Below are 72089 nucleotides of genomic sequence, written 5' to 3' on the forward strand. Positions count from 1 at the left end.
TAAAAAATGTAATGTAGCTAACAGCTTAGTCATTCCGGAAATGGCTCTACTTCTTTTGGTTTTTGGAGTTTGTTCCTGTTGAATTTTTGAATGCTGCTCTAATATCGCTGTGCTAGGCGGTCTATACTTTTTAATGACTTTCTATTCTCTTAAACCAGTTAATTTCTTCCTTTTGTGAAAAATTCTGTCTCTTCACACTCTACGACCATATGCTTGATGTTGCATTTGATATGTATTTATTTATTATTTATTTATTACCATTATTTATATAGCGCACACATATTCCGCAGCGCTTTACAGAGAATATTTGGCCATTCACATCAGTCCCTGCTCCAGTGGAGCTTACAATCTATATTCCCTATCACATGTACACACAGACACATTCACACTAGGGTTAATTTTGTTGAGAGCCAATTAACCTACCAGTATATTTTTGGATTGTGGGAGGAAACCGGAGTACCCGGAGGAAACCCACGCAAGTACGGGGAGAATATACAAACTCCACACAGTTAGGGCCATGGTGGGAATCGAACCCATGACCTCAGTGCTGTGAGGCAGTAATGCTAACCATTACACCATCCGTACTGCCCTATATTGCATATGATGTTGCATTTGATATACGCTAGATCGCATATTTGCCCTTGCCAGGATAATTTATAGGACTACTCTCAAAATATGAATGCTTATTGGCATCTAGAATTTTTTTTTAAAAGTATGAATTAACATAATATTTGTAATACTACACTATATATTATTAAGTACAAGCATTTCCTATACAATTAGGTGGATATATTTAACTGTTTTTAGTCTAAAAGTAAAGAAAAAAAAACCCCTATGGCACAAAAGCCCTTCTGCCATTAAAAGATGCAATTGTGTGCCACATTTTTACAAAGCATGCTGTTGTGGGTACACAAATAGCAAAAATGCTAAACGCAAATGTACAGAAATAAGATCACTGCAGGCGTAGAGGGATGGCCTATCTGTGGGGCGGAAATTTGAGTGCAACTCTCAAAGCTCGGGAGGAAGTTTAATAGGGAATTAACACTTTAAAGACCATTTAAAGAAAAAAGTTGTTGCCTCGGTACTAAGGGCCACAATGAAGGACCACGGAGTGGAGAATAACAGAGTTACCCTATAGAAGTGTACTGGCTTATTCCTGCATCTACTACTGTGATTGTTTCATCCCTTGACTTGTTCCCCAATAAACACACATTAGTGATCACGGTGGGCAGAATTGCAGCTTGAGACCCTTTAAGTGATGCCAGGGTTGGGATTCAGGTAAAAAAGTGGGACACCCAAGTTTGGGAGTATTACTGGTGGTACTCCGTCAGCCAGTATCATGACTGGTACCCTTTAATTCTCTGTGGTATCCTGCACATTTTAATATCCACAATAATTAACAAAGCAATACTCTTTTTTTTTTTAGTCTGGTAAAACGTAGAGCTTTATATATATATATATATATATATATATACACATATGTATAAAGCCTGACAACAGTGCATTAAAAGCCTGATGACAGTGTTGGGGGCACTGAAACGTTGCTGTAACTGATGTTACCGCTGTTTGTCCGTTAATCTCGCTCTGAGTGCCGCACCTACATACTTTTTTTATCTATCTATCTATCTATCTATCTATCTATCTATCTATCTATCTATCTATCTATCTATCTATCTATCTATCTATCTATCCATCACATTAATAGTTTTTTTGATTAGTCACACATTACATCAGTTAACAACAATCTTGCTACAAAGAAGAGTGTTCCAAGTTTGGAAGTTGCAACAAGAACACGAAAGGGTGACATTTGAAAGGATGTAGCTAGAGAAAGTTGGATTAAATTAAAGAAATAAATATATATAAATTTATAAATATCTGCATTATTGATAGGAAGAAGGTGGCATCTTATCACCAATAACTATTGGGGGTGTGGTTGAAAGGTGATTAAGGGGTCTATTCATAAAGAAAATGAAAAAGCATGGTGAGCGCAGCGAGCCCACGAGGAGACTCACTGCCTTGCAGCTGGGATTCTGGATGACGGGGTGCCAGTGTCGGTATACTGACAGCCAACAACCCGTCTGTGGGTCTCCCATATGTATTCCGTGTGAATACATCAAACCTAAAGTGCCATCTAGAAAGCAAACACCCTGTGTACTGCAGACTCCTGTTCCTGGTTCCAGTACAGACAAAATTAGACTTGTGATGAGCAGTAACACAGATATAATATTACTAGTACTGAACAAAATCCCATCCAAATAATAGATTTAGATGAAGATGAATTTGCTGTTGCTTCAAATATAGATATAAAACAAAATCCAGAGTCAGAGCCTGGACTTGGACCCAGGGCTGGTGCCACCTTTTGGCAGCTGCCTATGGGCGCTGGCTACTGGCGCTGCCAGTGAAAGAATACTTTCTTTATTATTCCCTTAGCATAGCCGAGCTCCTCCTCTTCCCTAAAGGTGTGTACACACTGAGCGATATGGCTCAACGATTTTGACAATATAGTAAAAATCGCTCAGAAAGTTAGTGCATATCGCTCCGTGTGTACACAGCGAGAGATAGCGATGCGCGTCCCCACCAGGTCGCTATCGCTGGGAAAAATAGATTGTGCAGGCAAGTCAATTATGACAAGGTCGCTGGAAAATCTAGTGCATATCGCTCATGTTTTCAGTACCCAGCGACCTTTCCCACCGATAGCGATCTGAGTCATCACAGCTTCTCCCCGCTGCCCATTTTGTTTACTCACTGCGCGGAGGCTGAAGACTGAAGAGCAAGCAGCTTTCAGGAGCTCTCTACACTCTTTTCAAAATGTGAGGCAGGGTGAAGGCTGCTGCGGGCAGGGTGCCTGTCTGTGGGCCCACATCCGTGGAGGCAGCATGAGAAGTGAGGAAGCCTCAGGTCACCAGTCGGATCCATGGAGGGGAGGGTTTGCAATACCAGCATGGCTTTGGGATGGACGACTGAGCTGGCAGGTGTTGCTGTGGGAGAGGGAAGTGGACTCCAAGTGCTGCAATGTGTATAAAGGGGGTAATTCAGATCTGATCGCAGCAGCAAATTTGTTATCTAATGGGCAAAACCATGTGCACTGGGGGGGGGGGCAGATGTAACATGTGCAGAGAGAGTTAGATTTGGGTGGGTTATATTGTTTCTGTGCAGGGTAAATACAGGCTGCTTTATTTTTACACTGCAATTTAGATTTCCATTTAAACACACCCCACCCAAATCTAAATCTATCTGCACATGTTAATATCTGCCCCCCCTGCAGTGCACATGGTTTTGCCCATTAGCTAACAAATGTGCTGCTGCGATCAGATCTGAATTAGGCCCAATGTGCTCTGTATGGTGCAATGTGTATAACGTGTTCTGCCTGGTGCAATGTGTATAACATGCTCTGCCTTGTGCAATGTGTATACCGCGGTTTACCTGGTGCAATGTGTATAATGCGCTCTGCCTGGTGCAATGTGTATACCGCGCTTTACCTGGTGCAATGTGTATAATGCGCTCTGCCTGGTGCAATGTGTATACCGCGCTTTACCTGGTGCAATGTGTATAACGCGTTCTGCCTGGTGCAATGTGTATACCACGCTTTACCTGGTGCATTGTGTATAACGTGTTCTGCCTGGTGCAATGTGTATAACATGCTCTGCCTGGTGCAATGTGTATAACACGCTTTACCTGGTGCAATGTGTATAATACGCTCTGCCTGGTGCAATGTGTATACCACGCTCTGCCTGGTGCAATGTGTATACCACGCTTTACCTGGTGCAATGTGTATAACGTGTTCTGCCTGGTGCAATGTGTATAACACGCTTTACCTAATGCAATGTGTATAATACGCTCTGCCTGGTGCAATGTGTATACCGCGCTTTACCTGGTGCAATGTGTATAACGCGTTCTGCCTGGTGCAATGTGTATACCACGCTTTACCTGGTGCAATGTGTATAACGTGTTCTGCCTGGTGCAATGTGTATAACATGCTCTGCCTGGTGCAATGTGTATAACACGCTTTACCTGGTGCAATGTGTATAATACGCTCTGCCTGGTGCAATGTGTATACCACGCTTTACCTGGTGCAATGTGTATAACACGCTCTGCCTGGTGCAATGTGTATAACACGCTCTCTTAACAAAGCGACTCTGACTCCTTCCTTCTTTCGATGTTGGGGCAAGTTTACTCACACTATAGAGGCAGATATTGAAATATTGAAAAATAAACTGGAGTCACTTAGTCAAAGTAATGAATATAAATAAAGAGATATCGCAGTCACAGAAAAGTTAAATAAGTTTGAACAAGCGATATTAGAGACTAAATGTAAAAAGTTCCAGCGGGATGTAGAGGATTACAGAACAGACAGCGTCAGAACTTATAGACAACGCAGGAATCCTAAACAAACAGATCCCTCTAATTCCCCCTATACAAGGTCTGAACAAAATCAGAAATTTAGAGAACTAGGAAGAAGGACACAGGGGGATACTCCAAGGTCATCATATAAGAATAGAACATTTTCCACCAAATACCGCCAAGAACAGATAGAACGTAAATCTATATCCAATAAGGTTTATGAAGGAGAATTTTCCCCTAATAAGATTGAGAAGCAGGGAGCGAGACCAAAACAGCAGGGGGTGAATTCTTCTTCATCAACTGATTTTTTAGAACAACGACAGAAGAGGTTACAAGATCAGGACAGGGAGTGGCAGAGAGAAACATCAAAAAGAAGAAGGAACGTAAGTTTCGAGGAAGAAGAGGAGGAAGGAAGGAAGTTTATAAGAAATTAAAGAAAGCTAGATTAACATCTCTAAAAAAGAGTATATACAATCTTTCTTCTAGACAGCTGACAGATAATGAAATTCAGGTGCTGAGTAAGGGTTTAAAATTTTCCCCCTCAGCGCCACCAAATATGTTCGATCTATTCGTGGAGCTCAATCGGTTCGTTAGAACATTATGCAGAAAGAAATATTTTGCAAAACAAACTCTTCTAAGGAATAATGATGAGGCGTCACCTATAGTGCTTGACGGTGAGGGTGTGGGAGCCCTAGAGGCACTCACATGCCTCCTTGATGAGAACTTTGATGACGCCACTCCAAAATTACAAAAATTGTTCAATATTAACGGCAAGAGTGAGCTCAGGAAGATATCTGAATTTTACCCCATCAAGTCCAAGGGATCAAGTGTGGACAGTTTTTATAAAACAACTTTGGATGACTTTAAGAACTTATGTTCAAACACATCTGTTGCACATAAAAGTAATAATCTTAATAAATGGGAGAGACAGGCAATGTGGAGACTAACTAAGGATAGCACAATTGTTATTAAGCAAGCAGATAAGGGGGGGGGGGGACTCATTATACAAGATAGGTCTGACTATATCAATGAGGCTAAGAGGCAGCTTCAAAATTGTGAATTCTATAAAGTCTTAGGTAGAGATCCCACATCTGTTTTCCTTCAAGAGCTTCATCATCTCTTAGATGAGGCCTTACATAAAGACCTGAACTCCAAGGAGGAATTCAAGTTTCTGTATAATGCAGACCCAACAGTCCCTATATACTATCACCTCCCGAAAATTCACAAGTCACTCACCTCACCACCCGGGCGTCCCATAATTTCTGGTGTAGGTTCCCTCACTTCCAACCTTTCACATTATGTTGATATTTTTTTACAGCCACGAGTATCCATACTTAAGTCACATATTAAAGACACAATAAATTTTTTTAACTTAATTAAAGACATCGAGTGGAGGGATTCCTATGGGTTCCTCACGCTCGATGACCAAAGTCTTTACACTAACATCCCTCACGATTTAGGTGTTAAAGTAATAACAAAAAAGCTTGCGGAGGATGGTGACCTTAGCTTGATACACCAACAATTTATTGTGGATTCTATCAAGTTTATACTACGTCACAATTATTTTTTTTATTTTTGGACACTTTTTATCTACAGGTGATGAGAACGGCCATGGGGACCAGGTTCGCGCCCAGTTATGCCAACCTCTACATGGGCGAGGTCGAAGATCAGCTCGTGGGGGGGGGGGGGGGGGCGGATTTGGCGCGAACCTGGTCCTCTATGGCCGTTATATTGATGATTTGTTTATTATTTGGGATGGGGATGACACGTCAGTTTTATCATTTGTCACACACTTGAATTCCAATCCGTTTAATCTGTCTTTCACCCATACATTTCACCCTTGTAAGATGAACTTTTTGGATGTCTCCTTGGAGGTCAGGGAAAATAAAATATGTACAACCAATTTTATGAAGGAGGTAGGAACAGATGCATATTTGCATTTCAAAAGCGGTCATTACACACCGTGGAAAAAAAGCATCCCGAAGAGTCAGCTGCTAAGACTTAGAAGGAACTGTTCTGACCTTGCCTCCTTTGATGATCAGGCTAAAACTATGTGTAATGCTTTTCAAAATAGGGGATACCCTTTACCCCTTATAAATTCAGCTTTGGAAGAAGTCAGAAACAAAAAAAGAGAGACTTTGTTAATACCCAAATTAAACAAGGGAGTAGATGTAGTGAAAAAAGAAGAAGTAGCGTTTATCTCTACTTTTAATAACTGTCACTTAGAAATTATGGAAATCGTTTCCAAAAATTACGGTATCCTCAAACAAGATCCATTACTCTGTCCAGTATTAACATCTAAACCGAGATTTATTTTCCGTAGAAACAAATCTCTTAGGAACATATTGGCACCTAGTCATTTAAAACCTATAAAAGAGTCCAGAAGTGAGGGAGAGACTAGTAACGACTGGTTAGTAAAACATCAAGATAGAATTAAGGGGTGCTATAGATGTGGTAAAAGTAAATGTATAACATGTAACTATATACAAAATCGGACAAAAAGAATCAATATAGAAAAGACAGATAGATCATTAGAAATAAAGAGTTTCATTAATTGTGATACAACTTATGTCATCTATATGTTAGTATGTGGTTGTGACAAAAAATATGTAGGGCGGACCACTAGAACTTTGAGAGTAAGATTCCTTGAACATAGGAGGAATATTATGAAACGTATTCAGACTCATAGTGTCTCGAAACACTATGCTGAGGCCCATAATGGGGATCCTGAATGTTTACAACTAATAGGTCTTGAATCTGTACCCAAAACTACACGTGGGGGGGGGGATAGATTTAAAAAACTATGTAGACAGGAGGTCTTCTGGATGTATCAGATGAATAGTATATATCCAGAAGGTCTAAATGAGTCAGTAGAACTAAATATGGTGATCTGACCCAATATTGGTGGGATATATTACCTACATGTACCTAGATGTAGATAGAGATATAGTTAAATTTATAGATGTGTCCCCTTGGTTCTCTTCCTTCTAACTCTTAGTGCCATAGTATTTAGCCTGCTATATGATAGAATGATTATCTGTTCTAAAGGATTACTAGATTGGCTTAACTATTAAACCAAGAAGGTCATTTACTATTTATAAATTTTTATTATCCCTGTTCACTCCATTTCCCTTCTTTTCCCTTCTTGGTCCTATTTCCTCTTCTCCCTTCCTCCCCCCTTCTCTACCTTCCCTTCCTGGTTTTCTTTAATTTAATTCCTAACAGCAATAAGATCAGTTAATATGACTAGCCAATGAGATGATAGGGAATCTAATAATATGTGTGATAATACTAAGAACATACATAGATAATGCATTTTCCCCGTTACCCCTTCAATAGGTTAATGCAGCCTGGGATAAATGTACTAATAATATAGTGAAATAGCACCAACCTAATAGAAAGTTTATATGTACGTTTGTCCGATCAAAAGGTGTAGTTTAAGCTCAGCTACGCTGTCAGCGGCCACGGGTTACCAAGGTAACAAAATACACAACAAAGGTTTGAGGTCTACGCACAGCCGCGTCCTGCGTCACACGGACACGTGACTAACTGGACCACGTGACCGGAGAGATGCGAAATCAAGGAAGAAGTCTCAGCTAGGTTGCTGAGCAACAGAACAAGCTTGCGGTTCATTGAGGGGTGGCATTACCTAATTCCCCTTCCAGGAAGTGACATACCGACTGTCCGGGATAACAGTAATGTTATATGATTGTTTTATCTAGTTTTGTTACCAAGTCCTTCATAAGGTAAAGAGTATGTTTACTTATATCTATAAGTCCTTTTCTCCCCAGTTTTTTGATTAGATACTAGGAGTGTACTCATTATTATGTAGTCACATGTCCTTTTTAACCCGGAAGCAGTTTGAATGCTTAAAAATTACAAACGAGGTAAAAAAGTTTTTTAAAGCTATTATCTAATATATAATATAATTTTTAAGAACTGAGTCTGTCTTAGGAATTGATATAAACCAGCTGAATAGTCAGGTTAATTGTTTTATGTATTATTTTACACTGATTAGAAGGATTGAGTGAACAGCTGATGACCTGTTACCAATCATGGAGGGTATAAATACCCAGACAGTTTACTTACACAAACTACCTTTGATAAAGCTGCAGTGCCTTGCAGTGAAACGCTTCAGGAGGCTTGCCAGCCCACCATCTCTTGATACTACAGCTGCCTTGGTGTGTCCGGACCAGGACTGGATCGCAAATTTTACAAAGAGCCCGAGGTGAACCAAATCATCTGGAATACCACCTATCCTTTCCACAACAGGAGGATACCGCAATGCAGTGAGGATCCCTCTAAACCCTTGCTTGGGTTTGAGTCAAACAAAAGGATAATCTCAAGGGACTACACCTCCAGCGGCTTACTGTGGTAATAACCTATGTGGGACTACACCTTTGGTCTATTTCCAGTTTTTTATCACCAAAGTCTTTGCCAGTCCATTTATCATTAGGAACAGACTACACCAGAGAGGCAGCGGTCAGTTTAAGTGGTTAATCACATGAGTGGCCATCTTATGGTTTTTTATGTGTTCTTAGCAATATGTATAATTAAACTGTGATTATTTTTTCACTCAATCCTTCATATTTGCATCTATTCCATTAGCGCTGCTATTTTACTTGTTTATTTACTCACACATTGCCTTCTCCGACTAAACTGGCAATAAAACAAAGCTTCCACTCTACTACATGGTATTCTCATCAGCTACTAGATAATAGACCCCTCCATCTTCCTCCCATAGTCCCATTTTTACATGCTCATCACTCATTCAATTTTCTTTTTCTCCTTGTCTTTCTTGATTCTCCTTGAATCTCCTTCTTCTTTACCAATCTCTGATTAGTTGGTTTTTCCCTGGATGGGTCGGCCGTCTCCTGGTCTTGGTAGGCATTGTTTTCTTTTTTATCTGTGTTATTGTTTATGTTTTTATGTTGTTCCTCATGTGGATGGATGCTCTTTCAGGTCCACTTTTTTTGCTAATTCAGACCTACCATCGACCTTTTCTGTCTAGTACATTGTTTTGGAACGGCCTATTTCTGTATATGTTTTCTGTTAAAAATGTTTTATTTTTTTGAGGTATTGGCGGACATTTATAACTTTGCTATATTTCTGGTATGCTATACTGTGCGATTCCTTCTTCACTGCATATGACTCTAATTTCTGTTTTTACTGCACACTGATTAACAATGCGAACCTCAATAAAATATATGTTGGGGAAAAAAAGAATTGTTGGCAGAGTGTTGCGGTGTCGAATAGGGATGTCCACACAACGGCACTTAACCAAGGTGATTGGTTTATTCATATAACAGAGATAACAGCCTGTAGACTATAGAAGATGTTCTGCAGCAGCAGCAGGAACTCACAGTATACATGTGAAGCAGTACAGCGGTAACACAGCGTCTCAGTACACACAGGATCTGGCTGTATACACGCAGGGGAGCAGCTGCAGGGTAGACAAGGTCACACACTGGGGAGAGCAGAAGCTGCACGTCATGGCAGTTGTCTCTCCCAGGAAGAACTCTCTCAGACTGTGCACTAAGCACCTTCTACTGCACTGAGCTAACACTAGGAGGGAAAACACTAGAGCAGGGAAGCTGTCTCTAGTGCTGGGAACAGAGAGACCACAGAGTGATCCACTGTTTAACAAGAATAAGCCATCATGCATATATATGAGCTAGAAAGAGTTTAAAGCTCTAGATCATCTATTGTGCCCGCATGCTAATAAGTTAGTGTGGATTGTTGCATGAAACATTCACACAGCCCATTTACTCTATGTCAGTATGCAACCGTAAACGCACGCAAAGATATTCAGATATTTTGGGGCAATTTCAGCCATACATGTAATCATTCTCTGTGATTGGCACTCCTCTATGATGCTCAGACCATTCACAACAGAGATTTAATGCAGATAGAAGTTGGATATGGAGTTAATAAGCCTATGTCCACATACGCTCACAAATATATACATAACATAATGTCAAGTTCTTATTGTATAATGCTGGGTACACACTAGTCAATTGATCTGCAGATATATCTAAAGCCGGTTCCGATCCGTCGGGGACTGAACTGGGCGGGCATTTACACAAGCCCAACCAGTTGAGCTGTCAGTCACCATCGGCTGCTGCCTCTTGTGTACGGGTGGTCGGCTGACCATCCGTACACACACACACCGACGTGCCAATATATCAAATGATCTGTGAACGACCTATTGCTCGTACACACTGGCCGACGGACCCGTGATATATCTGCCAGTGTGTACGCAACTTTAAGTCCTATCTGTACAATCCTGAAAGTCTCCAGGGCTCTTGACTTGCAGGCAACCAGTGATGCTACAGTATCAGTGCCATTGACTGCAGGAACAGCTCCATCAATAGCGATCTTCACTTTCAAAAGGACTCAGTGCTTTATATACAGTAATACTCCCCCACCCTGTAAAATCATCCTATATACTGTATGACACTCCCCCACTCTGTAAAGGCATCCCGCTATTTAAATGAGATAGTCAAAATCACCTATAGCCAAAACCGCATACACACAAAATCACTGGTAAAGATAATCAAAATCGTCTGCCAGTTCAAGGTAAATCGCTCAGTCAAAATGGCTCCGTGTGTACGGACCTTAAGAGACAAGGAGCAGGGTTGCCGTGGCAGCTCAACTGTTATCGGATTGCACTGTGTATAACGTGAGTGTAACCTATTGGGTGGTAAGCCCGCTCATGTTATGTACATTTTTTAATACGTTCTAATAAAAGGATGTGTAATACCCTGAAGTGTTTTTTTTTTTTTTTTTTAAATGGGGACCCCTTGTTTTTTTTTAAATATTGAAAGTCTCCATACTGTCCCTATGCAGCCCTATAGTATGACAGGGCTGAACTTTATGTGACCCTGTCAGCCTTTCTGACAGGGATCTTGCCGCCAAATCTCTGGTCCTGTCACCTCTTACCCAGCAACATAAAAAGTCCGGGAAACATGTCCCCAGCTGATTGGGTCCCCTGGGTTGTAGGGCAGAGTGACCAGGGGGTGGTCTGTTGCTGGGGCCCCGGGAGCCAGTCATCATAGAGGAGAGGGGAGGTGGAGGAGCACCAGGACCCTTAAAAGAAGCCTCACAGCACAGGAGAGGAGAGCCCTGGTATGGGAAGATTACCTGGAGGAGTTGTCAGCATGTAACTGCCGGGAGCCAGAAGTGCGGAGTCCCCCGCTGAAGCCTGACTGCTGCCCAGCCGAGCCGCCGCCAGGACCTATGACCAGCCTGGAGAGTGGAGCCGCCTGTCGGGTCGTGTGTCCGTCTGCGCTGTGAGAAGCGAAGGGGAAGATCCGGTGACCGCAGTGAACCGAGGAGCAGAGCTGGAGACCTGGTCGGAAGTGAGGACCCCTGGTGAGGATGAGCCGTCCACGCCGCTGCCTGCCGGTGAAGAGGATAGCGGGGATGACTGGAGATGCCCGGCCCGGATCGCTACCGAAGAGGAGCGGGTGGAGGAAGATCCCCAGGAGGAATTCCCAGGCTGCTGCAGAGAAGATGCGGGACCCGGCGGTGAAGGGCGCGCAGGCACCGCGAAGGACGACCCCGGGAGGAAGGACCCGGCGAGGACCCCTGGTGGCTGGGAGAGGACGGCGCGGACCATCGGCAGAGGATGGCGCAGAGGGAAAAGTCCAGAGCGGAGATGAGGACCCCGGTGACAAGCAGCAAAATTCCGGAGAAGAGCCCGGCGGGCTTAGGAAAGACATCGCATACCGGAGCTGAAGTGGGCATCGCCGGCAAGAGGAGGGAGACTCCGTACAGCAGCCGTCTGGACAAAGAGCGCAGCCCGGTGCGGTGCTCAGCATCCCGGTGCGGTGCTCAGCGTCCCGGGCAGTGCTGAAGTGCGGAAGGTCCAAGGTGGCAGAAGCGCCGCAGCTAGTGGTGAGAACCAGCTACAACCCTTCCGCTGCCACACTCTGCGCTGTTAACCCCTTCCGCTGCCAGAACTCTGCTATTGGGGCATCATATATGTTATTAGTTAAGGGGGTGAGCTCCCCTCATGACTTCCCTTCCCCCGCATATTAATTTAGAAAGGGGGTAGGCAACCCTAAGCCCCCACAAGTCCAGTTAAGAAGGTTGGGGATTATGAGACGAGGGTGATGTGCATAAAAAGTTTAAATGCTTAGTGTATTATTACATTGATTTGTGATGCTAGTTAGGTTTGTTGGTGAATGGTACGGTTGCTAGCCCACTTCATGCAGTTGTTTTATTTATAGTTCTCTCATGCAAGCTACGCCCAGCAGTGTTAAGTCAATGTGAATGTACTTTTCTGCTATTGAGATATGCTGGTACTTATAGTTCTCTCATGCAAGCTCCGCCCAGCAGTGTTAAAGTCAATGTGAATGTACTTTTCTGCTATTGAGATACGCTGGCACTTATAGTTCTCTTATGCAAGCTCCGCCCAGCAGTGTTAAGTCAATGTGAATGTACTTTTCTGCTATTGAGATTCGCTGGCACTTATAGTTCTCTCATGCAAGCTCCGCCCAGCAGTGTTGAAGTTAATGTGAATGTACTTTTCTGCTATTGAGTTATGCTGGCACTTATAGTTCTCTCATGCAAGCTCCGCCCAGCAGTGTTAAAGTTAATGTGAATGTACTTTTCTGCTATTGAGATATGCTGGCAGTTATAGTTCTCTTATGCAAGCTCTGCCCAGCAGTGTTAAAATCAATGTGAATGTACTTTTCTGCTATTGAGTTATGCTGGCACTTATAGTTCTCTCATGCAAGCTCCGCCCAGCAGTGTTAAAGTTAATGTACTTTTCTGCTATTGAGATATGCTGGCACTTACAGTTCTCTTATGCAAGCTCCGCCCAGCAGTATTAAAGTCAATGTGAATGTGCTTTTCTGCTATTGAGATACACTGGCACTTATAGTTCTCTCATGAAAGCTACCGCTGGTTACCTGTGACTATAGTAAAGAAGCCATAGCCAGACTGTACCTGCCATGCATTAAAGCTACCGCTGGTTACCTGTGACTATAGTAAAGAAGTCATAGCAAGCCTGTTTAACCATGCACCTGCTTCCCTGCCATGCATTAAAGCTACCGCTGGTTACCTGTGACTATAGTAAAGAAGCCATAGCCAGCCTGTTTAACCATGCACCTGTTTCCTGTTTACCTGCCATGCATTAAAGCTACCGCTGGTTACCTGTGACTACAGTAAAGAAGCCATAGCCAGCCTGTTTAACCGTGCACCTGTTTCCTGCTTACCTGCCACGCATTAAAGCTACCGCTGGTTACCTGTGACTATAGTAAAGAAGCCATAGCCAGCCTGTTTAACCGTGCACCTGTTTCCTGCTTACCTGCCATGCATTAAAGTTACCGCTGGTTACCTGTGACTACAGTAAAGAAGCCATAGCCAGCCTGTTTAACCGTGCACCTGTTTCCTGCTTACCTGCCACGCATTAAAGCTACCGCTGGTTACCTGTGACTATAGTAAAGAAGCCATAGCCAGCCTGTTTAACCGTGCACCTGTTTCCTGCTTACCTGCCATGCATTAAAGCTACCGCTGGTTACCTGTGACTATAGTAAAGAAGCCATAGCCAGCCTGTTTAACCGTGCACCTGTTTCCTGCTTACCTGCCACGCATTAAAGTTACCGCTGGTTACCTGTGACTATAGTAAAGAAGCCATAGCCAGCCTGTTTAACCGTGCACCTGTTTCCTGCTTACTTGCCACTTATTAAAGCTACCGCTGGTTACCTGTGACTATAGTAAAGAAGCCTTAACCAGCCTGTCTCACTGTGCACCTGTTTCCTGCTTACCTACTATGTATTAAAGCTACCGCTGGTTACCTGAGACTTAGATTAGAAGCCATAACCAGCCTGCTCCAACGGTGCACCTGTTTCCTGCTTTCTTGCCACTTGTTAATTTTGTTAGGATAATAAAATTGAGTTGGATCCTGTATATGTGTGTGTTGTCATTGTGTCTGAGAGGTAAAGCAGGTCTGCCGCTCTGATTCACATCAGCACCCCACAAATTAGTTTAAGTTTTCGGCACCGTAAATGTTATGTTGTGTTTGTGGGTGTTACAGATGTAGCACTGACTGCTCCCCTCTCTGCAATCCTGCTGTAGAGAGAGGATCATCTCCACTATAGCACCTGGCACATTCCAGCCCAGCACCCTCAAATATTTAGACTCCCACGCGATTGCAGACTCCCATATGTTACCCGACCCACACCGCAATTGCAGACTCCCACGTTACCCGGTCACCCCACGATTACAGACTCCCGCTTGTTACCCGGCCCCCTGTGATTGCAGACTCCCGTACGTTACCCAGCACCACCTGCAACTAGAGTCCCACATGTTACCAAATCCCCCACGATTGCAGACTCCAACATGTTACCCGATTTATAGACGATAAGTGCCACAAATATACTGGAGCATCTATTGTACAGCCTGCTTTTCATGACTGCTGGACATTACTGTAGTAATGGAAGTTCTTCTAACATATATGATATTGCACCATTTATTCGTTTTTTTTTTTACGTGGCTTATTATTTATTTCATTATGTTGTGTTTCTTATTTGCTTTTAATAATGTACTGTAACTTGTTTTTAATAGCTTCTGCTATTCATTAAATAAATGTGTGCTTATTATTGGAACCATCTGGCTTTCAGTATAATGTATAATTTTTTTCAGAGAAGCAAATACAGTGCTGCTTTTTGTCTATTTTGCAATATCTGATGTTATACAGGGAAAATGTGTACATCATTTATTTTATGTGTGTGAGGGGTAATATATCATGTTACCAGTGACTATATGTATATACAGAGCTGGCAGAATAGGAGGTGAGTATCACAATCCACAGCGCATTATCTAAGGTTTCTGTATCTTCGGGGGCTGCAGACACAATGCGGCAGCCACCTGAGGGAAGCGCGGGAGGGGCTGTCTGTTATGTCCGGGTGCCGCGGCCAGCACATGGGGTCACACCAGCATGAGCAGCGGCCATACACCAGCGGATCCCGTGGCCAGCACAGGAGGGGATCGCGTTCCACAGGACAGCCGTGCGGGGTGGGTTAGGAACCCTGTGTGGGGGTGTATTAAATTATTGTCCAGGGTTTCCGTGTCTTCGGGGGCCGTAGACAACACGCGGCAGCCTCCTCAGTGAAGCGCGGGAGGGGCTGCTGCGCTTGTTCAGACCGGGTGCCGCGACCAGCACAGAAGGAGCACAGCAACGTGATCCCCCGGAAAGCACACAACAGCAGTATCCGCGGCCAGCACCGGAGGGGCACATCAGTTCACTGGCTAGCTCGACGGGTTTATAATATAAGATTAATTGACTCCTCTATGATAAATAGTTTTAATATGGGTGCTTTTTACCTTAATATAAAATATATTTAAAATGGCTGCTGTAGTCCCCTTTTGTCTGCAAAATGGCGTTGTGCAGCACAGCAGTACCAGGACTACAGAAAACCTCTGGGGCTGTTCTTTGATTTTATGAAGGGTTTTTGGGTTTATCTAGACAATTAAATGCTTATAGTTTTTACTAAAAGGCTGCTTAATGTTTTTTGTTTCATTTGTATGTACTTGTGTGTGTATATGTAGAGAGAGACAGAGAGATGATTTTATATACATACATACATATTTGTCCTTTGGGTGGCAGGCATTCCATTACCAACTTTACTGTGCCTGGTGCTCACCTCAAACTGCCTCACCAACTTGTATATACCCTATACCATGGCGGCACTGAAGGGTTGTATAAATTCCAACATTTCAAAGAGCTTTAATTTTTCATATCCCTGACAGATGTTGGAAAGCACTGTTAAGGGATGACTGTCCTCTACTGGATTATTGCAGCTCTGATGGTATGGGCTCTAGAGGCTCTCAGCACTGTTGTACTGTATATCCACCTGCCTCAGGTACAGTAAGAACAGTAGCCCGGCCGCTCCTCCATTGCGGCCACTCAGGGCTTGGCGCATATGGAGCCAGAGGAGGACAAACAGGCACACGATGGGGGCAGGTAACGTGACAGAAAGGACACGTGATGCGGAAAGATCGGAAGAGAAAGGCAGTGGCGGACAGCAGGGGAGGGGTAAGTGTGGAGAAGTACCCAGGGCAGTAAGCATTTAGCAACGCGGACAAGCTTAGCACCTCTCTCTCTCTCTATATATATATATATATATAGCTACTCCTTGCTTCAGCATGGGACAGAGTTTGGTGAGTATAACCCCGAACAGGGGATGCGGGTGCTGTAAACAGTGTTTGTCACATTTTAGGGCATTTGTGACATCGTGGGCTGCAGGCAACACGAGGCAGCCAGTAGTGACAGCGGGAGCCGCTGCCAGCACACAAAGGTCAAATCTGCTCCAGCCCCGGGAAGGACACACAAGCAGTATAAAACACCAGCACAGGAGGAACACTTCAGCGCCAACCCCGGGAAGAACACTGAAGCGGGAGCCGCAGCCAGCATAGCCCAGGGAGGGACAGACCAGTAGACAGCACAGGGGAGGCACATCTACGAGAGTGCCGGCCAGCCAGAAGGACAAACTACAGTAAGTATCCCCTCAAGCAGGAGTCACCAGCGGATAAAAGCTGGGAAGAGGAAGCGCATGATAAGTTACCTACAAAGTCACCAATGTTGCACGGCGATATGAACAATATCTCATTTGTATTGTTTAGTGTGTGGGTACCGACGATGATCAATGCGTGGCCCCGCGGTTGTTAATCCTTGGTTCTGCGTTGTTTAGCAATGCAAGTCAATTTGGATGATGATCAATCATCATTCAGATCGGTCATCATCTAAATTGCGTGGATTGGTGAGTCTGTAGGTACCTTTACATTCTATATTTGGTTTCCTTGTTTTTTTTTAAAAGAACACTTTATTTCTTTACAGATACTTCACCAAATTAGCGAACTGTAATTCTTCCTGAATTTGTCATCCTTTTTACAAGGTAGGTTTTTTTTTCTCCATTTTTACTATTTATTATTTTATTTTTTTATCGTCTTTTTAAAATTTCAAGAAATACTTAGCCTTTTGTAATATATAGCAATACAAAGAGAGAGCAGGCAATACACAGAGATGGAGGGATAGAGACTGATACCCCTTTCAAAATACACAACACGGGATCAACCCGTTATTTTGCGGGGTCGAAACGGGTTGCTGTGCATTTTGAAAGGGGCCATGATGATGAATGGAAGGAGCAGCCATATGGTAAAAGGGAAGAGCTGTGGTTTGGGGAGGGACTAGTGACTTTAAGAAAGACAAAGAGATTGAATGTGAATTGTAGAGGGCAATGCCTCCAAACTTGAGGCTTAATTCAGAACTGGATGCTACAACAGCAGCTGCAGACTTTAGCCTGGTGAGGTGTGCGCACATATAGCAGCCACACTGCATATCAAGTGTGCAATGATTAATGTTGTAAGGAATGTGTAGGGAGTCATGAAAGTTAATTCAAGCATATAATTAGTAAGACTTCATTAGATGATAATGAAGATTTTCTTCTGGCATAATTTGGTTATATAATAAGGGATCAGTACTAAATGCCGCCGGCCGGAATACCGGCGGTCGAAATACCGACGCCGGAATCCCGACCACACAATCCCGACAGGGGTGGTGAGCGGAACGCAGCCCCTTGCGGGCTCGCTTCGCTCGCCACGCTGCGGACACGGTGCCTCGCTACGCTCGGCACACTATTATATTCTCCCTCTATGGGTGTCGTGGACACCCACGGAGGGAGAATATGTCGGGATTGTGGCGGTCGGGATTCCGGCGTCGGTATTTCGACCGCCGGGATTCCGGTCGGCGGCATCTTGACCGCATCCCTATAATAAGGCGGATATTTGAATTAAAGATTTAACAGGGCCATGTTACGTGGAAATAGTTAATTACCAATCATCCGTGCCTTCGATGGGATTAGCTAACAGACTCCCGGCTCTGGTTGCTTTACCTTATTGATGAGCCCATTTTTATAAAGCCTTATCTGCAGATGACAAGTCTGTCCCGGGCTTGGCACAGAGGACTTTTTTTGAAGGTTTAATGCAGTTAGCATCTCTAAATAAAATGCGTTTCTATGCTTTCCTTCCCGATATCAGCGGCTTCCTCAGTCAGTATGTTTTTGAAAAACAATTTGCCTGTGCACTGGTGTTTATTTGTTTTGTTGTTCAGGGTTTGTTACTTCATATATATAGGGGGGTAATTAATTGTTTTAGAAGTCAGTTGGGTGTCTGTTTTTTCCTATCTAATAGACAGGGAAATAAAGACACCCAGCCAACTTTTCAAACAATTTACCCCCCTTGAGTGCTGCAGGCAAGCTGTCTAGACCAGTGGTTCCCAAACTTTTTTGCGTTATGACGCCCTAGAGTATCAGAATTTTTTTCACGGCACCCCTAGGACAAAAATGTCTTATTGAGAAATTTAGAAAGAAATATTAAATTAGGTAGATTTTGTTTATATGTTATCCTTAGGCTCAATTGTGAGGTGATGGACGAGATTTGCTTCTGTTTGTCCCCATATTTTATGACTGGCAGCAACCAGCACTGGTTTTGCCTATTATATTGACCATAAATAATTTGAATTGGTCCTGGACCACCAATCCAAGGCACCCGTGCAAGTGTCCCGAGGCACCCCAGGGAGCCACGGCACACAGTTTGGGAACCACTGGTCTAGACACTGAGAAGGTGGTTGGAGGCAGGTTTTCTTTTTCTAGTTGGTGAAGAAGTGATCAACACCCAGAGAGCCAGTGCGAGGGTCAGTGGGGCCAGGATGGTGAGTGACAGTGAGACGGAGGATGATGTAGATAGAGATAGTGAGATAGAGGGAGACTTCTACATGGAGAAGGAGGGAGACAAATATAGAGAAAGAAGAGAGCGAGTTAGAGACAGAGCTATTAGGAGGTTGTGGAAAAACTAAGTATTGAAATTCAGTTAATGTCCAAAGTAACATGTATCCAATTTTTTTTTTTTCACAGTATTTTCATCCATTTCTTTACAACGGGCATTTTTTTTTTGGTCTTTTGAAACTTTCGAACCCTCCAACGAAGGTAAACTATATACAAGTGCTTTTTAAAAGTACAATGTGAAACATTGTTTTTGCATTCATTTTTTAACTATCTACAGATATCTGTAGAAAGGAAGGGTAGGGAGGGAGTAGCAAGATGGGGAACATATGGAGCAGTGAGACGGGGAAAGGAAGGTGCAGCAAGTCGGGGAGGGACAAGCGAGATGGTAACCGGCACATATAATGAATGTGAAGAGTAGAGCGAAAAGACTCAAAAGTTAAGTTTATACTGATGTGCAGTTTTAAAATTAAGCCATTAAAATAAGCTCTTTTACCTCCTTCCCCTCCATACTCCAAACATGACTCAGTGTTAGGATAGCACGTTCTGGACTGAAGCTTCCAGACTTTGAATTTTTGGTTTAATTTTTACTTATTAATTTTCAACCATAGCCCTTCCCAGCTTATTAAGAATCATGGGTCTGTGTTGGCTGCTACAGTCAGCAAAGGCTTATCGGTGCTTATACAAGAAGCCCCGCTATAGACCTTCATCAGCTTAAGCTAATTCCAGCCTTAGCTGAGGGGGCAGGACAGAGCTTAGAGAAGCCCCGTCATTGACTCTGGATCCCGGCAGCAGGTAACAGCGGGTGTAAGCTCACCCTGCCCTGCTCAGTGTGCCTGTTTTTTTCTATTGCATGCTCTCCCCAGACCCCCGCTGTGTACTGTGTTGGGGGGGGGGGGGGGGGGATTACTTATACTGCTGCCCTGCACATCCCCACTGTGAGCAGGCGGTCAACTCCCGCTCACCGCCGCTGCTCCCAGCCCCTCGCTCTGTCAGTGAGGTCACTAAGGCAAGGCCATTGATGATCTCTTCAGAGCAATACGGCTGGTGTTTGTTTTCACTAAGACATTGGGGTAAATTTACTAAGATTCGTAATTTCCAGAATCATGTCCAAGTTCAATCACGAATGACATCGACAGTGTAAAATTGCAACTTTTTGAATTGATTCCGACTAATTTACTAAGCTGTCGTATTCGTATTTTTCGTTTCTTCCGATGTCGATGTCATTCGTGCTTTTCTGCTGTAGATTGCGGCCGCGTTTGCTGTTTCGCGGCCGCGTTTATGGGTTTTTTTACGACTGCGTCACATGTCTGTTACGGCAGTGATTTAGAAATTGCTGCCGCGTTTTTAGTCCTAAGTTTCGTTTTCGTCACGCGGCCGTGATTGGTTGTATTCGTGAAGGAGGAGTGTCTGTGCATATTACTATAAAACCGCCCCAAACACACCGCACCTCGTGGGTTTAGCTAGTGGAGAGGAGAGAGGAAGGTGTATTTGGAGTTGGTGAGTTTGGTGGAGTTTTTGGTGGATTTGGAGAGGAGTTTGGTGATTGTTGAGTGCTGTACTGTGTGTGTAAGTAGTCTTGTCATATTTGTAGTATTGTTTTTTCACAGTTTGTCTACTTTTTTGTCCTTGTTTTTTTTTTACAGTCTTTTGTCATTGTTTGTGAGTGAGTGAGTGAGCGTGTGTGTTGGCTGTGTGGTGTGTAGTAGTAGGAGTAGTGGAGGAGTGTGTTTTGTGTTTTGATTTTTCAGTGTTTTTTGTTGTTTGTCATGTCAGACTCAGAGGTCAGTGTGGTGGCGGAGGTTAGTGAGGTGGAGGCTGGTAGTGAGGTGGAGGCTGGTAGTGAGGTGGAGGCTGTTAGTGAGGTGGAGGGGGGTAGTGAGAGGGAGGAGGTTAGTGGGGAGGAGGAGAAGGGGGTGCCTGTTGCTGTATTTTCCAGTGATAGTGATGGTGTTGTGGCTCCGCAGCCACGCACCACTACCAAGACTGGCAGGAATATAAAGTTCAGCTATGCTGAAAACATGGCTTTGGTGCGTGAGCTGATGAAGCACCATCGCCAATTGTTTGGTCAGGATGCTGGCAAGGTGTCCTCCCGCAGGAAGTCTGTCCTGTGGGGGCAAGTAATACTTGCCGTGAATAGTGAGGGTGTGGTGAGGCGGACTGAGGACACGTGCCGCAAGAGGTTTTATGATATTAAGCGGCGTGTCAAGGCCAAGATGGCCAAAGAGGCCAAATCTGCAAGAAAAACCGGAGGTGGCCCCCCTTTCCGGGCCACCTATCGGGACTGGGAGGAGCCTGTGCGGGCATTGATTCCTGCCGAAGTGGTGTCTGCTACTCATGTCCGGGATTCGGACCGACCCACGCAGGATGGTAAGTTTGATGTGTTATATTTTTATTTAAATGTCCTCTAAATGTTGTAAATGTCATTTTTAAAGGGTAAAGGATGCATAAATTGTGTTTCACATATTGCAGGCCTATGCACCCTTAAGGTGTGTTTGTGTTTAGAATGTGCTTTTTTCACCTTGCATTGGCTGTTTGGTAAATTTAATATTGCGCAAAAACATGTGCAATGGCTTTTTAATTTTTTACAAAAAATGTTTGTTTTTTTGACGATATTGCTTGGACATCTGTGTTGTCTGCTTATTTTAAAAAGATTTTTGTATTTATTTACTTCTGAAAAACGGTGCAATTATTTCAACATTAAATTTGAGAAACATTTGCAAGTAGTCAATCTCTGCAATATCTGAGGCATAATTCTAAAATGTAACAGATTTATTGTGTGCAACATCATGTACATTTGGATATACACCACAAAATAATGATGCTTGAAGCTCTTAATCAGAAATTATTTGTTTATCCAATACATAATAGATGGTTACAGTACAATAAGGCTTTGCAGGGGTTTTTTTTACACAAAGCATGGTAATAATGTTTGGTACACTTTTTCAACAGTCCCACAGACCAGCCGGCCAGACAGGCCTCAGACAAGTCAGGATGAGGCTGGGATTGCAGGTAAGACTTCAGTGTAGTCACATATTCTGCAAACACATAGAAGTACAAAATATTAATGTTTATATTTTCACATAGGTTCTGCTTCTGGAAGCCGACCTCCTGTAAGGCGCCCATCACAGGGCTTGGGCCACTTACCCAGGAGGCCAAGTAAGACACGGCGTCTTGGCTCGGAATCTGCGGCTCCATCATCCCCACCCAGGCGACGACTTTCGGCAGTGTCACCCCAGCCACCACTGGCACTATTGGCGAGTTCGCAGAGTGATGAGCCCCGATCCCCTCAGTTATCTGGTGAGTAAAAACAGAAATTAAACACATAGGCAATAATATACACAGTACAGTTAATATGTTGTTAGTTGGTTTTGAGATTACATGTTTTCCAGAACAAGCAATGTGATGTTACGTCTTCAATTGCTAAAGGTGAAAAAAATTTTTTTTATAAGGTCTTAGTGGATGTTCTCGCCAACATCATTTTTAATAAATATCAGAATTTTTGAAAAATTTGCCCCACACACGTGCACATTTAAATAAAATAACAATAAAATTCCAAAAAAAAAAAAGCATCCACAACATTATAGTGTTCACACATCTCCCCTGTCCAGTATGTAGATGGCTTACTTGCTCCGCTCCTCTGGACTATCCAGGTAAGTAGTCTATATCGTGGTCAGGGGAGGGAATCTAACAGTGTAATGCTGTGGAGGGGAGTTAGTTAGGTGAGGATTATGCAAATCTGTCTATGTGGCCGCCTGTGTTGGTATATATGTTTTTGAGCATAAAAAACATTATAAGTTTATAAAATCAACGCCAAAAAGTAAAAAAATGGAGTATTATGAATGTAGTAATGTGTAGAAGTAGCCTTGCTAAAAATTTACAAATAAACATTGCATGTTGGCCACCCCATACAGAGCCCAGCTTGATGGCCGACGTGGACCAGCAGGGACAAGACCAACAGGCAACCATCACACTGCAACTTACACCTGTTGACCCAAGCCAGCCAATACAGCTGCAGGATATCCCCCAAGCCTCCATCAGTCCACAACTGGCACAAGCTCCGCCCCCAAGCCAAATACCAGATGATTTTTGGGCCAGTTGGACAAGCCAACAGGCCCAAAGCAATGCCAGCCTGACCGCACATACACAACACCTTGCCAGTCTGCCCCATCATCTACCGCGTATTAGTCGCAACTCGGGCAGACTGATTGTACAAGTAGGGCGAATGGCAACCTCAATGGAGCAAATAAGGGCTGACAACAGCCAAATGCTTGCTCATTTATCGCGCATAGTAGATGAGCAACAGCGCCATCAGCAGGCACTCGTTCAGCTCATTCAGCACAACCAAGTGGTGAATGAGTCGTTATCCAGGATTGTAGCCAGCCACACTGCAACCAACACTCAGCTGATTGCAAGCCTTAATAATTTGAGCAGCAATATTTCATTGATGGGAGCTCACCAAGTAACCTCCAGCTCGGGGACCACGACCCCTATCCAAACGCCAGTAACCTCCCCTGTTCGGCGTTCCTCCAGAGCACGTGCCAGTGAGCCAGCACAAAGCTCAGCACCCAGCACACACAAGCGGAAAAAATAACCCCAATGTGATTGGCAAAATAAAAATTTGTATTTGACAAACACACAACTTCCTGTGTCCGTCTCAAACATTGTCGAAGCTGCTCTGTATGTATGTATGTTTTTCATGGGTAATGACTGAAAATTTATTTTTAGCATAAACTAAGTACAATGGACACACCACTATAAACTACAAACAGTAAGTAACAAAACACACAATAGAAAGTAGTGCAAAGTGTTTAGTCAAGGATAATTACAGCCTAATAAAACTGACCTGAAAAATAGCGCAGGATCACTTCTTGCCGTACCTGCCTCCCTACATATGTACTCACACTGTCACCAGATGGGTCTAACTCCTCTGCTTGCCGACTGCTTTCTCCCTCATCATGTGCCAGATGTTGGGTTAAACACAGATTATGGAGAAAACAGCAGCAGAACACAATTCTAGTCACCTTTGAGGGACTATACAACAAAAGGCCAGCAGATTTATCCAGACACCGAAACCGTGACTTCAGCACACCAAAACATCTTTCTATCACATTCCGCGTAGCCTTATGTGCATGATTGTAACTGTGTTCAGCAGGAGAATCAGGTTGGGACAATGGAGTAAGGAGCCAAGAGTAGCAGCCGTAACCCCCATCACCTGAAAAACAGATATAGTCCACATTAGTACATATGTTAGATTATTCTTTCACCTAATCATAACTCGAGTTTGTGGATAAAAGACATACACACAAAACATTTTAAACATACCCAACAGCCAGCCATCAGGCATTTGTCCGGCCTCAAATTTATCGAAGAGCGATGACTGACTGAGGATGAAGGAGTCATGGCAGCCACCAGGGTAACCTGCAACAACACTCATAATTTTTAAGTTTGCATCACAGACCACCTGGACATTAGTTGATTGGGACAGATGTCTATTAGTATATATATATTGGCGGCCCTTAGGTGATCTCAGCTGAACGTGTGTGCAATCTATGGCCCCCAGCACATTGGGCATGCCAGCAAGCTCATAGAAAGCTACCCTGACAGCACTCCACTCCGACTCCTCGGTAGGGAAGCAGATTGAGGCATTAATGTGTGGCTCCAACACATCCAAAACCTGAGTGGACATTAAAGAAGCTAAGGTGAGTGTCATGTTAGGTATTCTCTACAATACTGTGTTGTTTGAACTTACAGAAGCAACACTTAGACATAACCGCCTATGTATTTTTAGACTCACCTGCATCAAATATCTGGAAAAGGTGGGCTGTGAGATACCAATGACGTCGCCTGCCACAGCCTTGAAGCTCCCAGTAGCCATAAAGTGTAACACAGCCAGGAGTTTGTGTAGGCCTGAGACAGAGCGAGAGCGTGCTGTCTCAGGGTCTATGCCCAGTTTGACAAGGTCATACAGGTGGAAAATGTTGTTTCTATTTAGGCGGAACATCTGTATGACCCTATCATCGGACAATGCATTTAAGTTTAAACGCCCTCTAAAAAAACGAGGCTGGCGCAGCCTCCGCGGTACCTGGACAACCTGTTGACCATGTTCACTTACCTGGGCCTGATTCCTGGAAGCCTCATGGAGCAGTCTAAGGTATCCCACAGCAAACAAAAAATCATTGCCACACACCACAGCCGCCATTTCAGAGTGAGAGAAGTTCAAAATGTGCCTGGAACACTTTTATAGGGCCAAACATTCAGGTGTGAGTAATGGATAATTGAGTACACATGTAAACACGCTTTTCAAATGCTGGCGCGTTTTTTTTTAGGAAAAAATTACGATTTGTAATTTTTCGCGGCCGCGAATGCATTTTCACGGCAGCAATTACAATTACGAATGGTTAGTAAATGACCGAGATTCATATCTAAACAGGCGTAATTTGACCGATGGTGTATTCATTCGTAATTTTTTACTTGGACTTGCAAAAAATTACGAATGCCCTCATCTCTGCCGTGATTAGTGTTTAGTAAATTACCGAGATGACACTTTGAAGAAAAAACGGCATCTCGGTCAAAATCGGGAGCTTAGTAAATTTCCCCCATTGTTTGCTAACAGACAAAGGGCAACTGGGTGATTCCTTATTCAGATTCTCTTTATAAGCAGTGGACCCGTCTATACCCCATGATACTAAACAAAACCCCAGTATCCTCAACGGACTACGAGAAAAGGATTTAACGGTAGGTAATTAAAATTTAAACATTTCCATATTTTGTTTTCACAGGGTGAGAATGTCTATGGAGCGAAATTCACCGTTTGTGATTGAGTTTCTTGAATGCTATCGTCAACAAAGTTGTCTATGGAACGTGCACAGCAAAGATTACTCTAATCGTCAAAAAAAAAAACCAGGCAATTAAATGCCTTGTGGAATTGAGTCAAAAATATAAAGCCGAAGCGAATGAATATTGGGTCCGAAAAAAAAATCAACATTTTAGAACTGTCTTCAAAAAAGAATTTAATAAAGTTCAAAATTCCAAAAGATCTCGAGCTGGCACATATGACATATATTATCCGACACTCTGGTATGTTTCCACCATCTCATTGGAATAAATATGTGTTGTTTTTTTCTCCTCCATGGGTTCAAAATCTATTGTGAATTTTTCAGGGTAAAATTATTTAAAATAACAACTTTGTTTACCAAGGTCTCCACATGGTTATTGTTAGGGATATGGATGGTGGAGGCCAGGATCAGGCAAAGAGCAGCAAAGCTTCTGAGCCTACCAGGATGCACTGGGCAACTCTCCCCTCATCAGCTGCTAGATAATAGACTTCCTCCCATAGTCCCATTTTTACATGCTCATCACTCATTCAATTTTCTTTTTCTCCTTGTCTTTCTTGATTCTCCTTGAATCTCCTTCTTCTTTACCAATCTCTGATTAGTTGGTTTTTCCCTGGATGGGTCGGCCGTCTCCTGGTCTTGGTAGGCATTGTTTTCTTTTTTATCTGTGTTATTGTTTATGTTTTTATGTTGTTCCTCATGTGGATGGATGCTCTTTCAGGTCCACTTTTTTTGCTAATTCAGACCTACCATCGACCTTTTCTGTCTAGTACATTGTTTTGGAACGGCCTATTTCTGTATATGTTTTCTGTTAATTTTTTTTTTTTTTTTGAGGTATTGGCGGACATTTATAACTTTGCTATATTTCTGGTATGCTATACTGTGCGATTCCTTCTTCACTGCATATGACTCTAATTTCTGTTTTTACTGCACACTGATTAACAATGCGAACCTCAATAAAATATATGTTGGGGAAAAAAAGAATTGTTGGCAGAGTGTTGCGGTGTCGAATAGGGATGTCCACACAACAGCACTTAACCAAGGTGATTGGTTTATTCATATAACAGAGATAACAGCCTGTAGACTATAGAAGATGTTCTGCAGCAGCAGCAGGAACTCACAGTATACATGTGAAGCAGTACAGCGGTAACACAGCGTCTCAGTACACACAGGATCTGGCTGTATACACGCAGGGGAGCAGCTGCAGGGTAGACAAGGTCACACACTGGGGAGAGCAGAAGCAGCACGTCATGGCAGTTGTCTCTCCGAGGAAGAACTCTCTCAGACTGTGCACTAAGCACCTTCTACTGCACTGAGCTAACACTAGGAGGGAAAACACTAGAGCAGGGAAGCTGTCTCTAGTGCTGGGAACAGAGAGACCACAGAGTGATCCACTGTTTAACAAGAATAAGCCATCATGCATATATATGAGCTAGAAATAGTTAAAAGCTCTAGCTCTAGATCATCTATTGTGCCAACATGCTAATAAGTTAGTGTGGATTGTCGCATGAAACATTCACACAGCCCATTTACTCTATGTCAGTATGCAACCGTAATCGCACTCAAAGATATTCAGATATTTTGGGGCAATTTCAGCCATACATGTAATCATTCTCTGTGATTGGCACTCCTCTATGATGCTCAGACCATTCACAACAGAGATTTAATGCAGATAGAAGTTGGATATGGAGTTAATAAGCCTATGTCCACATACGTCCACAAATATATACATAACATAATGTCAAGTTCTTATTGTATAATGCTGGGTACACACTAGTCAATTGATCTGCAGATATATCTAAAGCCGGATCCGATCCGTCGGGGACTGAACTGGGCGGGCATTTACACAAGCCCAACCAGTTGAGCTGTCAGTCACCATCGGCTGCTGCCTCTTGTGTACGGGTGGTCGGCTGACCATCCGTACACACACACACCGACGTGCCAATATATCAAATGATCTGTGAACGACCTATTGCTCGTACACACTGGCCGACGGACCCGTGATATATCTGCCAGTGTGTACGCAACTTTAAGTCCTATCTGTACAATCCTGAAAGTCTCCAGGGCTCTTGACTTGCAGGCAACCAGTGATGCTACAGTATCAGTGCCATTGACTGCAGGAACAGCTCCATCAATAGCGATCTTCACTTTCAAAAGGACTCAGTGCTTTATATACAGTAATACTCCCCCACCCTGTAAAATCATCCTATATACTGTATGACACTCCCCCACTCTGTAAAGGAATCCCGCTATTTAAATGAGATAGTCAAAATCACCCATAGCCAAAAACGCATACACACAAAATCACTGGTAAAGATAATCAAAATCGTCTGTCAGTTCAAGGTAAATCGCTCAGTCAAAATGGCTCCGTGTGTACGGACCTTAAGAGACAAGGAGCAGGGTTGCCGTGGCAGCCCAACTGTTATCGGATTGCACTGTGTATAATGTGAGTGTAACCTATTGGGTGGTAAGCCCGCTCATGTAATGTACATTTTTTAATACGTTCTAATAAAAGGATGTAGCACTGACTGCTCCCCTCTCTGCAATCCTGTTGCAGAGAGAGGATCATCTCCACTATAGCACCTGGGACATTCCAGCCCAGCACCCTCAAATATTTAGACTCCCACACGATTGCAGACTCCCATATGTTACCCGACCCACACCGCAATTGCAGACTCCCATGTTACCCGGTCACCCCACGATTACAGACTCCCGCATGTTACCCGGCCCCCTGTGATTGCAGATTCCCGTACGTTACCCAGCACCCCCTGCAACTAGAGTCCCACATGTTACCAAATCCCCCACGATTGCAGACTCCAACATGTTACCCAATTTATAGACGATAAGTGCCACAAATATACTGGAGCATTTATTGGACAGCCTGCTTTTCATGACTGCTGGACATTACTGTAGTAATGGAAGTTCTTCTAACATATATGATATTGCACCATTTATTCGTTTTTTTTTTACGTGGCTTATTATTGTAGCCCTGTGGTTATAAACGGGCTAATGATGCTAGCAATGTTCACACTATATATGCACATTAAAAATGTATGTGGGACTGTTAAATGCTGTATAATTTACTGGGAAGCCCCCTTAGGGTGGAGGTGTCAGGGCACATGGTAGTAGTGAGGAAGTTTCTAGTGACTGCATGCGGGGAGAAGGAGAGTCCGGTGGGGACAGTTGGGGGAAGCGGTTGGACTGGTGGAGGAAGTCAGAGGTCAGTGATTCCCCCAGAGAGAGCCCGGTGGGAGAGCAGCTGAGGAGAGATTGAGGGTTCCCAAGCGCAGCTACTATCGGAGGGACTGAGAGACAGCGGGAGCGAAGGTGCCTGCTGACTTACCCGGCGGCGGGTGGCTGTACAGTACTGAAGGACCGGAGAGCGGAGCTTTTGAGACCAGCAGCACTGAATGGTGCGGCAGAGCGGTTATTGTAACTCCCTCTGACTGCAGGGTAGCCGAGGTCCCTAGCAACGCAGCAGACCGGGAGCCCTTCCAGCGGTAGAGACAAAGGAAGTGATGGTGGTTCAGGTTAGCATACCCAAAGGCTCCAGTTAGTGCTTCCTGGTGAGGGGTGAAGCCGCAGCGCTAGACAGACAGACAGCTGCGCCCTCCGAGGAGGAGTCAGGGGAGTGACAGATGCATGTGCAGTGAAACTAGAGAGGAGCTGTAAGTGTGAAGAATCATTCCCCACCAGCACACTTAGCCCATTAATCTATATGCATTCGGACACACAGCCACAATTTGATAACCCATCACTGGGCAGCATTCAGTAAAAAAAACTGAGCACCAATGCTTGCCTGCCAAAGCATATATATAGCTATAAGACATATCTGAGGTAACATGAAATAACTGTTGCAATGAGACTGAACTGCTATCATTAAGGGAAAACAGCTAGCATCCCAGGAGAAGGATAGTGGAAGTATGTTACATACAGTACATTAATGCGATTGTGTACAAGAGAGCATAGAGGTGTGGACAGCTGCCGGCAATAGTGACTGTATATATCTATGTGAAGCAGTAACATAAGAGCAAGGAATTGTTTGTAAAACGTAGAATGGACACACTGCTCAATTTATAAGAGTGATAAATCCAGTCAGTTAATGGAGTGAGTGAATGTTAATGAGAAATGTTCCCAAAGGAATGGCAAGGTAGTGCCACCCCCAAGATCGAAGTATATTCAGGGAGTTGTACGTATACAAAGAAGAGATCCATACACTGTTCGTCAGTTATGGGCATATAAGGGAAACCTAGCCAGAGAGCAATTACACTGTATCAAATTTAAGGGTTCACCCAGAGACCATTAATGCAACACAAATGCAGAATGTATTAAGTTGACCACCAATAATAGCAATATTAGAGACATAGTATCTGACTATAATTACAACTATCTATGAAGTGCTTATGCTAGGAAGCTGCCGGAGCTAATTCAAGAGGAAAGAGTTATATTCGCTGAAAAGCTAGTGAGTCCGGAATGTAAATTTGTAGGACTATTATATATCTATAGTACAAAGAATACAGAAACTGTGGTTCGATAAAAAGTGACATAACAGGAAGGGAGAGGAAAAGGATCCGGATCTGGAACCTGAGGATTATAAATATTTCATAAGACTTAAGAGGAATCTCAGTGATATCGGAATTGTTATATGGGATTAATTGAACTCCGTCAAAGCACTACTAACATACATTGCTCAAGGGCCGCAATTGCGCAATTATTTTTCCTGAGAGTACCCGGGTCACTCATTAACTAATATAAAGGTTTTTTTTGTATTGCATGCATATATTTTTATTGTATAGGCACCTTAGATAAGGGGGAGGGATTCCTTGAAATTCTATATTCTATATGTTTGCATAGTTTGTCGTATGTTAACTGCAACTGTGATATTGATGTATTAAAACCCAGATAGTTGTTATACTTATCATAGTTGTCGCTTGTACTCAAATCCATGGGACCCGAAAGAGGAAGAATCATCATAGGAAATACACATCTTAAATAGGTAACATTGTATTTACACATATACTTAATATAGGCTTACCCAAGCGGGCCTATAGATATTATTCTAGCTTGGGTGGAGGCACTTATGTACTGATAGCCCCTGGGTGGTGAAAGAGGGGTTACATTATTATTTTTCTCTAACGTCCTAGTGGATGCTGGGGACTCCGTCAGGACCATGGGGATTAGCGGCTCCGCAGGAGACAGGGCACAAAAAGTAAGCTTTTAGGATCACATGGTGTGTACTGGCTCCTCCCCCTATGACCCTCCTCCAAGCCTCAGTTAGGTTTTTGTGCCCGTCCGAGCAGGGTGCAATCTAGGTGGCTCTCTTAAAGAGTTGCTTAGAAAAAGTTTTTAGGTTCTTTATTTTCAGTGAGTCCTGCTGGCAACAGGCTCACTGCATCGAGGGACTTAGGGGAGAGAAGTGAACTCACCTGCGTGCAGGATGGATTGGCTTCTTAGGCTACTGGACACCATTAGCTCCAGAGGGAGTCGGAACACAGGTCTCGCCCTGGGGTTCGTCCCAGAGCCGCGCCGCCGACCCCCCTTGCAGATGCTGAAGATTGAAGAGGTCCGGAACCAGGCGGCAGAAGACTTTCAGTCTTCATCAGGTAGCGCACAGCACTGCAGCTGTGCGCCATTGTTGTCAGCACACTTCACACAGCGGTCACGGAGGGTGCAGGGCGCGGGGGGGGGGCGCCCTGGGCAGCAATGTATAATACCTGTATGGCGAAAAATACATCACATATAGCCCTTGAGGCTATATGGATGTATTTAACCCCTGCCAGATATCACAAACTCCGGAGAAGAAGCCCGCCGAAAAGGGGGCGGGGCCTATTCTCCTCAGCACACAGCGCCATTTTCCCTCACAGAAATGCTGGTGGGAAGGCTCCCATGCTCTCCCCTGCACTGCACTACAGAAACAGGGTTAAAACAGAGAGGGGGGGCACTGATTTGGCGATATGAATATATATTAAATGCTATAAGGGAGGAACACTTATATAAAGGTTGTCCCTATATAATTATAGCGTTTTGGTGTGTGCTGGCAAACTCTCCCTCTGTCTCCCCAAAGGGCTAGTGGGTCCTGTCCTCTATCAGAGCATTCCCTATGTGTGTGCTGTATGTCAGTACGTGTGTGTCGACATGTATGAGGAAAATGTTGGTGAGGAGGCGGAGCAAATTGCCTGTAATGGTGATGTCACTCTCTAGGGAGTCGACACCGGAATGGATGGCTTATTTATGGAATTACGTGATAATGTCAACACGCTGCAAGCCGGTTGACGACATGAGACGGCCGGCGAACAAATTAGTACCTGTCCAGGCGTCTCAAACACTGTCAGGGGCTGTAAAACGCCCATTTACCTCAGTCGGTCGACACAGACCCAGACACTGATTTCAGTGTCGACGGTGAAGAAACAAACGTATTTTCCTTTAGGGCCACACGTTAAGGGCAATGAAGGAGGTGTTACATATTTCTGATACTACAAGTACCACAAAAAAGGGTATTATGTGGGATGTGAAAAAACTACCTGTAGTTTTTCCTGAATCAGATAAATTAAATGAAGTGTGTGATGATGCGTGGGTTTCCCCCGATAGAAAATTATTGGCGGTATACCCTTTCCCGCCAGAAGTTAGGGCGCGTTGGGAAACACCCCTTAGGGTGGATAAGGCGCTCACATGCTTATCAGAACAAGTGGCGGTACCATCTACAGATAGGGCCGTACTTAAGGAGCCAGCTGATAGGAGGCTGGAAAATATCCTAAAAAGTATACACACACATGCTGGTGTTATACTGCGACCAGCGATCGCCTCAGCCTGGATGTGCAGAGCTGAGGTGGCTTGGTCGGATTCCCTGACTAAAAATATTGATACCCTTGACAGGGACAGTATTTTATTGACTATAGAGCATTTAAAGGATGCATTTCTATATATGCGAGATGCGCAGAGGGATATTTGCACTCTGGCATCAAGAGTAAATGCGATGTCCATATCTGCAAGAAGATGTTTATGGACACGACAGTGGTCAGGTGATTCAGATTCCAAACGGCACAAAGATGTATTGCCGTATAAAGGGGAGGAGTTATTTGGGGTCGGTCCATGGGACCTGGTGGTCACGGCAACTGCTGGAAAATCCACCGTTTTTTACCCTAAGTCACATCTCTGCAGAAAAAGACACCGTCTTTTCAGCCTCAGTCCTTTCGTCCCTATAAGAGTCATATCTGCCCAGGGATAGAGGAAAGGGAAGAAGACTGCAGCAGGCAGCCCATTCCCAGGAACAGAAGCCCTCCAACGCTTCTACCAAGTTCTCAGCATGACGCTGGGACCGTACAGGACCCCTGGATCCTACAAGTAGTATCCAAGGGGTACAGATTGGAATGTCGAGACGTTTCCCCCTCGCAGGTTCCTGTAGTCTGCTGTACCAATGTCTCCCTCCGACAGGGAGGCAGTATTGAAAACAATTCACAAGCTGTATTCCCAGCAGGTGATAATCAAAGTACCCCTCCTACAACAAGGAAAGGGGTATTATTCCACACTATATGGTGGTACTGAAGCCAGAAGGCTAGGTGAGACCTATTCTAAATCTGAAATATTTGAACACTTACAAAAGTTCAAATCCAGATGGAGTCACTCAGAGCAGTGATAGCGAACCGGGAAGAAGGGGACTATATGGTGTCCCGGGACATCAGGGATGCTTACCTCCATGTCCCAAAAATTTGCCTTTCTCACCGAGGGTACCTCAGGTTCGTGGTACAGAACTGTCACTATCAGTTTCAGACGATGCCGTTGGATTGTCCAAGGCACCCCGGGTCCTTACCAAGGTAATGACCGAAATGAGGATTCGTCTTCAAAGAAAATGGACGACTTCCTGATAAGAACAAGGTCCAGAGAACAGTTGGAGGTCGGAGTAGCACTATCTCAAGTAGTTCTACGACAACACGGGTGGATTCTAAATATTCCAAAACCGCAGTTGTTCCGACGACACGTCTGCTGGTCCTAGGGATGATTCTGGACACAGTCCAGAAAAAGGTGTTTCTCCCAGAGGAGAAAGCCAGGGAGTTATCCGAGCTAATCGGGATCCTCCTAAAACCAGGAAAAGTGTCAGTGCATCATTGCACAAGAGTCCTGGTAAAAATGGTGGCTTATTACGAAGCGATTCCATTCGGCAGATTTCACGCAAGAACTCTTCAGTGGGATCTGCTGGACAAATGGTCCGGATCGCATCTTCAGATGCATCAGCGGATAACCCTATATCCAAGGACAAGGGTGTCTCTCCTGTGGTGATTACAGAGTGCTCATCTTCTAGAGGGCCGCAGATTCGGCATTTAGGATTGGGTGCTGGTGACCACGGAGGCCAGCCTGAGAGGCTGGAGAGCAGTCACACAGGGAAAAAATTTCCAGGGAGTGTGATCAAGTCTGGAGAATTCTCTCCACATAAATATACTGGAGCTAAGAGCAAATTTATAATGCTCTAAACTTAGCAAGACCTCTGCTTCAAGGTCAGCCGGTATTGATCCAGTGGGATAACATCACGGCAGTCGCCCACGTAAACAGAAAGGGCGGCACAAGAAGCAGGAGGGCAGTGGCAAAACTGCAAGGATTTTTCGCTAGGCGGAAAATCATGTGATAGCACTGTCAGCAGTGTTCATTCCGGGAGTGGACGACTGGGAAGCAGACTTCCTCAGCAGGCACGACCTCCACCCGGGAGAGTGGGAACTTCATCGGGAAGTTTTCCGCATGATTGTGAACCGTTGGGAAAGACCAAAGGTGGACATGATGGCATCCCGCCCGAACAAAAAACGGGACAGGTATTGCGCCAGGTCACGAGACCTTCAGGCGATAGCTGTGGATGTCCTGGTAACACCGCGGGTGTAACAGTCGGTGTATGTGTTCCCTCCTCTGCTTCTCATAACCAAGGTATTGAGAATTATAAGACGTAGAGGAGTAAGAACTATACTCGTGGCTCCGGATTGGCCAAGAGGGACTTGGTACCCGGAATTTCAAGAGATGCTCACAGAGGACTAATGGCCTCGGGAGCTAAGAAGGGACTTGCTTCAGCAAGTACCATGTCTGTTCCAAGACTTACCGCGGCTGCGTTTGACGGCATGGCGGTTGAACGCCGGATCCTAAGGGAAAAGGCATTCCGGAAGAGGTCATACCTACCCTGGTCAAAGCCAGGAAGGAGGTGACCGCACAACGTTATCACCACATGTGGTGAAAATATGTTGCGTGGGTGAGGCCAGGAAGGCCCCACGAAGAAATTTCAACTAGGTCGATTTCTGCACTTCCTGCAAACAGGAGTGTCTATGAGCCTCAAATTGGGGTCCATTAAGGTTCAAGTTTCGGCCCTGTAGATTTTCTTCCAGAAAGAATTGGCTTCAGTTCCTGAAGTCCAGACATTTGTCAAGGGAGTATTGCATATACAGCCCCTTTTGTGCCTCCAGTGGCACCGTGGGATCTCAACGTAGTGTTGGGATTCCTCAAATCATATTGGTTTGAACCGCTCAAATCTGTGGATTTGAAATATCTCACATGGAAAGTGACCATGCTGTTGGCCCTGGCCTCGGCCAGGCGAGTGTTAGAATTGGCGGCTTTGTCTTACAAAAGCCCATATTTGATTTTCCATTCGGACAGGGCAGAACTGCGGACTCGTCCCCAGTTTCTTCCTAAGGTGGTGTCAGCGTTTCACCTGAAACAACCTATTGTGGTGCCTGCGGCTACTAGGGACTTGGAGGACTCCAAGTTGCTAGACGTTGTCAGGGCCCTGAAAATATATATATATAATTCCAGGACGGCTGGAGTCAGAAAGTCTGACTTGCTGTTTATATTGTATGCACCCAAAAAGCTGGGTGCTCCTGCTTCTAAGCAGACTATTGCTCGTTGGATTTGTAGTACAATTCAGCTTGCACATTCTGTGGCAGGCCTGCCACAGCCAAAATCTGTAAATACCCATTCCACAAGGAAGGTGGGCTCATCTTGGGCGGCTGCCCGAGGGGTCTCGGCTTTACAACTTTGCCGAGCAGCTACGTGGTCAGGGGGGAACACGTTTGTAAAATTCTACAAATTTGATACCCTGGCTGAGGAGGACCTGGAGTTCTCTCATTCGGTGCTGCAGAGTCATCCGCACTCTCCCGCCCGTTTGGGAGCTTTGGTATAATCCCCATGGTCCTGACGGAGTCCCCAGCATCCACTAGGACGTTAGAGAAAATAAGATTTTACTTACCGATAAATCTATTTCTCATAGTCCGTAGTGGATGCTGGGCGCCCATCCCAAGTGCGGATTGTCTGCATTACTTGTACATAATTATTGTTACAAAAATCGGGTTATTATTGTTGTGGGCCATCTTTTCAGAGGCTCCTTCGTTGTTATCATACTGTTAACTGGGTTCAGATCACAAGTTGTACGGTGTGATTGGTGTGGCTGGTATGAGTCTTACCCGGGATTCAAGATCCTTCCTTATTGTGTACGCTCGTCCGGGCACAGTACCTAACTGAGGCTTGGAGGAGGGTCATAGGGGGAGGAGCCAGTACACACCATGTGATCCTAAAAGCTTACTTTTTGTGCCCTGTCTCCTGCGGAGCCGCTAATCCCCATGGTCCTGACGGAGTCCCCAGCATCCACTACGGACTATGAGAAATAGATTTATCGGTAAGTAAAATCTTATTATTTCATTTATTTGTGTTTCTTATTTGCTTTTAATAATGTACTGTAACACTAATTGTCCAATTGGGAGCCCTTGGAGGGGATAAAAAGAGACCAGGAGAATGAACGTATCATCCTCTGATGAAACCGCCATCTTTGTGGGCGGAGAAACGCGTCAGGTGACTTATTCTCAAGTGAACCGCAGGTGGAACGCAAGAATCCGGAAGCCCGAAACCGGAAGTCGCAGCACGCGACACACATCGGCGTTTCCACCATCCCACAGCTGCTGTGACTTACATGACCGCGTGGTTAGCTACAAGCCCTCCATCCCCTGCATCAGACATCGGGACCCTGGCCACTGGGAACCAAGCAGGAGGAACAACCAGGAGGACATACGGGTCTTTCAACACAGGAGCGCTCCTGAGACTCACATATGGGTGAAGTATCGGTTACCATTTCACACACCAGCTATACCTTTCTTCAAATGGTGCATGCATGCTCTGAACTCAGTCATTAATTCAACATAAACCATTATTCAGCTGGCATTTGAATTCATGTTATGACCTCATGTGCGTATGAAAGTAAAGCAATTTATTTGAAGGAGAACTATTTCATCTATTAAGGTGCATGCAATTAAGCCTTCTGGTTCATAATTTAAATTCTGCATAATTAACAGCTTTTTTCTTTTGGACTAAAATATCAGCTGAAGGAGAACTTGTTTACTAATTCTCTATATCATCTAAGGTGCATGTAATTAAGTTTCCCATCTTTCTCTGCACAACTAACAGCTTTTTGCTTGGGACTAAAAAATCATTTAAATCTATATGTGCATGGAATCTGATTATATTTGCTGGAGGAGTATGATCACCATTTTCTAGATTAGGTACATGTGGTTAAGTGAACTCCTGAAGGATTAATGTATTAATTGAACCATCAGTCTGTGTGGAATAATTAACATTGTGCGGAATTAACAGTTTCATTGTCTGTTGGTCTTGTGGTAAATGTACCAAAATCTTTTACAATTGTGTGTATTTTAAGAATATATTTTTAATTATTAATAAATTTATAATTTGCATCAAAACAGCAGTCGGTTTTTCCATATATCTGTGCGCCTTCACCTATATTTTTTCTTGGTTGCATATTGCATATCGGGTGGATATCCAGGTCCACGTTGGGAAGGCAGCCGATTATAGGTTGTTCTTTCTTTTCTCTTTATTAAGAGAAAAAGTACAAAATAATCTAGCGCCAGACACTTTGGTTTCTATTTACACATATACTTAATATAGGCTTACCCAAGCGGGCCTATAGATATTATTCTAGCTTGGGTGGAGGCACTTATGTACTGATAGCCCCTGGGTGGTGAAAAAGGGGTTACATTTATGGAGGCACTGCTGAGATGCCATCATATCAGTGTTTTCTGTTACCAAAATAGCACAGGTAGTCAGTGTCAGGATGGAGATGGTTACTGGAGAGGATATCTCTCGCTGGTGCCGAGAGAAAGGAGTGGCCACTCACTATAGTTTTGGGCTGGCGGGGAATCTGTCCTGTTACTGATGAAGGGGTATTTAAAGTAGTAGGGCAGTTATGTGGGGTTAGTCAGCCATGTATCGTAGACAAGTGGAAGGGACAGTACGGAGAAGTATTTGCCATGCTCTTAAGCAATAAAGACTCGTTAGACAGAACTTTAATACCTAGTATGATTATATTAGAAATAGGGACGGGAAGGAAGGTACAAATACTGTGGCCGGATGGACAGAGATCGGACGATGAGGAAGCCGCCACCTCCCAGGATGAACCAGGAGCAGGGGAACCCCTTCTAGGGGGTAGTACTCTTACTCCCTGTAACGACTCGAATTCTTCGGGAAATCAGAATGTCAGTATGGAGCCGGAAGTGGACAAGGTAGTTAGTCAACTTGAGAGATGGCATTTCGAAGGGGGATATCGCAGATTGAGGATATTCTCTGGAATCACCCCCATACCGGCAGGGGAGGAAACTTACGATATGTGGAGGGAAGCTGCCACACAACACTCGGAGGAGTGGCAATGCCCGGAGCACATAAGGAAACAAAGAGTGGTGAAAAGTTTGCGAGGACCGGCCATGGGCGTGATTCAGGCTACCAGGCGTAGCAATCCCTCTGCTACATTGAGTGAATATATAGAGGCATTAGACTTTTCGTTTGGGACGTTGGAGGACGTGGGAGACCTGATGGCTCGGTTAAACAGTACCTATCAGGATCATGGAGAGACATTAACCAACTATATTTATCGAGTGGACCGGTTGATTTACAAGATCGTGGATAAGGGAGGACTTACCAAAGAGGTAGTAGACGAGAAACGCCTAAAACAGGTATTGAAAGGGGCTCTTACCAACAACCCAGTAGCCCAGAAAATAAGATGCACCATGACTACTGCCCGACCTCCTACGTTAAATGAATTAGTTAGAGAGGTTAAAGTGGAAGAAGTTCAGATAGAGGCTCGGAAGAAGTCTATCAAGAAGGTTAAAGTGGTATTGCCCACTACGGATCCTCCTCCAATGGATGAGAGACTGGGGAAGCTGATTGAGGAACAGAACAAGAAAATTGATCAGCTCATTGCCCTACAGACCAGTCAAAATCGGACCACCAGTAGGCCGGATGGCCTAGGGAGAGGAGTAAATAGGAGGGGAGACTTTTGGCCAAACTCTGAGTGTTATAGTTGTGGGCAGATGGGGCACAGGTCGTTTGAATGCCCAGAGAGTGGGTCAGAAAGGAGGGGAGGTAATTTCCCTAGTAGAGGGAGGGCCCTCTCGGGGGGAAAACGCCAACAGGAGCTCTGTGGACACCTCAGAGACTCCCCAATAATAAATGTTCGCGCTATGGGGAGTGCCCAGTGGTCGCATCATATACCGGATAGTTTGATGGGACATGCTCCTATAATCAAAGCTATGATCAATGGGCACGATTGTACCATTCTCATGGACAGTGGATCTCAAGTGTCCATAATATTTGAATCTTGATATAACACTCATCTTTCAGACATCCCCATCCAACCACTTAGTGGTCTCACCATACGGGGTTTAAGTGAGGAACGCTACCCCTATTTAGGGTATATTGTAACTCAGGTTACTTTTGAAACCGGGTTGGGTTCCCCGAATAAGACCGTCCAGTTGGTAGCATTGGTATGTCCTGACTCCCCAGGAGACAATGGAAAATTGCCGGTTATAGTGGGCACTAACACTAATATGTATCGGAACCTCATCCAATGGTGCGAGAAACAGGATCAGGATCACTCGGACAGCCCTGGCCAAGGTGTCCCGGATAGCACATGTAGGTGTCAGCAGATAGAGGGGTCGGTTGAAGCTGGGGAGATGGAAGTAGGTACACCTACTTCAAAGTTTGATATAGAATCCTGTTTCATTGGAAGTGATATTGATGAGGGTAACAAACAAATTCTGATGGAACAACTACAATAGAGGGAGTCAGCATTCTCTAAAAGTGAGTGGGACCTTGGCACTGCTGTGGGCGTGGAACATCATATCAAGCTGACGGATGACACCCCTTTCCGAGAAAGATCAAGACGCCTGGCGCCAGCAGACTTTGAGGATGTCAGGAACCATTTACGAGGGCTGTTGGAAAACAATGTAATAGCCGATTCCGAGAGCCAGTATGCCTCTCCAATAGTGGTAGCACGGAAGAAAAACGGTGAAATCAGACTTTGTATAGATTATCGCACCCTCAAAAACCGCACTGTCCCTGACCAATACACTGTACCAAAGGTCGACGAAGCCCTCTACAGGGGAGCAGGTGGTTTTCAGTATTAGATCTACGGTGTGGTTATTACCAAATCCCAATGAGTGCAGCAGATCGATCCAAAACGGCCTTCATATGTCCTATAGGATTCTTTGAATTCTTAAAGATGCCACAAGGGATAACTGGTGCCCCTGCTACGTTCCAAAGGACAATGGAAAAGACAGTCGGGGATATGTGCTACCGAGAAGTATTGGTTTACTTGGATGATATTATTGTGTTTGGAAAGACCCTGGAAGAGCACAATCAGCGTCTAATTAAAGTGTTGGATCGTTTGCATGCCCGAGGGTTGAAGCTTTCCATTGAAAAATGCAAGTTATGTCGGGCTTCAGTAAAATATCTTGGCCATATTGTTAGTCGACAAGGGGTGGCCACCGATCCGGATAAAGTAGAGACTGTAAAAAATTGGCCATGACCTGATAACCTCCGGGAGCTGAGATCTTTCCTCGGATTTTGTGGATATTACTGGAAATTTGTGCCACATTACTCTAAACTTGCTCGCCCTTTAACCGAGTTGACTAAAGGCTACCCACCGAATGGGAAAAACCACGGTACTTCCCTATCAAAAGAGAAGGATTACTTTAAACCAAAAGATCCATTTGGGCCCAGATGGGATGCAAAGTGTGAGGAGGCTTTCCATCAGCTGAAAGAGAGTCTAACTAACTCCCCGGTATTGGCTTATGCTACCCCAGTACTTCCGTATGAGGTTCACGTTGATGCGTCCTTCGAGGGGCTTGGGGGAGTTTTGTATCAGCTTCAGAATGAGCAATTAAGACCGATTGCTTATGTAAGTCGAGGGTTATCAAACAGTGAAAAGAAGTATCCCGTCCATAAGCTGGAGTTTCTAGCTCTCAAGTGGGCCCTTACGGAGAAGTTCCATGATTGCCTTTATGGGGTGGAGTTTGTAGTGCAGACGGACAACAACCCTCTGACCTATGTTCAGACTACTGCAAAATTAGATGCGACGGGCCATAGGTGGTTGGCCGCTCTGAATAACTATCATTTCACGATAATATATAGACCGGGAATGGTCAATCAGGATGCGGATGCGCTGTCAAGACTGCCACATCCGGAAGGTAATGAGGACACGAACGAGTGGGTTGAGGTCCCGGCTGCAGCAGTAAAGGGGCTGTGTCATCCCATCAGTAACAACAGATATATCGAAAGGGCAGCCATTCTTTTGGTGGGAGCTTCAGAAAAGGTCATACCCCCCCAAGTATCAGAGAGTAACTCAGTCAGATTTGAATGGATTGGAGGTTATTCGAGACCGAACAGCTGGCTAAAGAACAGAGAGCCGACTCTGATATTTTACCCATCATTCAGATATTGGAGAATCCTCAATCTGGTAGGAATATCCGACCTCTGTCCGCAAAGTCGCAAGTACTTCTACACCAATTAAAAAAATTAAGGATGAATAACGGTGTAGTTTACCGTAGCAGCCAAAGGCGGGATGGTAGAGAACGGCTGCAGATAGTATTACCAGCCAGCTATAGACGGCTGGTAATGACGGAACTGCACGATAGGCATGGCCATTTAGGGTATGATAAGACACAGGGTTTGATCGCTGAACGTTTCTTTTGGCCCTTCATGAATAAGGAGATCGACCAATTCTGTAAGACCTGTGGAAGCTGCATTCTACGAAAAACTCTACCCACAAAAGCTGCTCCATTAGTAAACATCCAAAGTTCTGGACCCATGGACTTGATATGCATCGACTTCCTTTCATTAGAAGGACCAGGAGGACAGGATGGGAACATCCTCGTAGTTACCGATCATTTCACACGGTATGCGCAAGCATATGTGACCCCTAATCAAAAGGCGGTAACTGTTGCTAAGACCTTGTGGGAAAGATTCCTCCAACATTATGGGTTGCCTGCTAGGATTCACTCCGACCAAGGCCGTGACTTTGAAAGCAAACTTATTCATGAGCTATGCTTTTGTTGCGGGATAAAGAAATCCCGAACAACTCCTTATCATCCCCAGGGCGACCCTCAACCTGAGCGATTCAATAGGACCCTATTGAATATGTTAGGAACGTTGAATTCTAAGATGAAATTAAGATGGAAACAGTATGTTTCAACTCTGGTGCATGCTTATAACTGCACACAAAATGAGGCCACTGGATATACTGTACACCTTATTTCCTTATGTTCGGCCGAGAGGCTAGATTACCAATTGATGTATGTTTGGGGACTCATATTAATTCCCCGACTGTGGTTTCGCACACACAGTATGTGCAATGTTTACGAAGGCAGATAAAAGAGGCCTATCAGCTTGCTCAAGCGGCTGCAGAAAGCCTAGGAGAAAGGAACAGGCTCCGATACAACAGCCATGTAAAAGAACACCGTTTGTTCCCAGGGGATCGGGTGTTGATTAGACTGCTAGGCGCCCCCCGACGAAGAAAGCTTGCCAACCGTTGGCGATCCAAGCCTTATGTCATAGTAAAGCAACTGGGTAATCTCCCGGTATATCAGTTAATGCCTGAAGATGGACAGGGATCAATGGTGACGTATCATCGACAACATCTGTTACCAATTGTGCTGAATCTGCGATGGGGAGATGACACTGACTGCCCCAGCCCAGGCCTTGTACCGCGGCCAAATAACAGATGATAGAAAGCCCTTCGAAGGGGAGAATGAGATGACAGAGGAGGATCACTATAGAGGATATTATTATAAGGAAAAGGAATCTTCCAAAGCTGAAGGTGCACTAAAGACCCATGAAGAAGTTATAGAAGCCCCAATGTCTCATCATGAGTGGAGAATGGATGGGAGCTATAGAAATGAAGAAGGGGGTTGGGAAGAGGATAGTAACATTGAAGTACCAAGTAACCTAAGGGCTAATACTGGTACAGACTCAGAAGAAGTAGCGGTTATACCGACCCCTAGGCCACAACGAATTTGAAGGCCTCCCAGGGTACTCACATATGATCAATTGGGAACCCCCACTGAGGTACCATTGTTAGTAGACCCTAATAGGGTCCTGCCCTGGCCATATTTTTAACACGTTTCTCATTAGCCGAATAGATGGAAACACCCAACACACCCTATATTGGTGGGCTATATGTCTACAGGTGGTGATGCCTTCATTTAGCCAATCAGACTCACCAGGGGGAGAGTGTAGCCCTGTGGTTATAAACGGGCTAATGATGCTAGCAATGTTCACACTATATATGCACATTAAAAATGTATGTGGGACTGTTAAATGCTGTATAATTTACTGAGAAGCCCCCTTAGGGGAGGTGTCAGGGCACATGGTAGTAGTGAGGAAGTTTCTAGTGACTGCATGCGGGGAGAAGGAGAGTCTGGTGGGGACAATTGAGGGAAGCGGTTGGACTGGTGGAGGAAGTCAGAGGTCAGTGATTCCCCCAGAGAGAGCCCGGTGGGAGAGCAGCTGAGGAGAGATCGAGGGTTCCCACGCGCAGCTACTATCGGAGGGACTGAGAGACAGCGGGAGCGGAGGTGCCTGCTGACTTACCCGGCGGCGGGAGGCTGTACAGTACTGAAGGACCGGAGAGCGGAGCTTTTGAGACCAGCAGCACTGAATGGTGCGGCAGAGCGGTTATTGTACCTCCCTCTGACTGCAGGTAGCCGAGGTCCCTAGCAACGCAGCAGACCGGGAGCCCTTCCAGCGGTAGACACAAAGGAAGTGATGGTGGTTCAGGTTAGCATACCCAAAGGCTCCAGTTAGTGCTTCCTGGTGAGGGGTGAAGCCGCAGCGCTAGACAGACAGACAGCTGCGCCCTCCGAGGAGTCAGGGGAGTGACAGATGCATGTGCAGTGAAACTAGAGAGGAGGTGTAAGTGTGAAGAATCATTCCCCACCAGCACACTTAGCCCATTAATCTATATGCATTCGGACACACAGCCACACAGGCATAATTTGATAACCCAACGGAGCACCAATGCTTGCCTGCCAAAGCATATATATAGCTATAAGATATATCTGAGGTAACATGAAATAACTGTTGCAATGAGACTGAACTGCTATCATTAAGGGAAAACAGCTAGCATCCCAGGAAAAGGATAGTGGAAGTATGTTACATACATTAATGCGATTGTGTACAAGAGAGCATAGAGGTGTGGACAGCTGCCGGCAATAGTGACTGTATATATCTATGTGAAGCAGTAACATAAGAGCAAGGAATTGTTTGTAAAACGTAGAATGGACACACTGCTCAATTTATAAGAGTGATAAATCCAGTCAGTTAATGGAGTGAGTGAATGTTAATGAGAAATGTTCCCAAAGGAATGGCAAGGTAGTGCCACCCCCAAGATCGAAGTATATTCAGGGAGTTGTACGTATACAAAGAAGAGATCCATACACTGTTCGTCAGTTATGGGCATATAAGGGAAACCTAGCCAGAGAGCAATTACATTGTATCAAATTTAAGGGTTCACCCAGAGACCAGTAATGCAACACAAATGTAGAATGTATTAAGTTGACCACCAATAATAGCAATATTAGAGACATAGGGGTATATTTACTAACATTCGTAATTTCCGAAAATAGGTCAAAGTTCAATCACGAATGACATCGAGAGTGTAAAACTGCAACTTTTTGAATTTATTACGATGGATTTACTAAGCTGTCGTATTCGTGTTTTTCTTTTCTTCCGATGTCGATGTCATTCGTTTTTTTTTTCCTAATTTTACGGCAGTGATTAGCAAAACACTGCCGTTTTTTTTTACAATCAATCTCGGCCGGATCTGTGTGATCCGTGCTGGGGTTCTTTTTATTTTTTATTTTTAATTAAACAATGTAAAATCCCCCCAAAAAATGCGTGGGGTCCCCCCTCCTAAGCATAACCAGCCTCGGGCTCTTTGAGCCGATCCTGGTTGCAGAAATATGGGAAAAAAATGACAGGGGTTCCCCCATATTTAAGCAACCAGCATCGGGCTCTGCGCCTGGTCCTGGTCCCAAAAATACGGGGGGAAAAAAGAGTAGGGGTCCCCCGTATTTTTAAAACCAGCACCGGGCTCCACTAGCTGGACAGATAATGCCACAGCCGGGGGTCACTTTTATATAGTGCCCTGCGGCCGTGGCATCAAAAATCCAACTAGTCACCCCTGGCCGGGGTACCATGGGGGAGTGGGGACCCCTTCAATCAAGGGGTCCCCCCCCCCCAGCCACCCAAGGGCCAGGGGTGAAGCCCGAGGCTGTCCCCCCCCATCCAATGGGCTGCGGATGGGAGGGCTGATAGCCTTTGTTGTAAAATAAAAGATATTGTTTTTAGTAGCAGTACTACAAGTCCCAGCAAGCCTCCCCCGCATGCTGGTACTTGGAGAACCACAAGTACCAGCATGCGGCGGAAAAACGGGCCCGCTGGTACCTGTAGTACTACCACTAAAAAAATACCCAAAAAAACACAAGACACACACACCGTGAAAGTATAATTTTATTACATACATACACACATACATACATACTTACCTTATGTTCTCACGCAGGTCGGTCCTCTTCTCCAGTAGAATCCAAGGGGTACCTGTTGAAGAAATTCTACTCACGAGATCCAGGGGTCCAGGCTCCTCGGCAAATCCAGGGATAATCCACGTACTTGAATAAAACAAAAAAACGGTTGCCCGACCACGAACTGAAAGGTGACCCATGTTTGCACATGGGTCACCTTCCCACGAATGCCAGAAACCCACTTTGCCTTCTGGCTAAGTGGGTTTCTTCAGCCAATCAGGGAGTGCCACGTTGTAGCACTCTCCTGATCAGCTGTGTGCTCCTGTACTGAGTGACAGGCAGCACGCGGCAGTGTTACAATGTAGCGCCTATGCGCTACATTGTAACCAATGATGGGAACTTTCTGCTCAGCGGTGACGTCACTTTAGGTCAACCGCAGGGCAGAAAGTTCCCATCATTGGTTACAATGTAGCGCATAGGCGCTACATTGTAACACTGCCGTGTGCTGCCTGTCAGTGAGGACAAGAGCACACAGCCGATCAGGAGGGTGCTACAACGTGGCACTCCCTGATTGGCTGAAGAAACCCACTTAGCCAGAAGGCAAAGTGGGTTTCTGGCATTCGTGGGAAGGTGACCCATGTGCAAACATGGGTCACCTTTCAGTTCGTGGTCGGGCAACCGTTTTTTTGTTTTATTCAAGTACGTGGATTATCCCTGGATTTGCCGAGGAGCCTGGACCCCTGGATCTCGTGAGTAGAATTTCTTCAACAGGTACCCCTTGGATTCTACTGGAGAAGAGGACCGACCTGCGTGAGAACATAAGGTAAGTATGTATGTATGTGTGTATGTATGTAATAAAATTATACTTTCACGGTGTGTGTGTCTTGTGTTTTTTTGGGTATTTTTTTAGTGGTAGTACTACAGGTACCAGCGGGCCCGTTTTTCCGCCGCATGCTGGTACTTGTGGTTCTCCAAGTACCAGCATGCGGGGGAGGCTTGCTGGGACTTGTAGTACTGCTACTAAAAACAATATCTTTTATTTTACAACAAAGGCTATCAGCCCTCCCATCCGCAGCCCATTGGATGGGGGGGGACAGCCTCGGGCTTCACCCCTGGCCCTTGGGTGGCTGGGGGGGGGGGACCCCTTGATTGAAGGGGTTCCCACTCCCCCAGGGTACCCCGGCCAGGGGTGACTAGTTGGATTTTTGATGCCACGGCCGCAGGGCGCTGTATAAAAGTGACCCCCGGCTGTGGCATTATCTGTCCAGCTAGTGGAGCCCGGTGCTGGTTTTAAAAATACGGGGGACCCCTACTCTTTTTTTCCCCCGTATTTTTGGGACCAGGACCAGGCGCAGAGCCCGATGCTGGTTGCTTAAATATGGGGGAACCCCTGTCATTTTTTTCACCATATTTCTGCAACCAGGATCGGCTCAAAGAGCCCGAGGCTGGTTATGCTTAGGAGGGGGGACCCCACGCAATTTTTTTGGAAAAAATAAGCACTTTCCCACCCCTTCCCACTGATATACATGCACGGATCTCATGGATCCGTGCATGCCTATCCAATCACGAATAAAAAAAAAAGGTCTGTTTTTTTTTAGCACTTTTTTACGAGTTGTAATTTTTCACGGCAGTGTTTGTTCTTTTTTGGCTTTGCACTTCTTAGTAAATGACCGAGATTCATACTTAAACAGCCGCGTTTTGACCGATGGTGTATTCATTCGTAATTTTTTACCTGAACTTGCAAAAAATTACGAATGCCCTCATCACTGCCGTGATTAGTGTTTAGTAAATTACCGAGATTAACCGAGATGACACTTTGAAGAAAAAACGGCATCTCGGTCAAAATCGGGAGCTTAGTAAATATACCCCATAGTATCTGACTATAATTACAACTATCTATGAAGTGCTTATGCTAGGAAGCTGCCGGAGCTAATTCAAGAGGAAAGAGTTATATTCGCTGAAAAGCTAGTGAGTCCGGAATGTAAATTTGTAGGACTATTATATATCTATAGTACAAAGAATACAGAAACTGTGGTTCGATAAAAAGTGACATAACAGGAAGGGAGAGGAAAAGGATCCGGATCTGGAACCTGAGGATTATAAATATTTCATAAGACTTAAGAGGAATCTCAGTGATATCGGAATTGTTATATGGGATTAATTGAACTCCGTCAAAGCACTACTAACATACATTGCTCAAGGGCCGCAATTGCGCAATTATTTTTCCTGAGAGTACCTGGGTCACTCATTAACTAATATAAAGGTTTTTTTTGTATTGCATGCATATATTTTTATTGTATAGGCACCTTAGATAAGGGGGGATGGATTCCTTGAAATTCTATATTCTATATGTTTGCATAGTTTGTCGTATGTTAACTGCAACTGTGATATTGATGTATTAAAACCCAGATAGTTGTTATACTTATCATAGTTGTCGCTTGTACTCAAATCCATGGGACCCGAAAGAGGAAGAATAAATCATAGGAAATACACAACATCTTAAATAGGTAACATTGTATTTACACATATACTTAATATAGGCTTACCCAAGCGGGCCTATAGATATTATTCTAGCTTGGGTGGAGGCACTTATGTACTGATAGCCCCTGGGTGGTGAAAAAGGGGTTACATTATTATTTATTTCATTTATTTGTGTTTCTTATTTGCTTTTAATAATGTACTGTAACTTGTTTTCAATAGCTTCTGCTATTCATTAATAAATATGTGCTTATTATTGGAACCATCTGGCTTTCAGTATAATGGATTATTTTTTTCAGAGAAGCAAATACAGTGCTGCTTTTTGTCTATTTTGCAATATCTGATGTTATACAGGGAAAATGTGTACATCATTTATTTTATGTGTGTGAGGGGTAATATATCATGTTACCAGTGTCTATATGTATATACAGATGTATGTAGATGATATATACCACTATGTGCAGTAAGCATGTTCCCTTATGGGGTAGTATATCATGCACATGTGTAAATACATATGATACATAGACTGTATATATCATGTACCTCTATGGGGGCATTGTATCTGAGGTGTATAAGGGGTGTATACTGTATATCACATTCTCCCATGTAAGCATGTTCTTTATATAAATACTAGCTGAATACCCGTGCTTCACTACGGAATTTCAAGTATTTCCGTGCATATGTCTTTAATTTTGAAGGACTTCCTGGTAAACTAATTAGACTTAAGGCCCATACACACTGGCCGATATATCAGCCGTTCTATTGAACGGCCGATATATTGCTGTTCCATCGGCCTGTGTGTACCAGCGATAGGTCTGTGAACTCCATCGTTCACAGACCTATCGCGTCGGCCCTGATGCACAGCCGACGGCCAATATATCGTTAGATATATTGCCACGTCGCTGTGTATGGCCGACCCGCTTCTCCACTATAGGTCGGCTGTTGTGAGCATCACCTTGTATGGGCGGCCCTATGTAAATCATCCTCCGCGCGGGAGCAGCAGCAGCCCGAGTTCGGCGTGGGAGCAGCAGCAGCAGCCTGGCTTCTGCATGGGACAGAGCTGGCAGGATAGGAGGTGAGTATCACAATCCACAGCGCATTATCTAAGGTTTCTGTATCTTCGGGGGCTGCAGACACAATGCGGCAGCCACCTGAGGGAAGCGCGGGAGGGGCTGTCTGTTCTGTCCGGGTGCCGTGGCCAGCACATGGGGTCACACCAGCGTGGGTGCACACACCAGCATGAGCAGCGGCCAGCACAGGAGGGGTACCCCCCGGGAACCATACACCCCCCCCGGAAACCATACACCAGCGCACCAGCGGGTCCCGTGGCCAGCACAGGAGAGGATCGCGTTCCTCAGGACAGCCATGCGGGGTGGGTTATGAACCCTGTGTGGGGGTGTATTAAATTATTGTCCAGGGTTTCCGTGTCTTCGGGGGGCTGTAGACAACATGCGGCAGCCTCCTCAGTGAAGCGCGGGAGGGGCTGCTGCGCTTGTTCAGACTGGGTGCCGCGACCAGCACAGAAGGAGCACAGCAACGCGATCCTCCAGAAAGCACACAACAGCAGTATCCGCGGCCAGCACCGGAGGGGCACATCAGCGCACTGGCTAGCTCGACGGGTTTATAATATAAGGTTAATTGACTCCTCTATGATAAATAGTTTTAATATGGGTGCTTTTTACCTTAATATAAAATATATTTAAAATGGCTGCTGTAGTCCCCTTTTGTCTGCAAAATGGCGTTGTGCAGCACAGCAGTACCAGGACTACAGAAAACCTCTGGGGCTGTTCTTTGATTTTATGAAGGGTTTTTGGGTTTATCTAGACAATTAAATGCTTATAGTTTTTACTAAAAGGCTGCTTAATGTTTTTTGTTTCATTTGTATGTACTTGTGTGTGTATATGTAGAGAGAGACAGAGAGATGATTTTATATACATACATACTTGTCCTTTGGGTGGCAGGCATTCCATTACCAACTTTACTCTGCCTGGTGCTCACCTCAAACTGCCTCACCAACTTGTATATACCCAATACCATGGCGGCACTGAAGGGTTGTATAAATTCCAACATTTCAAAGAGCTTTAATTTTTCATATCCCTGACAGATGTTGGAAAGCACTGTTAAGTGTATTGTGGAATTTGTTCACCTCTGCTGTGCCACCGTGGTGTTGGGTCTCTCTCTTTCTCTCTATGGGCGGGATGTACTAATGCTTACCGCCATAATTTCTCCTATTTACCTCAGAAGCTATTTAACACAGAGAGCTATGTACTAAACATCGAGCACTGAGATGCCCTTCTCACCGTAATGCTGGGTAGCCGAGCCAGGTGGGGGGACAGCCAGCAGCAGCAACTGACCCGCAACAAGTGGCTACAGCTTCTGCTTTTTCGGTGCAGGGTTTGGGGGATGAGGGTCCTCTGCTGGATTACTGCAGCTCTGATGGTATGGGCTCTGGAGGCTCTCAGCACTGTTGTACTGTATATCCACCTGCCTCAGGTACAGTAAGAACAGTAGCCCGGCCGCTCCTCCATTGCGGCCACTCAGGGCTTGGCGTATATGGAGCCAGAGGAGGACAAACAGGCACACGATGGGGGCAGGTAACGTGACAGAAAGGACACGTGATGCGGAAACATCGGAAGAGAAAGGCAGTGGCAGACAGTAGGGGAGGGGTAAGTGTGGAGAAGTACCCAGGGCAGTAAGCATTTAGCAACGCGGGCAAGCTTAGCACCTCTCTCTCTCTCTATATATATATATATATATAGCTACTACTTGCTTCAGCATGGGACAGTTTGGGGAGTATAACCCCGAACAGGGGATGCGGGTGCTGTAAACAGTGTTTGTCACATTTTAGGGCATTTGTGACATCGTGGGCTGCATGCAACACGAGGCAGCCACTAGTGACAGCGGGAGCCGCCGCCAGCACACAAAGGTCATATCTGCGCCAGCCCCGGGGAAGGACACACAAGCAGTATCCAAAACCAGCACAGGAGCAACACTTCAGCGCCAACCCCGGGAAGAACACTGAAGCGGGAGCCGCAGCCAGCATAGCCCAGGGAGGGACAGACCAGTGGTCAGCACAGGAGAGGCACATCTACGAGAGCGACGTCCAGCCAGAAGTACACACTACAGTAAGTATCCCCTCAAGCAGGAGTCACCAGCGGGTAAAATCTGGGAATCGGAAGTACATGTTAGTGGGGGGTCAGCTTAGATGACATGAGATGTTTGCGGGTGCCCATGCTAGTAGGAGCAGTTTTAAAATAATTGTAAAATCATGTTTAAAATGGCTGTTATAGTCCTTCGCTGCTTGTCTGCAAAATGGCTCTCTGCAGCACAGCAGTGCCCGGGCTCCAGAATTCCTCGGGGGCTGTTATTTTGTTTTTGGGGTTTTTTGACACTTGAATGTTTATTTTTTAGTTAATGGCTTGCCAATTTTTCTTTTTTGGATGCATGTGTATGCATTTGTGTGTGTGCGCGTGTGTATATATATATTTATATATATAGTAGAAGGGGAAATCAGCGGCACTCAGCAGTCGAGATTATGCAGTATGAAGAACTTTTATTGTAGTCCAAACATCCCCCGACAATTAAGAAAAGTGGCCCCTAGATCCAAATTTGATCCCAACACAAACAATCCATCCATCAGGACTTTTTCCAGGATGCTAGAACAGTCATATGATATGAACAAACTTCTACAGTTATTCGTCACCCTAACCTTACTTCTAATGAATTGAGAGCTTTGAAGGACTTATCCACCAGGACGGACCTCATAATAAGGGAAGCAGACAAAGGGGGATCTGTAGTCGTACAGGACTTATCGATGTATGTGGCAGAGGGCCATCGCCAGCTATCTGATACAGCTACATACAAGTGTTTAACCTTTGATCCCACTACACAATATAAGACGGAATTAGATTCATTTCTGGCACATTGTGTAAATGAGGGTACATTATCTGGTGAGCAGGTTAAAGCCATGACAGTTCAATACCCTACTGTGCCTTTATTTTATACTGTGCCCAAAGTACATAAATCTTTATCCAATCCACCGGGTCGACCGATTGTGTCGGCCAGAAAATCGTTGTATCATCCCATCTCCATTTTTCTGGATGCTTTTTTAAACCCATGCATCCAAGCAGTTCCCTCGTATTTAAAGGATACGACGGCATTACTGTTGCATTTGCAACAGTTACTCATTCCTTCTGAACAGGTATTTTTATGCAGTGCGGATGTTACTAGCCTCTACACCTGCATCCCACATGATGCAGGTGTGGAGGCAGTACGGGCTTTAATTAACAACAACCCTCTATATTCGGGCCCTTCTATTGAGGTGTTTATACAGCTTCTAAAGTTAGTCCTGACTCGTAATTACTTTACGTTTAATGGCCGCATTTACTTACAGCTAGCAGGCTGTGCGATGGGGTCCCCTGTGGCCCCATCGTACGCGAATGCCTACATGTATCATGTGGAAACCAAACTATTTGACAGCTCACAGGGGTCATCTGTGTACTTCTACAAGAGGTACATAGATGATCTCTTAATCTTTTAGAAAGGATCAGATTTGTCACTAACAAGGCTGTTAGATGATCATAATGATGATCATAGTGCAGTGAAGTTTACTTATCAGATTTCACCGCATGAAATACATTTTTTAGATGTGGCCATTTCCTTAGTTGATGGGGTTTTACAGACCAGCCTATATGTCAAGCCTACTGACCGTAATTCTGTATTACATCATGAGAGTTTTCACCCTCTCTCTACACGTAAGGGTCTTCCATATTCCCAATTATTGAGAGCCAGGCGTATCATCTCTGATCCACTGCAGACGGTTGCCACAATGGACCATATGGTAGCCAAATTTGAGGAGCGGGGATATCCTTGAGCAGAACTTTTGGCAAGTAAAGCCAAAGCCCTTAATCACACCAGGGAATCTTTGTTAAATAGTACCACTTCTTCTAAGGTATTGACAGATGAGACCCGTAGAATTCCATGGGTCAATAAATTTACTACTGCCATCACCACTTTGGTCAGTAAGGCCAAAAATCTTTGGCCGATGATTAACTCAGACAAAACATTACCAGCGTTATTGGGTACTAAATTACTCCCGAGCTACACTAGGGGTAAAAGTATTGGTGATACCATAGTCAAATTGGATATTTTTCCTTTAACCAAATCAGTTCAATCACATTTTTTGCGACCCAAAGTTGGTTGCTATCGATATTTAGGCTGTTCTACATGTAACACCCTTATGACAGGTTCTACCTTTATTCATCCACTCACGGGGAAGAAGTATTCGATTCGACACAGGGTGACATGTACCTCCACACATGTCATTTACATGTTAAAATGTCCCTGCGGATTAGCTTACATCGGGAAAACTCAGAGGCAGTTTCGGGAACGAATGGCACTGCATCGCAGTGCCATCAAATTGGCCATTGAGAAAGGCACGAGTGAGCAACCAGTTGCGCGACATTGTGTACTAGCTCGACATACGGTAGCCAGTATGCGAGCTATTATTATAGATCAGGTGCCAGCATCACACCGTGGTGGGGATCGGAACAAAATCCTACTGCAACGTGAAAGCAGGTGGATTTTTGTTCTAAACACACTCTCACCACGTGGTTTGAATGAGACCTTAGGTCTCCAATGCTTTTTATGATTATTGCGATTGTACACTTCAGCTTATCATGCCTATAGTAGCATTATATCTATTGGAGCCTGCGGCTAATACGTTTCCTGCTGTACAGTTTGCCAGTTATTGTTAAAAGACATATCATATGTTTATTCAACCACGTAATGGTAGCGTACTACAGGTTTACTAGTTTCATTTACAATATGACTAAAACCATTAGGGATTTTCTCTTTGATCAGCACTGACATGATCAGTGGATTCATTTTTATACTGCACCTTGTATGTCTTCTTATGTATTATTGTCTGTATTTGCACTGTTGTTTCTATGTCTTTAATGACACAGTATTGTATCTGGTTTGTTTGTAGTTGCCGGGCAACACAGACGTGACTTCCGGGATCGGCTCCCTGCCCGGCGCCGTCTGCTGACGTCAGTGCCCTGCGATCCGTGGACAGCACGGACGGACGCGGCGTCTGCGGCGGTATCGGACAGGTGAGTGTAATCCTGTCAATGATTACCTGTTACACTGGGTATAAATGTCTTGTACGTGTATATGTATTCATGTATGGTTTGTCCTTGAGACGGGGCTTGTTCCCCGAAACGCCGTAAGGACTACAATAAAAGTACTTCATACTGCATAATCTCGACTGCTGAGTGCCGCTGATTTCCCCTTCTACTACATTGGATCTTGCCATAGATCACAGAAGGCACCGCAGCAAGTATTTCAGCAGCCCCCACTTTGAGTGCCGATCCCAATACCGCTATTTATATATATATATATATATATATATAAATAAATAAATATACTGTATACTCCTTGCTTCAGCATGGGACAGATTTTGGTGAGTATAACCCCGAACAGGGGATGCGGGTGCTGTAAACAGTGTTTGTCACATTTTAGGGCATTTGTGACATCGTGGACTGCAGGCAACACGAGGCAGCCAGTAGTGACAGCGGGAGCCGCTGCCAGCACACAAAGGTCAAATCTGCTCCAGCCCCGGGAAGGACACACAAGCAGTATAAAACACCAGCACAGGAGGAACACTTCAGCGCCAACCCCGGGAAGAACACTGAAGCGGGAGCCGCAGCCAGCATAGCCCAGGGAGGGACAGACCAGTAGACAGCACAGGGGAGGCACATCTACGAGAGTGCCGGCCAGCCAGAAGGACAAACTACAGTAAGTATCCCCTCAAGCAGGAGTCACCAGCGGATAAAAGCTGGGAAGAGGAAGCGCATGATAAGTTACCTACAAAGTCACCAATGTTGCACGGCGATATGAACAATATCTCATTTGTATTGTTTAGTGTGTGGGTACCGACGATGATCAATGCGTGGCCCCGCGGTTGTTAATCCTTGGTTCTGCGTTGTTTAGCAATGCAAGTCAATTTGGATGATGATCAATCATCATTCAGATCGGTCATCATCTAAATTGCGTGGATTGGTGAGTCTGTAGGTACCTTTACATTCTATATTTGGTTTCCTTGTTTTTTTTTAAAAGAACACTTTATTTCTTTACAGATACTTCACCAAATTAGCGAACTGTAATTCTTCCTGAATTTGTCATCCTTTTTACAAGGTAGGTTTTTTTTTCTCCATTTTTACTATTTATTATTTTATTTTTTTATCGTCTTTTTAAAATTTCAAGAAATACTTAGCCTTTTGTAATATATAGCAATACAAAGAGAGAGCAGGCAATACACAGAGATGGAGGGATAGAGACTGATACCCCTTTCAAAATACACAACACGGGATCAACCCGTTATTTTGCGGGGTCGAAACGGGTTGCTGTGCATTTTAAAAGGGGCCATGATGATGAATGGAAGGAGCAGCCATATGGTAAAAGGGAAGAGCTGTGGTTTGGGGAGGGACTAGTGACTTTAAGAAAGACAAAGAGATTGAATGTGAATTGTAGAGGGCAATGCCTCCAAACTTGAGGCTTAATTCAGAACTGGATGCTACAACAGCAGCTGCAGACTTTAGCCTGGTGAGGTGTGCGCACATATAGCAGCCACACTGCATATCAAGTGTGCAATGATTAATGTTGTAAGGAATGTGTAGGGAGTGATGAAAGTTAATCCAAGCATATAATTAGTAAGACTTCATTAGATGATAATGAAGATTTCTGGCATAATTTGGTTATATAAGGGATCAGTACTAAATGCCGCCGGCCGGAATCCCGGCGGTCGAAATACCGACGCCAGAATCCCAACCACACAATCCTGACAGGGGTGGCGAGCGGAACGCAGCCCCTTGCGGGCTCGCTTCGCTCGCCACGCTGCGGGCACGGTGCCTCGCTACGCTCTGCATCTATTATATTCTCCCTCTATGGGTGTCGTGGACACCCACGGAGGGAGAATATGTCGGGATTGTGGCGGTCGGGATTCCGGCGTCGGTATTTCGACCGCCGGGATTCCGGCCGGCGGCATCTTGACCGCATCCCTATAATAAGGCGGATATTTGAATTAAAGATTTAACAGGGCCATGTTACGTGGAAATAGTTAATTACCAATCATCCGTGCCTTCGATGGGATTAGCTAACAGACTCCCGGCTCTGGTTGCTTTACCTTATTGATGAGCCCATTTTTATAAAGCCTTATCTGCAGATGACAAGTCTGTCCCGGGCTTGGCACAGAGGACTTTTTTTGAAGGTTTAATGCAGTTAGCATCTCTAAATAAAATGCGTTTCTACGCTTTCCTTCCCGATATCAGCGGCTTCCTCAGTCAGTATGTTTTTGAAAAACAATTTGCCTGTGCACTGGTGTTTATTTGTTTTGTTGTTAAGGGTTTGTTACTTCATATATACAGGGGGGTAATTAATTGTTTTAGAAGTCAGTTGGGTGTCTGTTTTTTCCTATCTAATAGACAGGGAAATAAAGACACCCAACCGACTTTTCAAACAATTGAATTACCCCCCTTGAGTGCTGCAGGCAAGCTGTCTAGACACTGAGAAGGTGGTTGGAGGCAGGTTTTCTTTTTCTAGTTGGTGAAGAAGTGATCAACACCCAGAGAGCCAGTGCGAGGGTCAGTGGGGCCAGGATGGTGAGTGACAGTGAGACGGAGGATGATGTAGATAGAGATAGTGAGATAGAGGGAGACATCTACATGGAGAAGGAGGGAGACAAATATAGAGAAAGAAGAGAGCGAGTTAGAGGCAGAGCTATTAGGAGGTTGTGGAAAAACTAAGTATTGAACTTCATTTAATGTCCAAAGTGACATGTATCCAATTTTTTTCCCACAGTATTTTCATCCATTTCTTTACAACGGGCATTTTTTTTTTGGTCTTTTGAAACTTTCGAACCCTCCAACGAAGGTAAACTATATACAAGTGCTTTTTAAAAGTACAATGTGAAACATTGTTTTTGCATTAATTTTTTAACTATCTACAGATATCTGTAGAAAGGAAGGGTAGGGAGGGAGTAGCAAGATGGGGAACATATGGAGCAGTGAGACGGGGAAAGGAAGGTGCAGCAAGTCGGGGAGGGACAAGCGAGATGGTAACCGGCACATATAATGAATGTGAAGAGTAGAGCGAAAAGACTCAAAAGTTAAGTTTATACTGATGTGCAGTTTTAAAATGAAGCCATTAAAGTAAGCTCTTTTACCTTCTTCCCCTCCATACTCCAAACATGACTCGGTGTTAGGATAGCACGTTCTGGACTGCCTTGCCGGTTTCGGGGGCGACAGGCTTAAAAGATCCATCGGACCGTTAAATGGAATCGATCCTGAAATCAATATACACGGTGGCTGGCACCTTGCTTCGACCAGCCTAGTTGGATTGTGGGTAAACAAGGCTGTTGAATATTTGGCTACTCAGTTGGTCATGGACGTGGTGGTAGGGGTTCCGATTGATTACTTAATAGTCTTAGCGGAACATATTAAGGAATCCGCAGCCTATTTGGGGGGAGAGCTCACATGATATTGGTCAAGTGGGGGCTCGGATCTCAGCATCTGCAGTTGCAACTCGCCAAGCTCTTTGGATGTGTTCCTGGCAGGCAGATACAGAATCAAAGCGAACGGCTGAAGCCTTACCGTTTAATGATCATGTTGTCTTCTGAAAAGCGCTGGACCAGTTAATATTTCAAGCAACAGGAGGGAAGTCCACCTTCCTACCATCTATTGCCCCACCACCGTCCTAAGAGAACTTATACGAGTTCTTCCTTTCGGGATTCCTATTCCTTTCGACCAAGATCCATGACTTTGGCAGGACAAACCAGAGGTGGAAGAGGACGCAGTCGACAACAGACTACCACCTGTCACCAAGAGCCTAAGCCCAGTGAGAAAACAGTGGTATGACTGGCTCCCTTCCCACCTGTGGTCTCCCATGGTGAGAGCGCGTCTCCGGAATTTCCAGGAGGCGTGGGTCCATACGTCCATCAGTTCAGTAATTGTGGGTCTGGAGGCAGAATAATTCATGTTATCCCTGGACATAAATGATGCGTACCTACACATCACCATTTGGGAGCCACATCAGGAGTTCTTGAGATTCGCAATACTACAAGACCATTATCAATTCAAGGCACTTCAGTTTGGCATGTTTGGCTCAAAGAGTGTTTACCAAGGTCATGGCAGTCATGTCGGCACACCTTCAAACACGGGGTGTAACAGTGGTGCCGTACATAGACGACCTTCTCCTCAAGGCGCCGTCGATGATTCTCCGGAACCATGCCTTGATCACCCATGAGGTTCTCCTAGCGCATGGGTGGTTACTCAATTTCAAGACCAATCTTCTGCCGTCTCAGCACATCCAGTTTCTGGGTCTAGTTATGGATACAACCTTGAAAAAGCTATTCCTGCCGGTAGACAAAGCTCAGATAAAACAAACCTTAGCAAGATGGAATCAACTGGCCATTTGGAAGGCTTACCTGTTTAATTCGGTTATTTCGGTCGCTGGGTCCGTCGTGGTCCACGGCTCATACGTTTGTTAGGTTTTACAAATGTGATACGTTTGCCGCCTCCGCCTCGCAAATTGGTCGGCTTGTGTTGCAGATTCCCAAAGACAGTGCTCTCCCACCCACAGGGACAGCTTTGGCATATCCCCAGTGTACTCAGCCTCCAGTGTCCCCTATGGATTTCGAGATCAAGTGAAATAATTTGCTCCATCTGTTGGACTTTTAAAATATGACAGTGGATGATTATACCTGCACACCTGCTTGGTGACTTGAAAAATATGAGCTATTTGTGGTCCTGAGGACAGAGTTTAAGAATCACTGATCTAGCCCACTATAATTTTAGGGATTTCACTGAAGGCTGCCAAAATGAGATGTGTGTAACTTCCTCCATTTCCACATGTTTCCCTATTTCCATCTTCCCCTAATTTCTGCAGTTTCAATACACACCTCAAAATAACTCTGGAAAGGGATTACAGGTTGATGAACATATGGAATCTATTTTTCGGCAATATGAGTACAAAAATACTTTAAAAAAAATAAAATATATATTCTTGTTAAGTTATGGGTGTCCACTATGGCCATCGGGATGCCAACTACATTTAAATATATTGCATTTAATACTTCATGAAACACAATGTGAAGTTTTCCGGTTGTTAAAAAGCACTTTGTTTTAATAGCAGTAGCTTACTTAACATTACAGATGTTTTACATTTACAATTACATCTTTATTAACCGATAGATAACCTAAAATTGTCCAAAAAGTTTTTGGGGTGTTTGTGTTCACATACAGTATATATTATATACTGTATGTTTCATGTTTATTATTGTATGACATTGGGAGGGGGGGGGGTTCATTTGTGGTGTGCGCCACCTGCTGGCTGTCTGAAGGAGTAGGCATGTAACAGAACATCAATTGTTTCTCCAAAAGAAGCACATTAGCTGCAGCAGTCACATTTATTCTAGCATCCTCTGGTGGCTCATGTAAAAAAGTGTTACGTCCATAGTTTGGGCATCCTAACGCAGAATTTTGATGCCCATACAAGCAGATTGGCCAGGTTTTGCCACACTGCACGGCTAAACCTGAACCCGTCAGGTGCCCTAATTGGTAATGGACGTCTTAACGAAGCCACTATTGAATATCTCCGATAGCTGCCCATTCCTAAAGACGCCCAGCAGGAGGTACAGAGGACAAATTATTTTCCCCAATTGAGATTATTTAAATTTTTGGCCATTACTATACATTACCTACCTTCTATGACAAAATGTATTGCACTCTTTGTACAGTACCAGTCAAAAGTTTGGACACACCTTCTCATTCAATGGTTTTTAATTTAAGTATTTTCTACATTGTCAATTAATACTTAAAACATCAAAACTACGAAAGACACATATGGAATTTTATGTTGTACAAAAAAAAAGGGTAAAATAAATCAAAATACAGTATGTTATATATTTTAGAATCCTCAAAGTAGCCCCCTTTTGCTTTGATGACAGCTTTGCACACTCTTGGCATTCTATCAATCAGCTTCATGAAGCAGTCTCCTGGAATGGTTTTACAACAGTCTTGAAGCCCAGAGGGCCTGAGCACTTGTTGGCTGCTTTTCCTGTACTCTGCGGTCCAACTGATCCCAAACCACCTCAATTGGGTTTAGGCCGGATGATTGTGGAGGCCAGGTCATTTGACACAGCACTGCATCACTTTATTTCTTGGTCAAGTAGCCCTTACATAGCCTGGAGGTGAGTTTGGGGGTCATTGTTGAAAAACAAATAATGGTCCCAGTAAGTGCAAATCAGATGGGATGGCATAACACTACAAAATGCTGTGGTAGCCAAGCTGGTTAAGTATGGCTTGAATTTAGAAAAAAATCACCAACAAGGTCACCAGCATCATGCCTATTCCATGCTTCACAGTGGAAACCACACATGCAGAAACCAACCACACACCTTCTCTGTGTCTCACAAAGACACGACGGTTGGAACTAAAAATCTCAAATTTGGACTCATCAGACCATAGTACAGATTTCCACTGGTCTAATGTCCATTCCTTGTGTTTCTTGGCCCAAACAATTCTCTTCTTCTTGTTGTTCATCCTCAGTAGTGGCTTCTTTGCAGCAATTCAACCATGAAGGCCTGATTCTCGCAGTCTCCAATGAACAGTTAATGTTGAGAATTGTCTGCTACTTGAACTCTGAAGAATTTTATGTGGGCTCTAATCTGAGGTGCTGTTAATTAGCTGTTTCTGAGGCAGGGAACTCTAATGTACATATCCTCTGTAGTATAGGTTACTCTTGGTCTTCCTTTCCTTGGGCGGTCCTCATGAGAGCCAGTTTCATCATAGCGTTTGATGTTTTTTGCAACTGCACTTGAGGATACATTCAAAGTTCTTAAAATTTTCAGTAACGACTGACCTTCATGCCTTAAAGTAATGATGGGCTGTCGTTTCTCTTTGCTGAGTTGAGTGGTTCGTGACATAATATGGATTACAACAGTAGTCAAATAGGGGTGTCCACTGTGTACTAACCCTACCTCTGCACAACACAAGTGATGGTCTCAAACACATTAAGAAGGCAAGTAATTCCACGGAATGACTCTTGACAAGGCACACCTGTTAATTTCACACCATTCCGGGAGACTACCTCAAGAAGCTGATTCTGAGAATACCAAGAGTATGCAAAGATGTCATCAAAGCAAAAGTGGGCTATTTTGAGGAATATATAACATATTTTGATTTGTTTAACACTTTTGTTAACAACATAATTCCATGTGTTCTTTCATAGTTTTGATGTCTTCAGTATTAATCTACAGTGTAGAAAATAATTAAAATAAATAATAACCATTGAAAGAGGTGTGTCCAAACTTTTGATTGGTACTGTGTTTACAATGTGTTAATTTTTTTTATTTACAAATATAAATCTAAACTTTAATTTATGACAATTTTGTTAATTTTTGACAATTGTATAGAATACATTTCTATTTTGCAGTTTGTTAATTCAGAACACAGTTATGGTTCAATGTGTCCTAATGTTCAATATATATTTCACAGAACACCAAGCAAATAGTAATCTGAATAAAATTATTTTACATATATTACTTAAATAATTCTGTGAACATTTTGAACCAAAAAAAGAATAAAAAAAATGTGAGTTTCAAAAATGTCTTAGTTTTTTTTTATTATATAATGAAATATCATCAATACATAATACAGTATGGCTTTTAGAAATGCAGGTGTACACTTTAATTTTATATAAAGATTATTAATAATACGTATATTAAAATGGAATAAAAATACAAGGTCCATACCAGGGAAAGCCCCAATCTCTCATCGAGGGAAGCAAGGAAGTGACTCCCCTTCCTCTATAACAATCTCCATGGATGTGTGCCCCCAAATCGGCATGCCTCTGTTCAGGCCCGGCCCGATGCATATGCGAAGTACTCGGATGCGTTGAGCGCCAGATGGAAGAGGCCGCACCACTGCATTTGTGCAGCAGGTCACGAAGAGTCGGAGCAAACTGCACTGCGCCCAAGGTCATGGTGCACAAGGAGGCAGCGATATTAGCGGGGGCTGGAACTGAACAGGGGCAGAAGCAAGTAATTCACTGTGAGTATCGCAGCCAGACTTGGTCGTATGTACACCGTGCACATCAGCGCTTACATGGCACAGTACTGACGGCAGAAAATCATATATACAGTATAACAGCTACACTTAAGTGCTACTCATGTAACACAACGTCCTGGCACCACTGTCAGGGAAGGCACATGGTTCCCTACATACACATAAAGGCATACACTATCTCTCTATGTAATCCTATGGGAGCTACACCTCCTTGTAGTTTGTACTGCATTACATATACAGTGCATTGGCCATGTACTGTATCCAGTCCTGTCAGTTTAAGGTGTGTCTGACTCCATAATTCAAGGCTATGTACAGTAGTTATATATACTGCATGGTATATATATATAAATCAGTGTATTTATACCTATCACCCAATATCTACCTGTCACCACTGTCATGTGTAAGAGAGGACTCTACCTGGCATAATGTTTAAAAGGGGCCCTAACTGGTGGACTGGCCCTGCCTCTGTTATTGCCCCGTGACTGCATGTCTCCCAGGACCCCCCCCCCCCCCCCCCCCAGTCTCTCCAGCTCTTGGACTTCTTCCCTGGATACTGCTGCTCGATGAGTCTCCCAGGAAGATGCCATCCAAGGCAAGGAGAAGATTGGACACAATGCTCTGCCTCAGCCATCCAGTTAGTGCACCCCATGGGGCTTTTAAACACCAGCACTGTCCCAAATTGTTTTGTTTTATAATGTTAATAAAGACAGTAAAAATTATGTATAATTAAAATTTTTAATTATCAAATATTTTAAACCTATGAATGGCTTTAAGGCAATGACCAGTAATTAAGCATTAGATGACAGCTGTTTCAGCAAAGCTAGTCAATATATAGTCCAATTACATACAAAGCACATTGGTCATATTCTTCCCAATGATAAGGAGCGCTAAAAACATTTAAAATCAAATATTAGTTTATTAAATAATATCAAGATAAAAGTTAAAGTATTCACAAAAGAATAGCTAGTAAACAATAATCTCTGGTGTCAATTAATTGGCTGATATTGGTAACCAAAGAGCTCACACATATGTCCAATATTCCTTCCGAAGTATTCAGTCAATTGAATGTGATTTGGATAGTTCCACTGATCCTCAAATTGCTGTGAGATAGCTTGCCATTCTTCCTTGGTTGAAGGGAACTGAAAAAGCAAACAAAATGAAAACTAAAAATGTAATTATTGAAAGACTAAAACGCTACCCACATGCTGCCAACAAATTCCCCAAATATTGCCAGGAGGCAAAAAAAAAAAATAGGGGCTAGGTGGGGAGAAATAACACAACCAGAGTTGTGGTTATCTTTTGGGTGCTGCAAATTATTACATGTTTAAATACAGAGAATACCGTAGGGCAGTGTTCGACAATGCTTTTAAGGAGGAAGCAGACCCCCCTATTGTTGTGGATACAATTCAGGGGGAGGTTATGCAAGACTTGGAACATATTCTATTAAAGAAGAGTCGCATTTGGTGGGAGGTACTGACACTGGAAAAATATTTAAATGATCAAATAGTACCGAAAGGTCTTGTAATCCAGAAGAGTGCCTCCTTTGCATCTGCCAATAATTCTTTTAAATTAGAGTGGGACAAAATACTCCAGACTTGCTCCTTTTCACTCATAAGATTAATTATTGAGGATAGGAAAAAGGAGCTAAACAAATTAGAGGGTGCAATCACTGCCCAAAGGGATTTAACAGCACGTTTTATAGACACTAAGGAATATAAGGACTTCGAAAGTAAAATTGAAATGAACCTTAAAAAAAACGAAAAGATCCTTATGGAGAGAAAGGTGAAGAAATTCAATAGGGATAAAGTTGGGGGACAAAAAATGGGACAGGAGGATATGAGAGATACTTCTAGTGATATGTATGAAGATAATACACAAAGGGAATATAATGTATGGAACCAAGGGCCAAAGGGTGAGAAGAAAATAACATCAAACAGAGACTCTGTAGAAAGAGGAACCACCCACACATCTAGGAATATTAATAGACCACTTCCTCAAAGAATTAACCATCAGAGGGACAAAAGACGAACACGTCTCCCTCTAATGGTTAATACACCAGTACAGGAAAGAGACATGGTACAGGTAACACCCCCAAGATTACCAGGTTCCTACAAAGAAAGGCGTAATGCCATCTCAAAATTAATAAGGCCCACATATTCCCCCAATATACGTAAGGGCGGGTCTCCTTTTTTAGAGGGAGGTCGATCCACCCACAGGTACAAATGACAAGGAGGGGATGTTGGGGTGGAAAACAGAGTAAACGTGTTAGAAAAAGAACTGTCAGATGTAAAAAGAGGAGAATGGCAGTCAACAACTCAGTTGAGGTCGTAGGGAGTGGTACCAAGGGAGGCAAAGTAAGAAGAAAGGGCTTAAGTTTGCCCCCTCCATTCCCATTAATAAGTTCTCCACCTTCATTGATTTGAATAAATTTATCAGGAAGTTGACCTGAGGCTGTGGACCCTGTGGAAACTAGGATTGTCAGCACACCCTTGAAACCAAAATCGTTTTTTTACCCGACACACATGAAGGGTAAATTCATAGACACCTTTTACGACTTGGTCCACCAAGATTTAAAAGAACTTCCTAATGGCAAAATTAATTTCAATATGTCCTGGAAGAAGTGGCAAGCTTTGAAAAGATTGAAGGACAATGTGGAGTTGGTAATTAAACCCACGATAAGGGTGGGGGGTAGTGATTCTTAGTAGGGATATGTACGAGGAGGAGGTTCTAAGACAAGTAGAGGATCAAAGTACCTATATAAAATTAAAAAAAGATCCTACACAGGGGATTTTGGATAAGTTGCAGATTATGCTGGCCAAGTATTTGGAACAGAACATCTTGGAGGAAAGGGAATATAAATATCTTTATAATGAAGAATAAGTTATCCCGATTATTTATATTTTATCTAAAATACATAAGGACCCACTGAGACCACCAGGGAGGCCGATTGTCTCCAAGATTAATTCTGTGACCTCCATTTTGTCCGAATATTTGGACTTTCACTTACAAACACTAGTGTTAAAAAAAACGGTCTCATTTAAGAGACACTACAGATTTTTTAAACTTTTTAGACACCATAGCATGGGAGGAGACAGACATTATGGTGACAGCTGACGTATAGTCACTATATACAGTGATTAACCACCAGGATGGACTCAAAGCCGTTATTGAAGCCCTCAAAAAAAGTGAATTGCCAATAGGAACACGGAATTTTATTGTAGAAGGGGTAGAATTTATTTTAACAAATAATTACTTCCATTTTAAAGATACATTTTATCTACAGAAGGTGGGCACAGCCATGGGCACCAGGTTTGCTCCAAGTAACGCCAACCTTTTTATGGGGGCGTGGGAGGAGCAATATATTTGGGATAACAATCCCTTTGGAGCGAACCTGGTGTCCTGGGTCAGGTATATAGACAACGTGTTTTTTATATGGAGGGGGGACGCCCCCACATTAAACGTTTTCTATGATTACCTTAACCACAATTCCACCAACATAACTTTTACTTTTGAGAGTAGTAACAACGAGATACACTTTTTGGATGTGACTGTATATCGAAAGTATGGTGCACTACAAACTAAGAATTACAAAAAACCCACAGACTCCAGAGCGTATGTTAAGCATAACAGCTGCCATCATCCAGATTAGCTGGGGTCCATACCATGTGGACAAATACGGCGTCTACGGAGAAATTGCACGAGACTGCCATTTTTGAGGAACAAGTAAGCGAAATGCAGGAGAATTTCATAGCGTCGGGCTATACAATTGAGAAAGTGAGGAACACAACCACCGAAGTGGGAAAGATACAGAGGAGTGAACATCTTCATAAAAAAGTAAAAGTGCCAGGTCTCCAACCTACACCCTTTGAATGGGCTTTTATTACATCTTTTAATAGCCAGTATAGAGATTTGGAGAGGATTTTAAGGAAACATTGGGATAGTCTCAAAAGAGACCCCATAGTAGGAGAGAAACTTCCAAATAAACCGAAGTGTATTTACAGAAGGGCCCCTAATTTGAGTAATACATTAGTTAGAGGCGCCTTACCCCCCGCAAAATCATTACCCACAATCAAATCGAAAAGGTTTTTTTCGATGTGGGATGTGCATTGGGTGCCGTACAATTAAGGGTGATGGCAACAATAAAACCAGCAAATTTAAGGTGAACGAGAAGAAAGTGAGAATTGACACTTTTGTCACCTGTAATACCAAAAATGTAGTCTACTGCTTCTACATCGGAAGAACTTCCAGGCCCCTAAAGGTGCGGATACGTGAACATCTTAGAAATATAAAAAATGGCCTGGCGACACATGCTTTGTCGGACCATTTCCGCACCGTACACAATAAAAATCCTGCTGATATTAGGAGATTCTTAGGGGTACAGTGGGTTTAAGTCAATTGGAGGCAAAGGGACCTCCAAACACAATTAGCAAAAGCAGAAATGAGGTTTATCTACGAATTGGGCGCGTTGCAGCCGGGCGGGCTTAACCTCGATTTCGAGGTAAAATGGTTTTTGTGATTCATTGTCTTTCCATTTTTTTGCACAGCATTTGCACTTTATTCTTTGCATGTTGCACCGCAATATCAGTCACTTTAGGGATGTGTATAGTTAAACTGTTATTATGTGTTATTGATTAAGTTTTGCTTCTTACATATTCCCTCTGGCATGGCTGCATCATATACTATACACTTAATGGTGGACTTATGGGAATCCCCACGCCTGGCAAGCATTACAGATTACCCGCTGCTGATATTGGAGGAGACGGGTTCCCATGTAAACGGACGCGGCCGGCCGGGCTCTATGGTTACAGACGAGATGGTCGGAAGCGGAAATGACGGCGAGGCGCAGAAAGGCTCATGGGACATGTAGTAAATGGTTGTATAGGAGCCACCTGCGCCCGCCACCCCGCGATTGGTAGGAAGTGCATTTAAATAGAAGGATCAGAGGAAACGGACATTATACTGCTGGATGCCTTGAAAAAGACCCGATGTAAAGTGTAGAAACGCGTTGGTGAATCCAAATACTGACTGAACCGGGAGATCCAGTGTGGAGGACCAGTGGATGTGGTGCAGGAGTTGCTGCAGTTGCCGTGGACTCATAGACCTATGTGCTCATTTTTCACCTGCTTCTGGTAATTGCACTTTATTGGACTCCCTGCGTGGATCTTTCTGTGCTGCTACATTATTTCTTGCTGCTATATATGTTTTTAGGGATCATCATTAAATTTGTTTTTAATTGTGCTGTACTCCATGCACTTTATTCTGGCATTTACTGGTAATAACTGTGCTTCACTATATGCACTTTATTTCTTTTTTCCCCCTAATTGGTAAATATTACATTTGAGATCCTCAAGGACAGGACCACACATGACAGTGGGTCCAGGACCATATTGATGCGCTGAGTTGTATGTATTGACACCATATTCTTCTGCAATTGTTCCAAACCCGTTTGAGGTGGAGGTATTTTAGAGTTGCCTCTGTGTGTCTTTCACTGTACCAAGCTGCTCATAGTGCACACTCTATATAGATTCCACACCTGTATCTATCTCACAACCAGAGTGACGTGTATTAGTGTGCCAGAGGCAAAGCTGCTCAGAAGTTTGGACCAGATTCAGTAAAGGATTGCAAACTCTTATTTTCAGAATTTGCAAACCTGTGGATGGCAGGCATAGGGCTGCTCATCACAGGACAAGGCAACCCAGCATGCTACCCATCGCCTCCCCCCTGAGACCATGCTGAATTTGTGGGCGCACAGCAATTTCAAGGTCATCACCAAAAGTAAGGAAGCCTCCACCCAGCGCCATCTTTGTAATCACAATAGCTGCGTGTGACTTCACTCAACTGCCATGATCACGTCCACAGCCACCATTCCTCAGTTTCCTCTTCACAGCCCCTGCAATACACCGTCTCTGCCTTTGAAACAGTGATTTGCAGCACCCCTCCCACCCTGCAAATGCCTCTGCCAGACTGACAGACGCATTCACATTAACTGCAGGGCACTCACAGTAAATGTGGGCACAAGCACAGGACAGGCTTTGCACATGCGCCCGCATCGGCTTTGTATTTTTTGTGGTTGAAATGCATTTTGCATTTCAACCAGAATAAGGGCCCTTGTGCAAGACAGACTGGATTTTTACAACAGGAATTGTTAACACAGCAAAACAAGGTTGAGTTTCCAAATGAAAATAAATGCTGCTAAAGAAACCAGGCAAACACACATTAAGTGGCAAAAAGCCTGCTTCTCCCAGGTTATTTTAACAGACCCAAAGGATTCTACGACTGCTCCAGCCAGGAGAATAAAAAGGTAGACAGACATTTAAAAAAACAACAACCAAAAAACCTTTCAGTGCAGAGCACAAAATAACAACAACAACAACCCCTTAGCACATAAAGGGTAAACTAAGGAGATAATAAACTAAAAAAAAGTAGTATAAAATTTATTTAGCTCTGTATTTACTTACCTTAAAATACTGCTGCTTAAGCACATGTATAATAGCTAAACATGTCTCTGGGATAATCTGTCCCAAAGCCTGGGGTGAAACCAGTGTTGAAAATTTAAGTTCGGATAAAGAATGACCTGTGGCCAGAAAACGTAAAGTGGCCACTAGCTTCTGCTCAGCACAAATTGAAGTTCGAAGAGGTGTGTCTTCCCTGTCAATGTGCGGAGTGACAAGTTGTAACAACTCCTGAAAAGTTTCGTCATCCATGCGCAGATCATTTCGAAAATCATCGGGATTCCGCTCTCTGATTTCTTGTAGTAGTAGCATGTGGGACATATATTCTCGTTTTAGTAGCCAATCCTTAGCCCAGTATCTCCTAATCCTGGACCTCTTCTTTATATTTTGAAGGCATATCACTGCTTCAACAAATGTAAATATAAATTGAGCCAAATTACGGCGATAGAAAGGATCCATTTTAACAAAATTAAACAATAAACTGAGACAGATGTGATTATAGCTGCAGAGCACCAAGGGAGACTAGAGAGACTACTTCCTTTTCCCGTGACCTCTGTAGAAAGCCAGCCCATAATGTTAATTACATGAATATTCAACACATTTCAGGACAAAGATCTGCCAGTGTGTACAGAGGAAAGATAGATTGGCCAATGCACTCAAAAACAGATATATCTGCAGATGGCAGTGGTGGTTGGTCAGTGTGTATCGTCAGCAGATATATCTGCCAGTGTGTACCCACCTTTACAATGGGACATGCTCCGCCTGCCGCTGCCAATCTTTGTCTTGCCGCACCTCCGTGCGGGCCTTCCCCGGGATTGATGCTGTCAAAAGGCTGGTGCTGAGGAGAAAGAATTATCTCACCCCTTTTAACCCCTTTGTGGGTGGCAAGCTACTGTCCACATATCAAGTTCGTAGTCCTTATGTTTCAGGAGATTTTGCGATGAGTCAGCGGTATTTGCCTTTTATATATATATAGATAAGAGGGTAGTATATCATGTACTAGTAGAGGAGACACATCAGACTGCTTCCTGTCTGTATACTGATAGTTTATTTATAGATAGCAGTTTTTGTAGATGCATTATATTGGGTGTGTTGGTGATGTGTATAGAGGATCGGCCCTTTCACCCATAAATACCAGGTGGGAGCTCCTTAGCGTCACATGCAGACAGGCGTTGGATAGTAGGGAGAATAGATTTGAAGCAGGAGGGGTGCCTGGTAGGTGTTGACCTGTTAATAGATTTGGGGGAGGAGGGCTGTCAGGCAGGGGGTGACCTGTAGATACATTTGGGGAGGAGGGTTCTCTACTGGGCATAGCTGTGTAAGGTGGGTGCAGGGTATGATGATAGCAAGGAGCTGCTGTCTCTTGTGCATTCATGCTCACATTGGCATCTGAGATGGAGGTGACCTGGATTTGCTGACTGGTCCCAATTAATTTATCACATGAGGAGGCTGGTGCTGCTAGTGCTCAGTCTGATACAATTTACATAAACACCACGGGACTGCAGCTTGAGTTTCCCAGGCTGTGATCCTAAGACTGCTGCGCTGGGGTTACCTGTGCAGACGTATGTGGTACCTGTACTCTTATATAGCCACCTCTACCTAATGTGACCTTCAAACAAAATAACTGCTCTGCACATCCAGGATTATGGGGATATTTATCAAAGATTATTCCCCTATATCATGTATCCTATGCTGGTGCAAGGTCCCATAGATTCCTGTTAGCACCAACATAGAAACAGCATGTGTGTGCAGGGTTGGACTGGCCCACAGGGGTAATGGGGAAACCACCGGTGGGCCCTACTGCCTGGGGCCCCACCCCCGGTGGGCCCTACTGCCTGGGGCCCCACCCCCGGTGGGCCCTACTGCCTGGGGCCCCACCCCCTCCTCTAGGGATCAGGTTCCAGACTGTGCTGTTACTAATCTAGTACATCATCTTGCATGCACAACAGTATTTACTGTATATACTTATCTAGGGGACCAACTCTTGCAAAATGGTTAGGCAAACATATATGGTGGCTGGGCACACCACCTCTAGAGACTGGCCACACCCCTAAACATGGGCCCCGACCACTGTATCCCCCAGGTGGGCCCTACATGCCCCAGTCCTATACTGTGTGTGTGAGAACACAGCATGTGTGTGTGAGACCACAGCAGTATATGTGTGTGTGAGTCAGCAGCACATGTACGTCAGGTAACAGCAGCAGTGTGCACTGTGTGATCAGTCAGGGTGGGGAGCAGCAGCAGGATGATGGTGATTATTCCAGAGAAGGTGATGTTGGAGAAATTCTGGCTATGACTCTGCTGATGCAGCTCCAGAATGTTATCATACACCCCTGCGCCTGCTTGGTTATGCTTCTGTAAGGGGGCCGGCAGCTTGAGTACACACTTGAGAGACAGGCATTTGGTGGTCGTCCTCCAGTTACAGGCGGTTGGCTAATCAGGCGCAGATGTAACGTAGTATGGGTTGTTATAGGAGTAATAGGGATGTTGTTGAAAGTGGTTACATTCACAGACGCTAATCTGCTCTCGTTGGAGGCCATGCTCAGAAGGATGAGCTGCACTTAGCATAGCGCTGGTGAAAGTTTTCCTGGTGCGACAGATGGTGGCTTATAAAGACTCACAAAGCCTGATTACAGCTTCTATTTGTGCTGACAGTGGGTGTCTCAGTCCCTGCACAATCAGAAGCACAGATGTACACCAGGGAAAGGCTGTGTAGCAGCATCTGCATAAAGTCACAGGTGCAACTGCAGCCAAAAATGCAAGAAAAGCCTTAACTGCATCCAACTTAGAATCAGACCCTATGAAGAGGGATTCTGCCCCCCTTAACAAGCTCCACCCCCCAGTAGGGCTGCTTCCAGAAATTTCCCGGGTTGGTTTTCCATCCCAATCCGGCCCTATAGTCAAAACATAATGTTTCTCGTTTGAAATGTCTATCTTCCTCCTGTTAATTATCATCAGAATTGGGCAAAGAGAAAACCCCAGCCTGCATTGTACCACTCACAAAATCACAGCTCTCTGTATTCAGATGTACTAACAGACAGTTATATTAAGCTACATGAGAGTTTAAACTTTAATCACAAAAAAAATCAACACAGAAGGTTTATGAAAGAACGGTAGGACACAAGATATTTTTTTTCATTCAATATAAATAGCTCCCAAAAAATTATTGGCCGAACACCTACTGTATGTTAAACAGCAATTTTCTTTCAATTTCATGCAGTCTGCAGTGGTTTCTATTAATTTA

General features: G+C 44.2%; 1 protein-coding gene and 1 long non-coding RNA gene across 2 annotated transcripts; one reads left to right on the forward strand and one right to left on the reverse strand.

The window, feature by feature from the left end:
- Positions 1 to 22005: 22005 nt before the first annotated feature.
- Positions 22006 to 23772, forward strand: LOC135057961 (uncharacterized). The gene is made up of 3 exons (XM_063963650.1): positions 22006 to 22142; positions 22218 to 22430; positions 23045 to 23772. The coding sequence occupies exon 3, from the start codon at positions 23056 to 23058 to the stop codon at positions 23722 to 23724; it is 669 nt and encodes a 222-aa protein (XP_063819720.1). The 5' UTR covers positions 22006 to 22142; positions 22218 to 22430; positions 23045 to 23055; the 3' UTR covers positions 23725 to 23772.
- On the reverse strand, positions 22082 to 24417 carry LOC135057962 (uncharacterized). The gene is made up of 3 exons (XR_010244493.1): positions 24155 to 24417; positions 22278 to 22427; positions 22082 to 22168 (listed from the first exon to the last, which is right to left on the reverse strand). It is a non-coding gene; the product is annotated as an uncharacterized LOC135057962 (long non-coding RNA).
- Positions 24418 to 72089: the final 47672 nt, after the last annotated feature.

This window comes from Pseudophryne corroboree, chromosome 3 (assembly GCF_028390025.1).
Source record: "Pseudophryne corroboree isolate aPseCor3 chromosome 3, aPseCor3.hap2, whole genome shotgun sequence".
Classification (NCBI taxonomy): Eukaryota; Metazoa; Chordata; class Amphibia; order Anura; family Myobatrachidae; genus Pseudophryne; species Pseudophryne corroboree.

Bases quoted from the DNA above. Each gene is read 5' to 3' on its own strand.
- LOC135057961 (XM_063963650.1), top strand. From the start codon at position 23,056: ATGGCCGACGTGGACCAGCAGGGACAAGACCAACAGGCAACCATCACA.